Raw genomic sequence first — 72,089 nt, forward strand, 5'->3', positions numbered from 1 at the left:
TTCAAAACCATCATTAGAATCCCTGCACCATCAGACAAACATTTAATAATAATTTGATAATTTAAATTTAATAATAATTTTTTGAATCGTGTAAGTCTAAACATCTTTTTAAGTAAAACTTTAATTTTTATAGGTTAAACTACTTGAAAAAAATATTTTTATAATGAATAGATATAGAAATATAAAGAGTTTAAAGATTAAAAGAAAAATTTTAAGAACTCCATCTATACAAACATTAAATCAAAATTCGTAAGTTAATAACTTTTTTCTGATTTATTTAAATTTAGTTTATCTAAATTTAATAAAGTATAATAAATAAAAAAATATTATTTATCTGTTACTTTTAGTGTTTTTTTTACTTTATAAGTTAAATTAATCATATTTCAAAAAATATGTTGACATCCCCGATAATTTTTCTGTTTTACATGCTTTATTTCAATGAAAATTAAAACTTAAATAAGAAAATTGTGTTCAAAAAACAATGTGTTCTACAACAAAAGCTAGAGTCGATCATGAAAATAGGTTAAAGTTTCAAAGTAAAACTAAAACTTAATAAACTTTTAACAATATTGCTACAACCGTTTCCTATAGTTTTTTGAAATTAGGTAAAGCACTTCACAAAACTCAAATCAAACAAGCTTTTAGTTAAACCATATTGTTTGTTTAGCCATTTTTGTTTTTCTTCATCTTATAAGTAAATAACTGTTTCAATGTTAGGTCTTCTAAAACCTTAAAAAATCTTAATATTATTGCCAATGCTGAAAGCATTAAAGTACTGTTCTTCTAAATTGCGAACTTTAATTTCTGAGTTAACTTTTGTGAATTTTCTTGAAAAACTATCAAATACTTCACAGCTTTTATTATTAAAATTTTTTCTTTACAAAAACTTCTTCTTAAAAAGAATATTCCGTACATTAACAATTTCAATACTTTTTACAAAAGTAGATTTGATCGGACACAAAACTATATCACAATTTTTTTTTCATGAAAGGTAATTCGGATATTAAATAACTTGAATTTGCACTAAACCTTGTCTGGATTCGATATAAGCAGATATAAAAGTCTTTTAAACTAGCCAATTTTCCTTGAACAAACTGCTTGCCAGCCGTAATTATTGAAAAAGTAATTAGTAATCAACGTACAAAAGTAATTTAGATCAAGAGTATAATAAAATAAGCGATGCTATCAGCTTCAAGTTTTATAACTTTCATTAGACAAAACTAAGTTGTACAGTACTAAATTATGCTATTGTTTATATGAATAATAAAAACAGAAGTTTTATTGAGTATAAATTGTTCCATCTCCTACATAAATAGATTTAATTTAACATAAATCAGTTACCATTATAGAAAATACCCCCAATAAACTTAGTTTCTTTAGTAAGTTAAATGAAAAAAAAAAGTCTTTTTTTAATTTTCGAGAAAAGCTAAATATCTAAAAAAATTTATAATAATGGTAAGTTTTTAAAGGGGCCTTACTACTAAACTAAAACCCAAATCCAATGGTTTTTTCTAATAAAAGGCAAAGGAGCGCTCTCTACATTTAAAGATCGAAAATATCTTTGAAGGTAAAGAAAATAATTGGATATAAATTTTAGACTTTTTTCAAAAAATACAAAAGCTATTCTAGCCAAAATAACCCTCGTTGAAAATTGATTAAAAAGAAAAAAAAATCAAATAGTTTCAACTTTCAATATTTTTATTTAAGTAAGTTTTATTTTAAAAAGGTATGAATTTTAAAATATTATTATATTATATGACCTATGAAATTTTTACATAAATTCATAGCACTCGAGCTAAAAATCCCTAGAACTATGTAGGTTTATGTAAATCTTGCAAAGGTCATATAAGAAATTAATATTTTCTTGATATAAAACTTTGCTAGATAAGAACATTGAAAATTAAAATTATTTTAAAAGTATTAAAATTTGCAGTAAAGCTATGATATGTTTCAATATTTTTGAATATTTTATTGGGGGATATTTGCAATATCTTTAAAAAAGTAATAAAGGGAAAATAATATCCATTATAAACAACATAGTTTAACAAGTAAATTAAAAATAAAATTCTTATTATACAAGAAGAATGACTAAAATAAGTAAAAACATAAAATAAACGTTAAATTTTTATAGTGGTATAACTTAGTACAAAATCATTATTGTTTTTCAATTATATCAGCTAGGTGGTCTTTTTTTTGTAACAATTGTACAACTTACTAAAGTCTTCATACCTTCTAAATAGATTTTATGTTGTATCGAATAATAGAGTAAGTCTACTTGTTTAAATGTGTATAGCTTCAGTAAAATAAGTAGTTTTTACTACTGTTTAACAAAATGAACAAATTACATTGTATCATCAATTAGTATTATCTGCGTTGTATACTTTCCTGTTAACGTTCTAAATATAATGTAGATAAATATTACAGTTTTGTAAAAACTTTAAGGGTTTTAAAACAGATTATTTTTAAGTTTAAATATTTTAACAGTTTGCCAATTATAAATAATAAACATTTGTCGTAAATAATATATTTTCTTTAGTGACTGTTAATTTAGACTTGCATATTACTATTAAAATTGCAATTTAACTGATACGTACTAAAGTTTTGTTTATTATAGTCTAGTTTTATTTTATTTTCAGATTTTAGGCTTAAATTTTATTTCTTGCTAAATGTCTATGCTGCGTGAAGAAAACAAGTCAAATATTTTTCAAGTACCGAAAGTTTTGTATGAAAACAGATATTGCAACCAAGAAGGCTTCAGTGTTTTGATTTGTGGAGTTAAAGACGAAAATGGAAAAACTACAAACGAAGTTTTAGAATTGGAAATACCTAGTTTTAAAGTGAATAAATTTCCTTCAATGGTAAAACCACATTGCTACTTAGATTTAGTTAGTATCAAATCTGATATACTTGCTATTTGCTATTGTGAAGATCAAAAAAAAAACTTTGATTTGTCAGCTGTACCTGTTGAAATTTACTCTAAAAAAAATAAAGCTTGGACTCATAAACATATTAAAATGTACGAACCGACTTGTTACTGTGTTAGTTCATTCATGAATAAATTGTACATAATTGGAGGGTGGGATAAAAATAGTTATAAAAATGTCAGTTCATGTTACACTTACGACATCAATAGTAATATATGGAATGAAATATCTTATTTAAATGTAGCGAGATATTGTGCTGAATGTACAATTTTTGAAGGTAAAATTGTTGTTTCTGGAGGTTTTAATAGTCGGTGTATATTAAAATCAGTAGAAGCATATGATTATCATGAAAACATATGGATTTATTTACCTGATATGATTGAAAAAAGAACTTATCATGCTGCAGTTAGTATGGGTAATAAAATGTTTGTCATTGGTGGAGAGGAAACAACAAATTGTGAAGTATTTGACAGTTGTTCGAGACAGTTCACGAAAATTTATTCAGAAATTATAGTTCCTTTTCTACCATTGTGTAATTTTTATGCATTTTACGCCGGAAATGATATTGTGGTTTTTCAAAATTGTAAAGGAAGTTTCGAAAAAACATTTATCTACTTATACGATGTTGAAAAAGAAAAATGGTTAAATGTTCAGTGTGATTTTACTAAAAATATGTTTGATTCAAGTTTTGTGAAATATTTCACTTAATTGTTATGTTACAAACAATAGGAAGAGATATATTACAATAACAGTAAATTTTTAGTAAGTTTACTTTATTTAGTTTTAGTTATACTTTAAAACTACCTTATTTTCATACAAAGTTGCAAAGTTTTTGTTTTGTTAGGTTCACTTACCTTATGTTTATTAAAAACATTATTAAACTACAAGTTTATTTTGTTTATAAAGGATTATAACAAACAAAATAATTTATAAACTTTAATAAAATGATAAGTATTTATATAACTTACTTTGTAAACATTTTATATTAGATTACTCCACATTTAACTTTTGTTAAAGTGTTTTAAACTTAGTTGAGTAAAATATAACCAATAAACTAATGTCAATTTGTGTTATTTGTTATAAATTAACTTTTAACGATTTTTTAAGAAGAGAGCTTTAAAAGAATATATTATGACATAAATTTAATAAATAAGTTATGATACAAGTTTGTGAAATATATTCAAATTTTTAAATAGTAAATTGTAAGTGATTTTCATAATTATATTAAACAGTGTTTGTATAAAGTACACGCACATATTTGAAATAGTTAGAAACATATTTTTCAGAAATTTAAATTAATTAACCTTTATTAATTAAATAACTCTTCACTTATTGCTTTATAAGTTTAAGTTAATCGGTTAAAGAAAAGGAAGGCTGTAAACAGAAATAAAATGTAAAACTATCTAGTTAAATTAAAAATATCTTAGGTTTACAGTCTTGCAAATTCACAAATAACTCTCAAAAAATCATAAATGTTACAAAAATTGAAAATATCTGTTTTGTACAAAGAAAAATTAGTAATTTTTTAGGAATTTATAAAACTTTACGGTTTAAGATATAAAAGGGAGAGAAAAAAAATCTTTGTTAAGCAAATTTATTGAAAAAAATTATAGATAACAAAACATATACGTTCAGATCAAACTGTCATGCAAAAATAAATCAAAATTTTAAATTGGACAACATGTATACTTTAACACACTCAAAAAGAATGCCATGGAAAATAAATTAATGTTTAAGTACTTTTAGTTATGTATGTACAATGCATGTTTTTTAATATGACATCATAAAGATATTTAGATTTGCCTAAATTTTAAAACAAAATAAAAGATTTGTACGTTTCAAAACGTCATTAATTGCTATAAATAAACTGCAACTAAACTATAGTTGCTTATGTAGAAGTTATTTAGAAATTACTACTGGTAATAATTTTACCAAAATCAGTGCTAAGTTTTTGAAACATATTTTATAGCCATGGTTAACGTAATGTTAAAATGTAGTTAAAATGCTGTTTTAGCATATAAGATAAGTAAATAATAACTATTTTTGATTTGCAATTTTACATCTATTAAGTTTAAAGAGTAAAATTATAGCAGTTTTTATGTGTGCTTAAATTTAAGTAGAGGTATGCATTTTATAAGCTGTAAAGATATATGTTTACAGATGTAAAAAGAAATATTGATGTATAAGTTTGTCTGTAAATTAATTCAGTAACACACGGAGTAAGTATTTCTTTTAATATGTTAAAATTACCAATACAACGGGACATAAGAAAGGTTTAAAAGGTATACACTCGCGTAAGGTACGTACTAAATTAAAGAACAAGTTTGATCATAAGCTGTTTGTAAAAAATAAAAATAAAGTTCAAGAGCTTAAAACTAGTTTTATATAAATTATGCACAGAAAATACAGATTTATAAAAGTTGAGCAACTTTTTAATAAAGTAAAAAATAGTATTTTGATAAAAAAAAAAAGTTATTGTCAGCTTGTATTTGATGTAAAAAATATAAAATTTGTTCAAATGTGTAAGATATCTTTTTATTGCTTCAAGGTTCGTACCTATTCTATTTTCCTACTTTAATATTTGTAGGATTTTCATTTAAAAAATGTATAATGTATATAAAATTAGTTTTATGGTTTAGCAAATGTTATTCTGATTTGACAAATGTTAAAATAATAGTAAAAATATTCAATAGGTAATGTTTTACGTCAATGTTGTTTAAAAATAGGTTTATCTTTTGCATATTACCAGGTAGTCAATTTTAATATTCAAATGTTGATATAACTTAAAATATTGATCAAGTCCTTATAATAATATTTGAAAAAAATATTTTAAAGAAAAATCTATATTACAAAGTGATTGTATTTTACCGATTTTTTTTTGTTAGTATCTCTAAAAATGCTAATTCCTTTTTTTTTCTTAATTGTTTGTAAAGATACTTTAAAGTTTATGTTTCATGCTTATAGTTTAAGTTAAAATAACTTTGCTTCATCTTCAAAGTTCACATAATTAAAGTTATACGTCAAAATAAAAGTTATATTTGAGATTATTTTACGGAAAATTAAAAAAAATTTCTTCTTTGACAGTGAAAACACTAATGTATATAGCAAATAGGCTTAACTTGCATTAATTTTATGTTATACACATTCATGATGAGCAAGTTAAAATTATATATATTTATTTACTAAGTTAAATAGCTAGAATTAGTGGTTTATGTAAAAATATATATATAAGTGTAGAGTTATAAAATTTTCGAACACTTTTTAAATTATTGTTCATTTAAATGAATGAACTTAGAATGATATCATTAACGAGAAATAAAGACATTTTTCTGAAAATTGATGTTTAACTTTTATTTATTACAAGATTTTGATTTCTTCTAGTGTGATGTTCCAGTGAAGAACATACGAAAGTTTAAGAGTAGTATTTTCAAGAAGTTATATTGGAGGGGCCATTGCATTGAAAAATAAAAATGTTTAGTGAAGCGTTAAAAAGAAAACTGCTTGAAAAATCCTACACTTTTTCAGATCAGTTTTTTGTTAAGTTGTCTCAATACTTGTAATGTTTATGTAGTTGGTATTCCTTAAAGCAAGAGGTATCGTGTAAATAATTTTAAAAGTTAAATTAGTGCTTGTGTTGTTTGAACTTTTGAATTTCTTGTTAAAGTATTCCATTCAGTATTTTAGTTCATATCATAATAAGCTAAAAGCTGTTTTGAATTTATCAGTTAAGCTTTACTTATCTGTTAATCTAGCATTATTAAATTTTTTATTTAATTTTCAAAGTATTATTTTGTATCTAAAATAAATTGACAGCCCTGTTTCTAAAGTGTATAAACCAGCGGTTAACTGAGAACTAAAAGTAATTAAAAAAAGTTCAAAAGAGCTACAGATTAAATATTTGTGATATTTATTAAACGAAATAGAACACCATAAAAACAAAATTAAACCTAGTATCACGATAAACATAATAATCTAAAAAACACACAAAACAATATTTTATATATTTGATAAAATAAACACATGTCTAATACAAAAATAATTGAAATCTTTTAAAGTCAAAGTAGATTTTTTGCAGAAATCGCATCATTTTCATTTTTATCGATAAACATCTTTAAGCTTTCTATTATATCATCGACTAAATTAATGACATTTGGGTCAATTAACCGAAGTTCATTGAGTGTGTCAAAGATATTTTTTGAAGTTTCATTTAACAAATTTAATTTTTTATCAATATCTTTTTTAATAACTTCTGACTTTTCTTGTTTAATGTTCTCACAAGCTAACGTATCATTCAACTTAATAAATAAAGACTCAAATTGCTCTGAAATTGTACATATACTAGCATAAAGGTTGCCGATCAAGTTAAAAGTTTCAAAATTCAAAGGAATTTCAAATTTTAGCTCCGAGTCGACCAGATCACTATCAATCAGCTCTAGCTTTGTTTGCACCCAAATGTCTTTTTCAATCATACACATCACTTTAATTAACTCATTGCTGCTAGACTTAATGTTCCGCAGCCTTTTGTCAACTGCATTAAACATATCTTTGAACGTTCTACCTGATTTGTTGCTGTTTTGTGTCTTTTTAAATAGATCATACTCTCTTTTTACTAGAGGTTTAAGAATTTTAATGGTGCTTAAAGATTCTGAACAAGTTCTTCTAACATCAATGTTTTTGCTGCTCGCATATTCAACGGGCTTACATTTATTCTTATCATCCTCACCTATATTTTCTGTCACTACTTTTACATTCTCAATCATAATTGAAACATCTGACTTTTCTATTGTGTTTGCTTCAGGCGTTGGCTTAATATCTGTCTCTACAAGTGACATATTTTCTTTGTGACTTTCGAGAACTTTTTCTTCAGTTTTACTTGCACATTTATGACTGGTTGAATGTTTGTTCACATCAATAGCCATTTCAGAAACTAACTCCAATGTATTACTTTTGTTTGTGTTTTCTTCAGGTGTTGAGATATTATCTATCTTTTTAGATGGCGTTGACTCATCATTTTTTTCAAAACGTGTTATTTCAGTCTTACTACCGCATTTATGGCTGGTTACAAGTTGTTTTCCACCACTAGACATATCAGGAACTAACTCCAAAATATCAGTTTTGTTGTCAAAGCTTACTTTTGCACCACCAAAGTTCTTGTCAAAAGTTTGTTTTGCTTTAACTTTTGTTGAAGCTATCTCGACAACTACTACCTCTAATTTGTCACTTTTACTATTGTTTGCTGCATTTTTAACAACCATTTTTGTTCGGAGATTCTTTTTGTTTATTAGTTTATTATTTGAAGGTTCTGAAACAAAAGGAGTAGTTCTTTTGTCATTTACACTGCTGAACGAACAATAAAGATTGGTTTTAGAAGTCTTTTTGCTTTCTACATCACAACTAACATTTTCTTTACAATCCAGATAACGTTGCTTGTATTTCTTTGTAGAGAAATAATGTGAAACACCAACTGCTACAGACAGGCCAGCAAAACCAAGAAACATTTTGCTCATACTAGAGTCAAATTTCAATGAAACTTTTATCATTTTTACAGATTCCTGGTTTAAAAAATACTTAAGATTATGTTCAAACTAACAGTCAAGATTTATATTATTATAAATAATATAACACAATTAAGCATTTTGATAGTACAAACCTTCTTTTTAAAATCTTAGCTTAAACTTAAAATACAATATAGCATAAAAACTATTTAAAAATGTTAGTAAATTTAAATTACTTTGAGAAGATTAATATTTCACATAACGGTAAATCAAAACACTATTACTCTTTAAAAGTATTGTATAAAAAACAAATTTTAAATCTAATCATTTCACATAGAAACGTTTTTATTTACTTGTTGTTTTTTGTTGAAATCAAAATCAAAACTAACAAAACTTTTTAGTTCAATACTTCAAAATTTTATAAAAATTTAAAAAGTAGTCTGTTTATAATGTACTAGTTGTAATTTTTTTAAACATTAACTAGTAAATTCAAGGCATAGTGTTGAAAATAACACAACATCAAAAAATCAGTAATCATAGAAAATATTTTGATATGATTACATATCACAACATTTATTTTAGTAAAACTTAAAAGTATCATATGAAGAAAACGAAAATAATAAGTTGTGCAAAAAAGCTAGATACAAAATTTTAATATGTTTAGCTCACCAATGCTTGATAAATATGTGCAATTACAAACTAAAAGTGTTAGTATAATATTTGTTTATGCAAACTGCTGTAATTAAATGTTAACAACATTATTTTTATAGTTTTCAAAATTAACACCAAACAGTAATAAAATTTTGAGCCAAGCATAAACTTTAAGCTTTAAATTTTCAATAATGGTATATTAAAAATTAAGCACTAGTGACTTAACCAATATTTTTTTAATATATTTTTAGTAAGATATTTTCTTTGTTAGCTCAAATTGATAATTAGTTACCAATAGAAAATTTTTACAACTTACAAAATCTGTTCTACATATACGTGTAGAAAAAGCTGTACACTGTTGATAAAAAACTTATTAGTTGTACTTATTAGATAATTAGTTGTGTACGGATCAAATAATTGATAATATAAAACAGATTAACAACAGAAGTATAATAAAGCTTTAAAAGTTTATTTTTGAAAAAATGTATGTTTACAAAAAATCATTTAGCAATTTTTTTTTTATTTGATTCTTCTCTAAACAACAAGTTAATTAATTGGTTTTATATATAAATACTTCATTAATTATATCTAATAACTTTAAAACTTGAAGATTACTTGATTATTGACTATTTTAGATTAAAGTTTTAAAGGATTGTCACTATTTCATTCTAATAATTTATAAAATTATTTGACTACAACTTAAATAAGTTGATATCTTGACGAAAATATATTTTGGTTTAACGAGCGTTAACTTAGCTCGATTAGCATTTTTTGATCTAACTGTTAGTTCGTTTTTTAGGGATTTAATGTTCAAATAATGATAACTTTTGATACCGTTTTCGTCCTTATTAGGACTCATCAGTCAGTAACAACCGAAACTTGTGGTCTGATGATCGAATTGGCGTGATCAAACCTTCCGTTAAACTTAAGCTTGTCTCACGGCAAACGTAAGTCCAAGCTTCTGCTCTATAGACGCCGATGTTTTTGTTGACCAAATTTATTTATAATTGAGTAGATCTTTTTACACATATACTTAATATGTAAACCAACTAAATCTATTTCTTTAACTATTAATTCATACTTTACATTAAACACCAATAAAAAGTTTTCGTTTCATTAAAAACTATTAATTTTTATACGAAAGCAAAAAGATGATTGGTTCAATTAATGTTTAATACGGAAACGGGTCACTTTTGCACGAGCGTCACTTTTGCACGAAGTCACTTTTGCACGAGGGGACACTTTTGCACGAGGGTCACTTTTGCACGAAGGGTCACTTTTGCACGAGGAACACTTTTGCACGGCGACTCTTGTCACTTTAGCACGAGGGGACACTTTTGTACGACGTCACTTTTGCACGCAGGGTCACTTTTGCACGAGGGGACACTTTTGCACGGCGACTCTTTTGCACGACTGTCACTTTTGCACGAGGGGATACTTTTGCACGGCGACACTTTTGCACGGAGGGTCACTTTTGCACGGCGACTCTTTTGCACGGAGGGTCACTTTTGCACGAGGTGACACTTTTGCACAGCGACATTTTTTTTTTAATTATTTTTTTTTCTTTTAAACTTAAATAATATTCGCTTTTAAACGCAAGTTGTTTTGAATAAATAAAATGTGGTAGTTTTTTAATGAAATATTAATTTAAAGTTTTTATTTGAATTTTTACGTAGAACAATGTAACAACGTACCACAATTCATTAATTTATATTTATTAGCTTAATTTAAATAAACTAGTTGAATACATATTTTTAATTTTGAATAAAAACAACTTTGAATACATTAAATCGAAATAATCTGAATTTTGTTACTTTTTAAACAGAAAAATAAACTTAATTTTGTAATGCTTTAAAACACGAATATTGTGTATTATTTTTATGATAACCTATAAATCTTATATCAAATTATGTTTTTATTTTGTTTTAATAAATAAACTATATGTGTTATTATATTTTTTCTTTATGTGTCTTCCAGTTTAAGTGGTCTAGGTTTTGATGCCTAGGTTTATCATATGAACGATAAACTTGTAAAATATATAAAAAGGCCTCGTTGTTGATTAATATATTAAAACTCAAAATAAACTAGAACAACTTACTTACACTTACACTTACATATTTTTTATCCTAGTTTCTAATTAAAATAATTTTATTGTCTCTGGTATGAATCTTTTATAAATAATTTTATGTTATCTTTTCGTTAGTTTGTTTCTAACATTAACATTTAATGTTTAAGGTTTTAGATCTTTCATTCTTTGCCTTTAATATAGGTGTATTATAAAATTTTAGTTTTCAGTTTCTTTTTATGTTACAAACTTGGTAATAGCTAAACAACTTTTAATCGGCCTGCATGCAAAATTGATTTTTCGTGCAAAAAATTCATCGTGCCAAAATGTCGCTGTGCAAAAATTTCATCGTAAAAATGTGACGTTTTGCAACAATGCTGGTGTAGAAAATTGTCATCGTAAAAAAAAATTTGCCGTGCAAAAGTGTCTCCTCGTGCAAAAGTGACCCTCCGTACAAAAGAGTCGCCGTGCAAAAGTGTCCTCTCGTGCAAAAGTGACCCTCCGTGCAAAAGTGACCCTGCGTGCAAAAATGTCCCCTCGTGCATAAGTGACAGTCGTGCAAAAGAGTCGCCGTGCAAAAGTGTCCCCTCGTGCAAAAGTGACCCTCGTGCAAAAGTGTCCCCTCGTGCAAAAGTGACGCTCGTGCAAAAGTGACGCTCGTGCAAAAGTGACACCCACCCGTTTAATACATATAGTTGTTATATTAGCACACAAACATCAGTCTATTGTAATTTATTAATAGAAACATGTAGAAAATACTCAGATGCTAATGTTAAACTTATTAATATATTTTCACTGCATATCTTCAAAAACGTTACTGCAGAAAGAATTAAAACATCAACTTAAAACACTTAAAACACTTAAAACCACAAAAAATATCTTTATGCTAATTTGTCATTAGAGAATTTAACAAAAGTTGAAAAACAATCATCGCAAAAACATTTTTAAACTAATTATAAAACATGCCATTATAAAAGTTAGTTAATTAAACAAATAAAAACACTTTCTACACAAAATCTTTTTGTCTACAATGTTTCGGTTTGTTTAAAAACATTATTAGCCTATAAATTCGCTAGGTCATATTAATCTATAACATAATATAGTAAAATTCTTTGTAAAATTGCTTAAAATAACAGACAAAGTAAAACTTGAAGCACTAATGATATGATTTAAAAATTTAACAATTAATTAAGTTTTATTTAATGATATATTTTAACTTTTATCCTGAGCTGAAAAAATAATTTGCAATCTTATTTGGATAGGCTAAATTGACTCAGTTAATAAACAACAAAATGATACAGATTTTTAATTATAAGTTTAATAAAGTATCTGCAACATAGTTGATATATTGAAATATCATTAAAAGCGTTTTGACAAGTTTGAATTTAGAAGATTCTTATCAAAAATATCAAATAATATTTATTAACAGTTAATTTCGACTTTTATTTTTCTACACGAATTGCGTTTTTAAATGATACATTGTATCGTTATGTTTTAAATGTGTCTAGTTTAATTTTAGTTTCTGTTTTTAGACAAAAAATTATTTCTGGCAAAATGTCTATGGTGTATGAAAACAGCAATTCAATTTCTTTTCAAGTACCAAATGTTTTGTACGAAAACAGATATTGCAACCAAGAAGGCTTCAGTATCATAGTTTGTGGAGGAAAAGACAGAAACAAAGATATGACAAACGAAGTTTTAGAGTTGGAGATACCTAGTTTTAAAGTGAATAAATTTCCCTCAATGGTTAAACCACATTTATTTTTCGGTTTATCTACTATCAAGTCTGATATATTTGCTATTGGTAATACTAAAAATTAAAAAAGTTTTTAGGTGAATCATATCTATTTATAGAAGTTTATTCTGGAAAAACTAAAACTAGGACTCATAAGTATGTCAAAAATGATAAAAGCTACATAGTATTAATTCATTTAGTTGTATAAGTTTATTTATGTGTAAGTTGTATTTAATTGGTGATTGGAACAGTAGTTTGTGCTACAGTTACGATATTAATAAAAATTAAATGGAACAAAATAACTAATTTAAATGCAGCAAGAAGTAGTGCTAGAAGTACAGTTTTTGAAGGTAAAATTGTTGTTACTGGAGGCTACTACTATCCACAAGGAGAATTGAAGTCAGTAGAAGCATATGATTATTATGAAAGCAAATGGACCTATTTACCTGATATGATTGAAAAGGGATGTAATCACGCTGCAGTTAGTATGGGTAATAAAATGTTTGTTATTGGTGGAGGATATACTACAAGTTGTGAAGTTTTTGATAGTTTTTCAAGAAACTTTACAAATATTTGTTCAGAAATTTTCCTGATGAAGAAAAATGTTGGTTTGATGCATTAAACATTGGGAACTATATACATAGTAGTGTTTCAAATTTTAGTAAACTATATAAGCGAAACAGTTGTTTACTTGTATGATGTTGATAAAGCAAAATGGTTAAATGTTCAGTGTGATTTATTTAAAAACAAATTTGACCCCAGATATGTTAAGTACTACACCTTACTTTAAGAAACTATATGAATGCGTGTTAAACAATAAAAATGAGAGTTGTTTAAAGTTAATTTTATTTTTATTGTTATTTTATTTTAAATTTTATCTTAAATCACTATGTTACTTTAATGTTCGTTGAAAAATTATTATTATTTATGACTTTGTTAGAAATTTTGTTACAATAAAGCATTTATAAAGGAAAAATTGGTATATGGAATTAACATTTTATTTTAGTGTTCAAAGAGTGAAATTTTATAGCTAACAATTTTGTAATATACTATATATTTATGTTAATCTTAAGTTATTTCTAACAAGTGTATTGTATAAATTATTGTATCATGTAAATTTGTAAATGTAAGTTTCTCATCATATTATTTTTTCATAATTTGCAATGTTTATTTTTTATTTGACAAGATTGTCTGCCAATACTTTATCTTTTTCACAAAAAACTCAATAACTAAATTAAAAATAGGCCAAAACTTGACAGTTTTCTTTTGATAACCATCCAACTTTTGAATGAATTATCAACTTATCAAAAACTTCATCATTGTAATTGCACAGCAGTTCAAACAGACGACTTTGTAAAGCATGACCCTTTCTTTGACAGCTTTGGACGAAGTTGTCAAACTTTATGCAACTAAGTGTTGGCGATGTATAACGCAATGAATAGTAGATATATCATGGTTTAACTCTACGTAATATATGATTAATCCACGATACTTTCTTATCATAGACGGAGAACCATCTGTTGCAACTCTTATAAGATGTTTTAAAAGTACTAAGTTTTAAAATGTATTAAAATGGCTTCAAGTCTAATTAGTTCCAATGTATTTGAACATTGTAGCATTACACTGAAATAAGATAATGCAAAATTTTTTCCACAACTTGGATTATTCACAAGGTGTTCTGCTATCGCAGATTTTTTTATTGCCTTTTTGACTAATTGATTAATTATTTTTAACATATTTATATTTATGTGTTTTAATTTTTTACAAAAACATTTTTGTTATAATCCATTTAATTTTTTGTTAATTTGATTTCTCAAATGTCGTTTAATCCTTAATTTTTCTTTGTTGGACAAATTTGACTCTTTGGAGGCTTAAATTAGTAAGAAGGCGAAAAAGTAAATGTGAAATCAGCTAGTCAAAAGGCGATATTTAATGAATCTAATGTCAAGAGACGATTTTTTTTAAACTCATTCCAAGAGGGCATTTGTAAAACTGAGTTCGGGATACCCTAACTGGGTCGAAAAGATATAAAAAAGTATAAGACTATGACTTAACAATTGTTTTCTTATAATAAAAGTCACTTCAAATTATTTGTTTTCAAATATTCGTTTAATCAGTCATTTCTCTTTCATGGGTAATTTTGGCTATTTGGAGACTTAAATAAGTCAAGATACACTTTTTTATACCAAGAGGCCATTTATGAAAATGAATTCGGGAAACCTTAGTTGAGTCAAAAAGATATAAAAAAAAGTATAAGACTATAACTTGACGATAGTATTTTATAAAGGCTCGATCACGCTTTGCTAGACTGTAATGTAAATTGGAAGGTAAAAATATTAAAATCATACAATTTGGTTTCTAGGCAATGTTTCTATGTGACGCCATTAAGATATTTACAACTTTATTATATTTTTAACAAAAAAAATATAAATTGATCTTTTTTTTTGCAAATTTTAAAACTTAAGGTATTAAAATCAATAAAGTGTAAGTATACTGTGTAGGTGTCAAAAATACTAGAAGGGACACTTTTGCGCGAAGACAATTTTCCACAAGTAAATGTTTATAATTCAAGTAGTTATTTTTTTCTTCTTTTATTATTTTCTTAACAAATCACTATTAGCCCTAAGCCATACCCTTGATCGGTATTTTTTTTTAATCACAGTTACCCTTAATTTACCCTTTGGTAGTTTTTTCATTTTTCTTGTTGTTATTTTTGTTTTTTTATATATTTGATTTTAATCTTTTTTATTGACACCCTTACCGTTAGTGACTTTTTGTTGTTAATTTTTATCTAATTTTAATACTATTTTTTTTTCTTATCACAAATACCCTAGTTCTTACCATAGGTTTATAATTTTTTATCTTAATTTTGTTTTTATTTTCGTTAATTCTTTAATTTTCGTGCAAAAAAGACCATTCATTCATAGTTGACCCCAGACATGTTAAAAAGCTCTGCTTTGTTTACTCAAGCGTGAAATTACTAACTTAAAACAAACCAAAAATAAAACACTTCATTGCTGAATTACCATAGTAACTTTTAGCATTTTAACATCTCTGGTTGACCCGTATCTAAGTATATTATCTGTGCTCATGAAAAATTATTTAAATATTTTCAGTTGGTTAGTATTTACAAATAACAGTCAGTGAAATGTTATTTATTTTTATACGTTAAAATAAACTAAAAACGTTTCATATACGTTCTACACTAGGGATCGAAAGGCAGCTGGTTTTAAACTTCTAGTTTTAAAATTTTCGCAGGCAGAAGTTTTAGTTTTAGTGATATTTAAATAAGCTATTGGTTTTAGTTTTAGTCACGCTAGATTTTATACTCATAAAAATTTTCAGTTGAAATGTTACTAGATGACATAAAATTTAAAAGTAAATACAAGACTTTTTATATATGAATTGAACATTACTATTAGACGAAATTAAAACTTTCAAACTAAATTATAAAAAGTAAAAACTTGATTAACCAACTGAAATTTTCAATAGATTTGACTTTAAAACAACGTTAAATATTCTATTGTCTAAATTTCCTAGTATTAACTAAAAAATATTCACACTATTTTATCCAAACAAAACAAGTTCATTCGAATCTAATGACAATAATTTGTAAAGTAATCAAAACATTGTAAACTGTCGTAATGTTTACACAATACATATTTTGTGTTCATGGAAATTTAGTGGGATGAAAATAGGAATAATAAAACAGTCTTATAATAGTCTACGAAAGCTAGACAATAAACGTGTTTTTTCCCTTATAAGGCAATCCTTAACCTTTAAAATAAAACCTTGTTTTGTAATTATAGAAGCTTTAAATAATTTTAAAATAGTCACTAATGTAGTTGTTTTTGTAATTGAGTAGCCGTAAATTGCTAGGTACAAATAAAATATAAAATTTTTATGTATAAAAAAAAGATTTACCTCTACTTTATCCACTTGGTAAAAATTACCAGAACCACGTATCATAAAAAAAACATTTAAGTGTAGCAATTATCTTTTAGAATTACAAGAATCTACCAAACCAAGGGTTTTTATTTTACGTCTTTGTATTTTTAGTTAATTTTCTGATAGTTTACTAAGTTATGAACCTACGTAAGTGCAAGAATAAATAACTTCGAATCAAAAAACTAATAAATTTATATTCAAAACAACGCAAAAAAAAGCTTTCAAGTTACCTTTATTGTTAAACTTATTTTTTTTTGCTTACGTTTTTTGTCTAAGCTCACCAAAATATTTGCAAAATTAAAAAATTGAAAAATATATTTTGATATTTTTTTTTCAATTTTAGATGTAAGTCAACTATTTACTAAACGACCAAAAACAGCTCAAACAGTTTCAATGTGGTGTACCAAAAAACCTTTAAGCTAACCATTGATAACTTGTAAAAATATGGCCTTTCCCTGTTTTAAAAAGATTCTTACAAAGCTTCTGCTTCCCTTGCAGTACATTGGTACAGTTTAGCTCTAATCATGAGAGTAGCTGTGACTATTAAATTGTCTGTAATTTAATCTTTAAAGCTGTACTGCTCAAAGGTACTGTTTTTTTTTTTAAAGCGCGGAACTTTTATATTTCAGTGTAAATCTGTGTATTTCTAATATAATTATCAAGTAAGCTTTAAAACATCAAAGTTTCTAATTGAAAAAAAAATGTATACATATTTAAACTTGAAAATACAATAATTCAAATTGAAAACTTTATAAGCAGAAAACATTAATTTTTAGTATTGTATATTTTTAGATTGTACATATTAAGTTTATATTTCGTATTAGAAAAAATATCTAAACAAAATTTTTAGCGACATACAATGATTTTTTGGCAACGGGTCAAAATTACAGAGATGGTCAATTTCGCACGACCCAAAAGGGTCATTTTTGCAAGAGAGTAATAACACATATTAAAAAAAATTTATTAAAAAAATGCTGTCAGTATTTGATTAAATCATATAACATTATAACAAATTGCTAACTAAAATAATAAAAGTTTCATCGAAATATTATGTTTGTATGGGCAAAATACTTTTTGGTTTTGCTTGTCTGTCTGTTGCAGCCATTGCTTTATTTTCTTAAAATAAAAATAAATCACCAAGAAAAAGGTAAGTCAAGAAAAATGGGATTAGAAATATTTTGTCAGAAGTAAAAAATTTGTAGAAAATGCTAAGGTCTTACTTACTTACAATTAAAGTTAGTACTTACAATTAAAGTTAGACATTACTTCAACTAGGTTAATAAGTTAAATTTGTATAGAAAAAAACTAATTAAAAGTGAAAACGACTTGAATAAAAGTTTAGAATGGTTAAAAACTGTTTTTTATTGAATTGTCTTGAACTTTCAGATTTTTTTTTATTATGTTAATATAGTGCAGAAATAGAGCAAATGTTAATATTAAGTAAAACTTAAGTTAATTGTATAAAAGTTTTCGGTATTAAATTGTATCATAAACTATAAATCATTTTTGTATTACTATAAATATCTTAATGACGTCACCGAAAAACACTAGGTTTTCAAATTATATTTTTTTATAAAAAATTATCACATGTCTTTATGTTAGTTTTATCTGCATTTTGTAATCAATAATTTATTTAAGGTTAAAATATGTTATTTGAAGTATAAGTTTTTTGTGTAAACTAAATTATAAAATATTTAAAATTATACTTGTTTATGTTAAATACAACATCTGGTTACCAAATTTGAGTCAAATGTTTAAAAAAAAATTATAGTTATAAACTGTAAAAAATTTTCACTTATTAATATGTTATGTTAAAATTGCATATCTTGATAATAATTGCTTTTTTAAAAGCTTTAACTTTTTACTGAAACATTTTATGATTTTGTTTTTATTCTTATAATTTGCATTATTTTTTCTGTGTTTAGACTAAAATTTTGTTTCTAGCAAAATGCGTCAGATGCATGAAAAAAACAAGTCAATTCCTTTTCATGTGCCAAAATATTTGTATGAAAACAGATATTGTAACCAAGAAGGCTTCAGTATTTTGATTTGTGGAGGAAAAGAAAAAAATAGAAAAATTACAAACGAAGCTATAGAGTTCGATATACCTAGAATGAATGTTAATGAATTCCCTTCAATGGTAGAACCGCATTATTATTTTTACTTAGCTACTATTAAATCTGATATTATAGCTTTTGGTAATTGTCCAGAACTAAATTGCTTTTTCAATATGTGCCATTTATTTCTTAAAATTTATTCTGGAAAAAATAAAACTTGGACTGATCATATTGTTAGAAAGAAAAAACAGCATTGTTATTGTTTTAGTTCATTCATGAGTGAATTTTATTTAATAGGATGGTGGGTTGGAAACAGTGGGCAAAGTGTTACTTGGTCTCACAGATACGACATCAGAAGAAGAATATGGAATGAAATAGCAGATTTAAATGTAGTAAGAGAATCTGCTAAATGTACAGTTTTTGAAGGTAAAATTATTGTTACTGGAGGTCAAAATAGTTGGTCTACATTAAAATCAGTAGAGGCATATGACTATCTTGAAAACAAATGGACATTTGTATCTGATATGATCGAAAAAAGATGCAATCATGCTGCAGTTAGTATGGGTAACAAAATGTTTGTTATTGGTGTATACTATAATAAAATCTGTGAATTATTTGATAGTTTTTCAAGAAAGTTCACAAAAGTTAAATAAGAAATTAAAGTTCGCAATCTAGAAGAGCAGTACTTTAATGCTTTCAGCATTGGCAATAATATTGTGATTTTTCAAGGTTTCAGAAGACCTAACACTGAAACAGTTATTTACTTTTACGATGAAGAAAAGGGAAAATGGCTGAACAAACAATATGGTTTAACTAAAAGCTTGTTTGATTTGAGTTATGTGAAGTACTTTACCTAATTTCAAAAAACTATAGGAATTGGGTGTAGCAATATTGTTAAAAGTTTATTTAATTTTAGTTATTCTTTGAAACTGCAACTTATTTTCATGATCGACTCAAGCCTTTGTTGTAGAACACTTTGTTTTTTTGAACACAATTTTCTTATTTAAGTTTTCATTATACAAAACTAATGAAATGTGATTTTTAATTTTTTGAATTTAATAAACCCAAATAAGAATAGTTTTTTTTTCTTGAATTCTTTTAACTTTTCTTTAAGTTTTTAAAACTTTTTCACGTTGTATATGCATAATGACTAGTTTTAAAAACTAGAGTTTTATAACTAAATTTAAATACGACATAGTCAAGATTATTGGTGGATCAAAGTGTTAAATTGGTCAAAAATCAGACTTCCCGTTCTCTACTTTTCTAACATAAATGAAAAATGTACTAGAGATAATTAATTTAAACCAGAGTCTATTTCCGATAAAATGTTGCTCGAAGGGTCGCATAATGCTGAAAAAGTGTATTTTACGAACCAGGATTCAAAATTACAGTTGTTATCTTAATTAATAACCAGTATAAGAAAAAAATAAAGCACTAAAGCAATTTAAACTTCTAATTATCAAGGTAGAACTCTACTTGTTAGTTTTTACAACAAAAAAAATTATTTATTGTTTGTTTAAATTTTTATTTATCTAGCTGAAAACTACCTCGCAAGTTGATGAATATTTTAAGTGCCACATTTAGCCCGTGGATCGAATCTTACCAAATCTTTGATTTATTAACACTAAACACAGAGCATTTAAGCAAGCCTGGTACTTTATTTATAAAACAAACTACATTTTTATATTTAAACAAATATAAAATCTGGGTATATAAATGCTTTTAAGTTTTTAATTTGCAGGTGAGATTTATTTTATTTCTTATAGTTAACTACATCTCATAGTTGTGAACATATAACATTTATTCTATTTATCTTTTTTAATCGTAAAGTGGAGTTTTGCAAATCAATCTTAGTCTTGTTTTACGATTATAGTCCACTAATTCTAGAATTTGAAGCAATTTTGAAACTATGAGTGAGTGTAATTAGTAAAAGTAAAGTTATTGGGTAACTGACTAGTTAACGAGCGAGTATTTTTAAACTTGTGTGTTTATGGAAACGCATATAGAATGATATTACGAAGTTATAGTTATTGATTGTATTTAGCTAATTTTTAAAGTTTACAAAAACAAACAGAAAAGACTGGTTGATAAACATATACAATTTTCAGTATTATAATGACGTCACTTACTAATGTTAGCTTACAATTGGTTTTATATGAATTAGTATGATTATAAGTAAGTGCTATGGAAACCCAGGATATAGTTTGTAAGGCTTGTTTAAGCCTTTATAAAGATGTTTATTGCGTAATTAAAGCTACAAACTGTGTTTTGTTTTATATTCTCAAGTTAAATTACATATTTCTATTTTGTTGATTGTTTATTGTTATTAAGAGCAAAAAACGAGCTCAACTGTTTTAGTCCAATAATTTAGTATATGAAAAATTAAAATATTAGTTGTCGACAATTAAAGTTGAAAGAATTGTCCAGGACATTCATCAAAAATTAAACTGTTAGCACTGAGTTAAAATAACATTATTTTTAATTAACTTTATTAATACAAAAGTATATGTGAATAAAGTATTCTTAAAATTATATTATTTTTTGAAAAACTCATGCCTAAAGTTCAGTTATATTATAGTAACAAATTTAAAAAGTACTCTTTTATTATTTTATAACATTAACACATGTTTCTGATTTGAATGAAGCTCTGTAATAAAAACACTTAGGAAAGACTAGATATGTGTTTAATAAGAATAAGATTAAATACAATATTTAATTTTTAAATTTTAGATAGAATACATAATGATAAATCCGATTTTTATAGAACTATACAATATTTGTAATTATTAAGTCTAAACTATATAAAGTAGAGTTAAAAACAAAGTAGAATACCAAGTTTATTATATTTCATAAACATAGTGCTATTATAAAATTATATATTAGTCATTCGAGTTAAATTCATCACTAAATAATTTCTCTGGAAGCTTTTAAATTTCTGCAAACGTCTGTTTTTCGAAATTAGGTATCAATTTTTGTTAATATCATTTAATGTAACTGACCATTTTGAATGCATCATTATGCCTTTAAATATTTATATTAAAAACGTTCTAAACACTACTTTTTTTGAGTAAGTCACAAACTGCAATTTTCAAATGTTTTTGAATTTAATATACATAAAATTTCAAATAAAGTTTATATAGTGAAAATGTAACCAACGTAAAAGTAATAATAGAAAAGCTCTACCATCGAGCACAACAATTAAGAACTGCCATCGAGCACATAAAATCTGTTCAAGAAAATAATTAGTTGATGAAATAAAACAGATAAAATTGATACTAAATAAAAATGGCTATCCACAAGAACTTGTTAATAAAATTATTAACTTACATCTTAAAAGCTTAAACAACGTAAAGCCAACAAGCCGGAGAAATGCTTGATTCTTTTAGTACTTACTGCCTTATAACAATAAGAACAGAAGAATTTTAGAAAGAAATATTTGTCAATTGGTAAGTGGGACTTACCTTTCGGTAAAGCCGATCGTTGTATTCGTATCAAAACCAATGATTATACCAGGGGGCAAAGATCCGATAGCAGATATGAAAAAGGGTATGCCAGTTTACCAGTTTAACTGCTTCTGTAAAGCTAGTTATTTAAGAATGACCTCGAGACGATTTGGAAAAGGATAAAGGAGCATATTCCAAAAAGTATTCATGAATTTTGTACGAGTAATAAAAAAAGTAAACTTATTAGAGTAGTAAATGCTACAAAAAGATCTACGATTGCAGAACAACACCTAGTAAATAACCTTAATTGTGCAAGTAATTATAAATTGAAAAAAATTAAAATTTAAAAAAAATTTTTTCAAGTTTCTTATTTACTTGAAATTGAGGCTATTTGTATTTTGTTAAGAAAACCTAAACTGTGTAAACATATGGATTTTGATTATATTGTTTCTTTGTTTTCTTAAATTGTTTTATAAGTTGTTACTATGTTTATATATCTTAGAATAGCTAAACAAGTACCAAGAACACTTGATAATTTTTTAAGCCTGAAACAGAGACATAGATGTGAATAAAGAATTCTTAACGTTTTTACTTTCTTACATCCTAAATAGCTATTTTACTAAAAATCAAATGTTTTTGGTTTTATTTTAAAATTATTTTGAATTTATTTATACGTATCTAGCTTAACAAATAAAATAACTAATAAATTACAACTTAATTTTTACTAACTAAATTTCTTAATGACGTCAGCAGCATATAGCAGCTTTGAAAATTTGATATTCATTTTTTGATATTTCTAATATGTAAGTTTGTTTACAATGAAAACTTATGATCAAGCATGTAAAAGTTTTTTGTTACATATAACTATTTCCAACTACAAGATTGATGTTAAAAGTTATAAATTAACATAGTTTAAAACACAAAAAAAACTTACGAATAAACAAAGCTTCTAAAAAACTTAGGTTTGTAAACTTAAGAAAAGTTTAATTAATTTTAAATTGATGTAGAGGTATTTAATACTATAATCTGTTTCTAGAAATGAAACTAATGACAAAAAGTTATGAGCAAGCACTTACGAAAAAGGGATTACAGTATAAAGAAAGTAAAAGTTATACTAAAATTGAGGAGTAGTAGGGGCCTGCTTAAAGCGTACCACTTTTTTTCGGATTGGCTAAGTTTTCTTAGGTTGTCATGATGTTAACTTAGTAACTGTTAAATATGTAATAAAGTTTATATATAAACTATTTTTAATATAATTATTATAATAGAAAGTGACAAAGCAGACAATCGTTTAGTAAAATAAAGTACTGAAAAAAAAACACAAAAAAAAACACAAAAATGTTCTACAAGTTTTAAATTTCTTTTTAAATGGCCTTATAAATGGCAGAATCTTAAATAAATTGTGTTCTATGCACAAGCTTGTAGTTAAGTCAGCGCCAAAACATACATTATCAAGATTTTAAAAGTAAATTTATAAACAATCGTCTAGCGCCACTGGCAGTCATTTCAAAAAGCTTAGGTTTTTAATTTAATAAACAAACTAAAAGTGTTGTGAAATTATAACGTTATACTGAACCATTTTTACTTAACAACTATGGTTTCCCAAATTCAAAAAGGCCCTTTCGGCACAAGTTTAGAAAATAATCGCCCCTTGCATAATTTAATTAACCCATTTAGTTCTTCTCCGACTTACTAATCACACTCCCTGATAGCCAAAATCGCCACTGAAGTAGCGGTAATGTCTACTTCAGAAATACTGGATTAATCTACAGTCGTAAAACCAGACTAATATTTTTTTTCAAATCTCAACTTTACGATTGAAATTATTAAATATTAAAATATTATATGTATAAAGTTAATAACAATCACAAAACTAGATTTTTAAAAACTACACTTGACGATTAAAATGATTAAGCATAGAAATATTATAGATTTACAGTTATTATAATTTAAAAAGATAATCTATTAAACTATTAATTCTATAAAACTGACTCTGTAAAATCAATTTTATACTGTTTCAATAATTCATGTACACGGTTACGATTAAATAAAATAATAATAATCGTACATGATTAAAAACAAAAAAATACATTTAAATTTTGTTTAATTCATGCACCAAAGTAACATATTTGTACAAGTGTAAATATTAAGTTTGTTTATTTTCATAAAGTAAGTATCAAGCTTGGTTAAAACCACTGTGATTAAAGCTGAAAAATCCAAGGTTTGGTAAGCTTCGGACCACGGGTTAAATAAGGCCCTCAAAATAATAACAACTCACGAGATAGTTTAAAGCTATAATATTTTTATAAACAATATGTTTAAGTTTTGTGATAATACCTAACATGTAGGGTTCTATACTTATGATTAGTAGTTAAAATTGCTTTTTTGCTTATTTTTTAATTGTTTCTTAAAACTGGTATGTAAAATTGGTCACAATTGTTATTTTGTATACTTGTCCTCAGAAAAAAAAAACTTTTTCAGTATACGGCCCTTTAATTTTACTCAGAAAGCTGATAATACCTGGTTTAAGTTAATGACCTTTAGTTTATACGTTCTATTTATATAAGAAGAGTAAATAAAATTTTAGCATAACTCTGAACAATAGAATGAACATGATTTTCTATTTTATGTGTTTGCTTATAAGAAAAGTGCTTAAAAAGATGTAATTTATAAGTTGTAAACTTTTATTGAACTTACTCTAAACACTACAATTGATATTATTTTTAATTGCAATTCAAGTCTTTTATGTATCTAATTAACTACCTTGTATTTTTTATACTTATTTAGTAAAAGCATGTATAATAAAAAGTATTTTGTTTAATATATGAGCTAAACTTAACAAAATGTTTAATCATACCAATCACACCATAAGCCTTTGATAGACTGTGACGCTTATAGGACTCAACAGTCAGTCACAATAGAAAAACTTACTGTCGTCTACAAAATTTTGTTTTACAATCAAATTACCGTTTGCTAACATGGTCAGTGACGTCAGCATTGAATAGTTGCAGTACAGTGTTTAATGTATTGTCAAATTAAGCTAAACAACTGGTATGTTCGTTTTTTATGCGATCGAATAAAACGTCATAGTAAATTAATCAGGACTCAGCTTGTACTTACGTGTGCTGTTAGACAAATTAAAGTTAACATAATGTTTGATCATTTCAATAATCGGACCACAAGCCTTCGGTAGACTGATACCCAGGTTTTGTTCTTATTAACACTAGTCAGTCGGTCGCAACCGAAAAGGTTGCAGTCTACCGAAGACTTATTGTCTGATTATCGAAATAGTATGATTAAACCTATAATGTGACCTATAATTAATAATATAAACCTATGATTAAATCTTTATTTTAGCTTGAGCTTACGGCTTTATAAAGTCCAGGCTTAGGCCTGATAGATAGATGCCGTTGATATCTTCGATTTTTGAGTAATAATTTTACATTTATTAATTCTAAAATATAAATAATTTAACATTTTAACTATAACAAAGAACTTTAGTAACACTAAAATATTCTTTACATTTATTTGTGTCTGACATTATTTTTTATTTTAAAGCTATGTTAAACAACCATAAAAATAAAGATCTTTATCCAAAAGTCAAAAATGGAGAGCCTATTAAATAAAAAACTTTTCAAAATTATTATCATAACTTACTTAAGAATACTCAAAATCACTGGTTTAAAAAATGCCATAACTGCTAAGTTGTTTGGTTCGTTACGGTTTATTATAACGAAAACTAAAACTTAAATTTAAAAAAGAAAACATTGTTAATATACGAAAAAAAGTATTCTAAAACAAAACTTTAAAACCTGTCATGTAAATAAGTTGCACTTTAAAAAGATAAATCAAAAAATAAAGAAATGTGCTTTACTAATTTTTACTGTTGATTAATTACTTTTTTTCTTTTAACTGCTAATCATTAGATGTATTACTTCACATAATTTGATACAAACATGTTTTTGTTAAAACCACACTGATTTTTTACCCATTTTTCTTTATCAACATCATACAAGTAAACAATTGTTTCCGTAAGAGCTTCTTGAGTATCCAGAAATACCACAATATTGTTGCCAATGTTGAATGCATCAAAGTACCATCTTTCTAAATTAGATACTTTAATTTCTGAATCTATTTTTATGAATTTTCTCGAACAACAGTCAAATACTTCACAATTTATATTTTGCTCTCCACCAATAACAAACATTTTATTACCCATACTAACTGCAACATGAGAACGTCTCTTTTCAATCATATCAGATAAATAAGTCCATTTGTTTTCATGATAATCATACGCTTCTGCTGATTTCAACGGAGACAAATTATTTTCACCTCCAGTGACAACAATTTTACCTTCAAAAACTGTACAAGCAGCACAATCTCTTGCCATATTTAAATTCGCTATTTTATTCCATGTATCACTATTGATGTTGTAAGTGTAACACGAATTAACACTTTTGTAACTATTTCTAACCCACCCTCCAATTATGTACATTTCATTCATGAATAAACTAACACAAAAACAAGTCGGTTTTTTCAATTTCAAATTTTGTAGATTCCAAGCTTTAGTTTTTTCAGAATAAATTTCAACAGGTACAGCTGACAAACCAAAGTTTTTATTCTGATCTTCACAATAGCAAATAGCAAGTATATCAGATTTGATACTAACTAGGTCTAAGTAGCAATGTGGTTTTACCATTGAAGGAAATTTATTCACTTTAAAACTAGGTATTTCCAATTCTAAAACTTCATTTGTAACTTTCCCATTTTTGTCTTCACCTCCACAAATTAAAACACTGAAGCCTTCTTGGTTACAATATCTGTTTTCATACAAAACCTTTGGTACTTGAAAAGGAATTGACTTGTTTTTTTCATGCATCATAGTTTTTTTTATGAGATAGGGTCAAGCTAATGATTAGAATTCAAAATTAAACACTACATTTTATGAAGAAAATTATAAGATGTGTTAGTTATACAAAAAAAGTTCTTCAAAAATAAATCATTACAAAAATATGCCTATTTCAAAATTTTAATATTTTGATTAAAAACTATTTTATATCGATTCTAAATAACAAGTGCTTCATATATTTTACTAAAATTTATTAAAATAGTTGTATCTAAACCTTAAAAGCTTTAGTTTTATATTATCATATTTATTTAAAATTACATTTAAATTTAAAATATTTCATTAAAATACTGTTAGTTTTAGATAAAAATAAAAGGAAATGTATTAGCAGCAAAATACTAATTGAAAATATTAAGTCAAAAATTAGCTTGATTAAGTAATAAATATAAGGTACTCAAAATTTGTAAAAACTGAAAATCAAAATAAATAGACTTTCACCGATAGTCATATTCGAAAAGCGGAAATTATTTAGGTTAAAACGTTTATTAAAATATGATGAATTAGCTAGAAACAAATCATTTAGTTTAAAATTTTGTAATATGTTCAAAATAGTATTTCTCTCTAAGTCTTATAAAGTAAACAGTTTTTTAATCAATAAACTCATCATTTTAAAACAAGCTATAGATGCTAGCTGTTACTTTAAATTTATTTACAGATAAATTACTGTCATATTTTAGTGCTATATTGAGTTTTTATTAATTTTGAATAAAGTAAGTCACATTTTATAACTAAATCTTTTAAATGCAAAAAGTATGATGCTTTTTAATACAAGTAATCAGTTAAAAGTTAAGTTAGACACTATTTAAAAAATTCAGCAATGATTTAGATGATCGAAACTTATTTATGAGTATTTTGATAGACATTTAAACTATAACTACATACAATTTTAAACTAAAGTACTTTGTTTACAAATAATAAAGCATACCTAAATTTACTTTTTTAATACCAAATACTTATGTTAAAAAGTTGTTTTACTATACAAAGGAGTAATGCTTTTTTTTTTTAATTAAGTTAAAAAGTTACAACAAAATTACGTTTAACTTGTAATAGGTAATGCAATTTCCTACAATTTCAATATTTGTTAATAATTTTAATATTAAACTTTATTTTACCAACGATTTTATTTGTTTTGTTATTTAAATAAAGAAATTTTATATTAGACTAAAAGTGTACAGACTTTTTATGTTTTAGTTTTACAGAATTTTTTTTAATCTTAATTGATAGGTTTTTATTCAAACTAGTGTTAAAATCATTTTAGTTATGTAACAGCTCATAAATGTTAGTAAATTTGTTAGATCCAATTATAGCTTCATCAGAATCTACTTAATCAAAGATATTACTTTGTATTTTGATTTACCTGTACATTATCTGATTATTATTGACCTAAATAACTGCAAGATTTAATATTTTGTATCATAATACTAACTCATACATTCAAAACTAAGTTTAAATAATAACATTCGTATAACCATTTTAATTAAACTAAGTTTTTGGGAACAGGTATAAATTGCACGATTACAAAAAACCTCAATGTTACTAAAGCGCATAAAGTTGCACGAAGTTAAAATTGCACAAGGGAAGAAAGTTGCACGATGATGATTTTGCACCAAGGGTCAATTTTGCACGAGTAACTTTTTTGTATGTGAGTTAAAAAATAAAAAAACAATAAAAATTATATAATAAAAAAAAATTACTGAACGAGGGTAAGGGTTAGGGGTAACAGTGATACAAATTATAAAAATACAATAAAAAACTACCAATAAAAAAAAACAAAAACAAATAAATAAATTATTAAAAAAAAAGCTACTGACGGAAGGGAAGGGTTAGGGATAAAAGTGATAGTAAAAAAAATATAAAAAATCAAAAAAAAATATTTAAAAAGATATAAAAATCTTATTCTTATATTAGTTTTTACCGTTTGAGGGTAAGGGCTAGGGGTAACAGTAGTAGTAAAAAAAAATTAACCCGTGCAAAAATGTCTCCTTGCAAAATCGTCTGCTCGTGCAAAAGTTTTTACTAGTGTCAATTTTATACACTCATTCAATTTAGACAGCTACTCTAGTATTTTAGCTTATGCTTTTAGTATAAGGTTACCAAACTAATTTCTATAATACTATTAAATTAGAAGAAAATTTGAAAATGTCTTATTTGTTTAACTTGCAGATGCGGTTTAGCTGTTCACTAAATGACAAAAAATCTCAAAAGTTTGTCTTTTTGAAAACAACACTTTGGTAAAGAGACACCACATAGGTTGAGTTTTTGAAAACTGTTTTACAAATACTCTCACGAAGTTTCTGCTTTCCTTGCAAAATACTTCACTGCAGCTTAACTCTGATAATTATAACAACTGAGACTATTAAATCATGTTTAATCTAAATTTTTTAAAATTGCTTTCCAAAGTGTACTGCCCAGAGTTGTTTTTTTTCAAAAAGTGTCAATTTTTTATATCAAAAGAAAGAACTTAATCATAATCATGGATTAAAATTACTTAAGGTTAAAATTCAATTTGAAAATTATTGAAGCAAAAAATCGAATCAATCACCTTAAAAAAAAGTTTTCCTAAATTTCTAGTACACAAGTATTTGTTCAATACGTATATGTTTTGTAGTAACAAGAAAAATGACCTTTTATAAAAACAGAAACACACAATCATTTTATTCGTTACATATTATTGATATCGCTAACTAAAGAGAAAACAAGACTTTTTAAAAACAAAAATATACAAAAATCAACACATTAGAACATAAACTTAAATTTTGTAGTATTTTATAATTAGTAGATTAAATATTATCTACTACCATCATCTACTTCAAGAGTTTGCTGTATGCTTACTCGAGATGAAACTTTTAGAACTCTTAATTTATAAGTTCTAAATTTAAAAGTTACTTAATAAAGATTATGAAACGAAATTAAAATTAACTATTTTTAATTTATTTAAAGTTAGGTTTAAAATGAAAACTATATGAAATATGGTTAAAATTTCCAACACTAAAATTTTATTAGTATAACACATAATAAAATTTGATTAATATTTGCTTTGCAAACTTTTAACTAACTTAACTAATTTGTTCTGCAAACTTTACGTTTAGTTTACGTTCATCTTGAAAAACTAATCTGACTATTAATAAAACTGTCAAAATATCTGACAAGGAAACTATATTAAGTCAATTATTAAATAACTTATTAAACTAATATAATAACACTTTTCGAATTCTAAAATAAAAACTTAGATTCGACAAACAATTTTTTTTTTATTTATGCTTTATAATAAAATAAACTCAAACTAAGTTATAAACAAAAGTTATCCTATTACAAACATAGGAATAACAAAGTGATTTAAAAGAAAAATAGTTATGAAAATAAGTTTAGTTTTAACACAAGGTTTAACAAAATGAATAATTTTACAAATAACTTTATTTATTTTTACTAGTGGTTCTCACAATTAAATGTGGTATTTAACATAATCTGATCTAAGCATGTCTTTAGTAAAATCACACTGAACATTTAGCCATTTCGCTTTATCAACATCGTATATGTACACAACTGCTTCGCTTAAAAAATGTTTTAAGTTTGAAACACCACAATTTTGTTACCAATGCTAAATGCATCATAGTACTTTCTTTCTAAATAAGAAATTTTAATTTCTGACTTAATTTTTGTGAAATTTCTGGAACAACTATCAAACATTTCACAATTTGTTGTTATCACTCCACCAATAACAAACATTTTGTTACCCATACTAACTGCAGCATGATCACTTCTTTCTTCAATCATATCAGGTAAATAATTCCATTCGTCTTCATAATAATCAAATGCTTCTACTGATTTAAATTCTCCTTAAGGATAGATAGAGCCTCAAGTAACAACTATTTTGCCTTCAAAACTGTACACTTAGCCCAATATCTTGCTTGATTCAAATTAGCTATTTTGTTCCATATATTTTTACTAATGTCATAACTGTAGCACAATTTACTTCTCCACCCACCAATTAAATACAACTTACACATAAATAAACTAATACAATAAAACTTTTCCTTATTTTTGACATATTGATGACTCCAAGTTTTAGTTTTTCCAGAATAAACTTCAAGAAATAGATATGACTCATCTAAAAAGTCATTTAGTTCTTCAGTATTACCAATAGCAAGTATATCAGATTTGATAGTAGATAAATTAAAAAATAAATGTGGTTTTACCATTGAAGGAAACTGGTTCACTTTAAAACTAGGTATTTCTAATTCTAAAACTTCGTTCCTTGTTTTTCTATTTTTGTCTTTTCCTCCACAAATCAAAATACTAAAGCCTTCTTGGTTACAATGTCTGTTTTCATACAAAACCTTTTGCACTTGAAAATGAATAGAGCTGCTTTTTTCATACATCATATACGGTATCCAAGAGAAAGGTAAGTCTAAAAGAGTCTAAAAATATTTTAAACTGTATTTTATACAAATTTATATTATGTATCAGTAAAAAATAATAATTGTTATTATAATAGAAATTATTATAGATTTTTGTAGAGTTAAAAATGATACACTAGTAAATATTTTCTCAATGTTTTTTTATGTACTTTATTAAGTTTGGTAAACAATTGTTTTATACTTTGTGAACACTATTTGAAAATAATAAAAATAATAATATGTAACAAATAATACTATTTTTGAATACACATTATTTATTAACTTTACTAAACAAATAGTAAAGGTTAGTTATAATCTGTAAAATACATATATCTAAATAAATTTTTTCACCAAAGTTTTATATATTTTAAAAACCCTACACTAAAAGTCTTAATGATTTTAAGTGGGTTAAATCGTGAAGCTCATTTAATTAAAAGGAATATTTAACTGACTTAAATATCATTTCAGAGCGAAACACATTGTAGATTTATAGTTTCATTAGATACTTGTGACGACGTTTCGACTTTTCATCAGTCACTTTCAAACAGCAACTGTGCAAAATAACTTAAAATTAATGTAAATGAATAAATATGCAAGATAAATTAGATAATAAGATACATATACACATAATTAGTTATCTATTTAAGTTATAAACTGCAGGAAAACTATTGTTTCATTAACATTTATAAGTTGTTAAAAGAAAAATATATCTAGTTGTTCAAAAATGCTTAGTGTGCGGGTAATACCCGGTTTAGTTGATTGTTTGTTTAGAATTGGATTACAACGTCTAATTAAAATAGCTCCGCTGATCTATGTCTCAAGTTTGTTTCTACATGAAAGTCGAAACCTCGATTATAACTATTAAAAGTTCGTAATAAACTATAAATATACAATGTGTATCTCTTTTAAATGGTATTTAAAAACTCCAACATCCCCTACTGTATTTTAAGTGACTTAGTTGAAAAACTATAATCAAATTATTTTAAAAGTGATGCTTTTTAGAAAATAATTATTTATCGATAATTTAAAGAAAATATAGTAGGTTCACAGTACTAAAAAGAATTCAGATCAGGATTTACCAAAGGGGCAAAGGAGGGGCGTGACTAGTAAATGGGACATATGGGTGCTAGAAGGTTATTATTTGAAACTTAAACTACATATTCTGGAAATCGTAACAACCACTTATTACATTTGATGGTTTGTTTTATTTATCATTTTAGAAGAGACAAAATTAAAAAATTTCAATATTTTATGCGACGTCACGATTCGTAACAAGTAGAAAATGAGAAAAAGAAGCGTAAAGTAAATTTGAGAGAGTAAATAAAAATTTGTCGTGCACAGGAGAATGGTGACGGGGAGACGCGACCCGGGTGGTTATTGACGGGGAATTGCGAGACGTGGAGAAAACGCAAACAACAACGTTTTGACGATAGTATTGCTAAGCGTATGAAGAACAATCGAGAAGGAATTTGTTAATTTTAATTTTAAATAGAAATTTTTATTGTCGAGTATATTTTTTGTCCATATCAAAAAAATGTTTAGTAAATAGTATATGTACCTACTAGGCTCTTTAGAAGTCATTGGTATTTTATTAAATTGTATTTCCATTTATTTCACTTATTTCACAATGTATTTAAAAAATCACGTGCACTAACAATTAGTTTTTTAGCATAATTTTTATAGTAAGTACTAGTATATAAATTAAGCTGACGTTCCATATGACTGTCTGTTAAATAATTGCTATTAATAGTCTTATTAAAAGCAGCTTATTAGTAAGAAAACCTAATTTAACTATATTCTTATTGAGAACAAATAATGATTAAATAAAAAATGTCTTAGACGTATTTAAGATTTATTCTTAGAGTTATGTGATCACAGGAGGCCACGGCTTAATTTATTTCTTTTAAGTATACAAAATAAAAACAAGTTTAGGAATACCTTCAATAGATTATAGTTGATTTTATAGTTGTTATACAGGTATTTACTACCATGTTACCGTATTCTCTTAGGTTAATATAAAGTTCGACTAAAAAAAGTCATAAATTCTCATTTGATATTATACTAATTTAAATCCACCAAATTATGATTTTATTTGTTTTTAGTTACAAGTATTTTCCAAGCAATTTTCTTTTTACCGCTCCTCTAATTTCGTTTTTTAAATGCAATGGCCCGTCCAATAAAATTTCTTAAAAATACTACTCTTAAACTTTCGTATGTTCATTAACATCACACTAGAAGAAATCAAAATCTAGTAATAAATATAAGTTAAACATCAATTTCAGCAAAAAGTCTTTATGTCACGTTAAAGAAATCATTTTCAGTTCATTCATTTATATCAGGGGTCGGCAGGCAGTTGGTGGTCGCGGGCCAAATTTTAAGTTTTTAAAGTCTTCGCGGGCCGCAGTTTTAGTTTTAGTGACATTTGAACAATCTTATGGTTTTAGTTTTAGTTACACTAGAAAAAAGTTTTACTTTTATTCACCTTTTTACTTAAAATGACTTTTAGCTATACATAGAATGCCTATTCAAATTAATATTTATTAGATTATGATTTACATTGACTAATATACTTTAATAAGTATGTACTAATATTGTTAATAAAATATCTACTTTCATAAGCACTTAATAAGTTAAACTTGATACTTTATTTATTTTACTTACAACCTAAGTCTCTATAAAAACCTAACTTGAAAGACAACTTATGGGTTACTTTTATACATTTGTTATGTCATCAACACTTTTTCATATTTCTAAGAATATTTACTTCGAAAAAAGTTTTTGCGAGTTAAATAATTTACACTCATTAAGAAATTTAGTAATTAGTTAACATAACAAAATAAATACCTAATTGTATTCCAGAAAGATAAAACAAATGATTTAACATAATTAATTCTCAAATACTTTAATAAAATTGTTTATTAGTAATTAGACTTTTACATGGTTGCCACTAAAAAGCAAAAATGTCTGAGATGTATCAAACCAGCTTAAATTTATAAAAATTTGAGAAAACTAATAAATAGTTGTTAATCAAGCTTAAATACCTAGTTAAAATATTATCATTATCAAAAGGTACACAAAGTGTAAGAAAACAAGAAAAAAATGCAACTAGTAAACTACACAACAATCATAAAAACTATTCTGAGAATTGGAAGATTTCTTTAATGTGTTCAAAATTAAAGCTTCACACACACCTGAGTTTTTAAGTTTTTAAAATTGTCTGTTTGTGTAGCAATCCAGTTAATATAAAGTTCACTACATAAAGAAATGACAAAGGTTATTAACAGTAAATAAATTATATGCCAAAAATATATAAGTCAGCTGGAATGGACAATTGAGTTTCTTAAACAAGTTTAACAAAAGTATAAAAATTTATTGAGTCATTAGCGAAGTAGATTTTTTTTTATTAAGCGTGATAGCAATTCTTTATTCGCAATAAGAATTTTGCATTTAAAAATATTAATTGTAAAATATAAGACGAGCTACAAGAATAAAAAAAAGCGTTAGTTAGGAGTTATTGCGAGAAACAATAAAAAAAAAATCATTAAAGTCATTTTCGACAAAGCATTTATTATCTTCAGTAACTACAGAATAATCAGAAAAAATTGTAAAGGCAAGTAATAAAGTAGCAAAACTTACTAACTAAAATGAGTTATCGTTTATAATTGAAAACTTTTATAAAGAATTGATGTTGGTGGTAATGAAAAAGTTTTGTTTATTTCTTGAATGAAAACATGAAGTCGTGTTTAGGAAATGCATTAAGGTTATAAATTCGCATAAATCAAATTAGGACTTTAATCAAACTGTTAACATGAGAGCACTGATAGAAAAACTATTGCTCATCTGAGAATTTTTATTAGAGATGTTTTTACTAACTTTGACATTTTAGTAGAATTTCTTGGTTTAGTTCCAACACGAAACACAACAATCGGTTAAAATTTTTCAAATAAAGGTGCAACGTACCAATACGGAGTTTTTTGAAGTACAATTCCTTCTTTTATTTATAGTATAAAGTTTAATTGAAGTTTAAAAAAATGTCTTAAAACATTTATCAATATTAGAAAATACTGTTAAGCTACTATAATACACTTTTTAATAAAAGAACATTTATTTGGTATTTTTTTTGGATTCAAATCGAAATTTCATTACTTTAAATGTAAAAATTGTTTGAAATTCCAGGTTTTTTTAAAAATTCTCAAATTCGAGTTTTTTTTCTTGAATTTTTAACCGTAAATTCACAAATTCAAAGCTTTTCCGGGATTCAACTACTTTGGCAACACTTATTGTTCTTTCTTTAATGTACACAATAGTGTAAATAATATTTTGAATTATATAAGCTACAAGACTTAAAATTTAACATATATTAAAACTCAAACAAACACTGTGCATTGAGCAAAACATACATCATAAGTTTAATTTACCGCTCTTTCAAGCAAAAAAGCTAGCCTGAGTCAACAAAAACATTCCTGATATTTTTGTATACAAAAAGCAATTCCACCCAAAAACTTAAAAAAATGGCTTAATCGGCCTGAGATTTGAAGTCTTCGAATAGTGATAGTCTGAGTAAGTGGCAATGTTTAGTTGTTTATTTGCTTGAATTTGAACTATTTTAATTAACAATGTACAAAATTATAAATTTACCATCCCTATATCTAGTTTATATTAAATAGGTAGCTCGAAAAAACAGCAATTGTGTGTATTTATATGCAAGGCATAAAAATTAACTTAGCTTGAAAAAAACAATGTTTGAAAAATGGAATGTATACCTAACAAAAACTATTTTAACTTATGTCATATATATTGTTTTAAATGTGTCTGTACAAACTCAGATATGACATGTATAAATAACAATGTTAGAAAATAATGCATAAACTAAACTTAAACTCTAACTAAAGTATTAAAATAAAAAGTGGTTTAAAATATGAGCATTTTTTTAAGTTGGTGTGCATAGAAAACTTATAAAAAATTAAAATGTGTCAAAACAAAAATCAAATGAACCTTATTTCTTATTACTATGTTATTTTAAATGTATTCACACCAAAATATAACATTTAGAAATAAAAAAATTATAAAAGAAACTGAGGTAAAAAAAATTTAAAAAAGAATATCTAAGCTATAGAGAAATGACACTTTAGTTAATTACTGTGCATTAGTTTTGTACAAAATTGAAAATATTTGCATTTAGTTTATTTAATAAATAGGTATTATATAACCAACTTATTAAATACAAGCACTCTTGACACTGTTTTTTCAGATAGTTACTTACTGTTGTAAAAAAGAAGTAATTATGAAACAGAGAAACATATCCTGTCAGAACGTTAATCTGTCTTTTTCACATTTTAAATCTAAAGCAGTAATTACTTAGAATTATTTCGAAATGTTATAAAGAGACTTAAAATCAAACTAATCAAGTTAAATCGAGTTGCCGAAAAAATTTTACTAGAAATATAATTTTGCTCAGCGGGCCACATTTACATGCTCGCGGGCCACAAAATTTTCTTTCGCGGGCCGCATTCCATTCAAAAAAATAACATGCTCGCGGGCCGCAGATTTACCCTTTGCGGGCCGCAATTGGCCCGCGGGCCGCAGTTTGCCGACCCCTGATTTATATAGACAATAATTAAAAAGTGTTCGAAAATTTAATAACTGTACATTTATGAATATATTATGACGTAAACCACAAGTTCTGCTAATAACTTAGTAAATAATTACATATAATTTTAACTTGCTGATTATGAATGTGCAAAAAAAAAGTCAATACGAGTTAAGCCTATTTGTTATATACATTAGTGTTGTCACTGTCAAAGAGGAACTTTTTTTAAATTTTCTGTAAAATTATCTCAAATATTAACTTTTATTTTGACGCATAACTTTAATAACTTGAAGTTTTAAGTTGAAGCAAAGTTATTTTAACTTAAACTATAAAACTTAAGCATAAACTTTAAAGTATCTTTACAAACAATAGAGAAACAAAAAAAGGAAATATAATTTGTTTTTTGAGATACTAACAATAAAAATCGGTAGAATACAACAACTTTGTATTATAAAATTTTCTTTAAAATATTAATTCAAATATTATTATAAGGACTTGATCAATATTTTAAGTTATATCAACACTTGAATATCAAAGTTGACTACCTGGTAATATGTAAACCTATTTTTAAATTACATTGACGTAAAACATTATCTATTGAATATTTTTATTTCTTTTTTAACATTTATCAAATCAGAATTACATTTGCTAAACCATAATACTTATTTTATATACGTTATACATTTTTAAAATGAAATTCCCAAATATTCAAGTAGGAAAATAGAATAGGTACGAATCTTGAAGCAATAAAAAGATATCTTACAGATTTGAACAAATTTTATATCTTTCACATCAAATACAGCTGACATTAATTTTTTTTTAATCAAAATACTGTTTTTTACTTTATTAAAGAGCTGCTCAACTTTTATAAATCTGTATTTTTAGTGCATAATTTATATGAAACTAGTTTTAAATCTTTAACTTTATTTATATTTTTTACAAACAGCTTATGATCACATTTGTTCTATATTTTCGTACGTACCTTACGCGAGTGTATACCTTTTAAACCTTTGTTACGTCCCGATGTATTAGTAATATTAACATATTGAAAGAAATACTTACTTCATGTGTTACTGAATTAATATACAGACAAACTTATACTTAAACCTTATTTTTATATCAAAAAACACATATCTTTACAGGTTATAAAATGCGTACCTCCACTCAAATCTAAGCACAACAAAAGAACTGCTATAATTTTACTCTTTAAACTTAGTAGCTGTAAAATTGTAAACTGAAACTTATTATTATTTTCTGATCTTATATGCTTAAACAGCATTTTAATTACATTTTAACATTACGTCAACCATGGCTATAAAATATTTTTCAAAAAACTTAGCAAACTTATTTTGGTAAAATTCTGACCTGTTGTAACTTCTAAATAACTTTTTCATAAGCAACGATAGTTTAGTTAGTTTATTAATCGCAATTAATGACGTTTCGAAACATACAAAACTTTTTTTTTGTTTTAAAATTATGCAAATCTTAATATCTCTATGATGTCTTAATAAATAACATGCATTAAACATAGATAACTAGAAACACTTAAACATATATTTTGTTCATCCTTGACATTCTTTTGGTGTGTGAAAATTATATATGTTGTACAATTGTAAATATGTTGCTTTATTTTCCATGACACTTTAATCCATAAATTTTTCTATTAAGTACGCTTAATTTACTTTCTCTTTTTTCTCCCTTTTTCTCTCTTAACCTCTAAGTTTTATAAATTCTTATAAAAATATAATCATTTTTCCCTTGTACTAAACTAAAATTTAAAATTTTTGTAACAGTATTGATTTTTTAAAGGAGTTACTTGTGAAATCTTAAGACTTGTTTACAGCCTTCCTTTTCTTTTAACGACTAATTTAAACTTATAATGCATAAAGGCGAAAATTATTTGATTAAATTATTTAAATTAATTTAAATTTTAAACAAATATGTTTTGAATTATTTTTAAAATGTACATCTTCATTATACAAACACTGTTTAAAATAGTTAAGAAAACCACTATAATTTATTTTTGAATAAAATTAATAAAATATACATATTTGTATCATATTTCAAAAACAAAGTATGTGTTAAATATATTGTTGATTAGCCATTTTGTTGAACAAAATAGTATAACTGTAATAAAAGTTAAAAGTATTAAATGAATTCATTTAAAATTATAGAGTATAACTAAAGTAAGTTTTAATTTTTTTTTACATTTACCGTACACTTTGCAAATTTAACATATATATATTTAACAAAATTAAATTCAAAGATTTTTAACATAAGTTAAAAATGGAGTAATGTAAAAAAATTTTTATAAATTAATTTATATAATAACACATAACTTTTTATTGTTTAAAAACTGTTCTGTTTATTATAACCCTTATAAACAAAATAATGCTTATTTTTCAACAAAACTGTTTTTAATGAACATAAATTAAGTAAAGCTAATAATACAACAACTTAGCAACTAGATATGAAAAAACGGTAGAGTTTTAAAGCATAACTTAAATAACGTGTAGAAAACTTACTAAACTTTTACTTTTATTTTTATACAGGTTTTCTTATAGTTAGTGTCAAATTGGTGTGTTACTTAACAAAATTTGAATCAAACTTGTTTTTAGTAAAATCACATTGAACGTTTGACTATTTTTCTTTTTCAACATCGTTTAAGTAAATACATGTTTCTTGTGAGCTTCCTTTTAAATTTTTAAACACAAAAATATTATTTCCGATGCTAAAAGCGGAATGATAGCATAATCTTAATGTAGTGGTATTAACTTCTAAATTAATTTTAATAAATTTCCTGGAAAAAACTATCAAACACTTCACAATTTGTAGTATATTCTCCACCAATTACAAACAGTTTATCACCCATGCTAACTGCAGCATGATCACTTCTTGTTTTAATCATATCAGGTAAATACGTCCACTTGTCTTCATAATAATCATATGCTTCTACTGATTTTATAAAAATCCAACCTTTTCTACCTCCAGTAACAATAATACTACCTTCAAAAACTGTACATTTAGCATTTACTCTTGCTACATTTAAGTTAGTTATCTTGTTCTATGTATTATTATTGGTGTCGTAATTGTAACACAAACTCCTTTTCCGTCCACCAATTAAATACAACTTACTCATGAATGAAGTAACATAACAAAAATGATCCTCATTTTTAACATATTGATAAGTCCAAGTTTTAGTTTTTCCACAATAAACTTCTAGAAATAGATTTGACTCGTCTAAATAATTGTTTAATGTTTTAGTGTCACCAATAGCAACTAATCAGATTTGATAGTAGATACATGTGGTTTTACCATTGAAGGAAATTTATTTACTTTAAAACAAGGAATTTCCAATTCTAAGACTTCGTTTGAAATGTTTTGATTTCTTTCTTATCCTCCACAGATCAAAATACTGAAGCCATCTTGGTTACAATATTTATTTTGATACAAAAATGTTGGTACTTGAAAAGAAATTGACTTGTTTTCTTTATGCATCATAGAAAATTAGCAAGAAATAAAATTTAAGTCTGAAAACATAAACTAAAATAAAACTAGACAATAATAAGCAAAATTTTAGTATGTATCAGTACAATTGCAACTTTTATAGAAACATGCAAGTTAAATTAACAGTCACTAAAGAGTATTTAATATTTACGACACAAGTTTTATATTTTTAAAACTTGGAAAAACGTTGTTATGTTCAAATTTGAAAAAAATATTTTCCATTCTTAATCCTATACAATTTGTGCAGAAAAACTGTAATATTTATTATTAAGAACGTTTACATAAAAAAGTTTACGAATCAAACAATACTGATTGATAAAATAATGTAATTTGTTTATTTAATTAAACAGTAATTATAAACTAGTTATAATTTTAAAGGTATACAAGTCTAAATAAATAGACTTACTTTACTACTAGATATAACATAAAAAACTATTTAGAAGGTATGAAGACTTTAGTAAGATGTACAATTGTTATTAAACAAAAAGACCATCTAGCTGATATGATTAAAAAACAATAATGATTCTTTACTAAAAAGGTGATAAATTAAAAAGTTTTAGCTGATGGGTAATTAAAAAAACTTAAAATAATATTTCAAAACGTTTACTGTCGTAAACTTTGCAGATAATTTTTTAAATTTTCATTTACTTTAACTAAAAATCAGTATCAGTTTGTAATTTGCATATTTTAATCAATTAAACCTAAATTTACAATCAACAAAATGAATTCCCTATTTTACGAATTCAATTCATATAACTCACACTACGAACTTTATTTCATCGTATTTCATATTTAGTTTTTTGCTTAAAAGGTGTTATAGTAGTGGTTTAGTTTTTGGTATTCAGGTCACAAAAAAGAAGATAGATAACGTTAAAAATTACTTTATGTTTCACCTCTATGAAAATTAGTTTAAACTTTTATTCATTATTAGTAATCTGAATTTATTAAGTTTACAATGCTTTTAAAGTACTCTTATATTCATTAGAGTTTATTAATTTTGAATCTTTTAGCACTTATAAAGCATAATACAAAACTAATTTGTTTTATATAGTTAATTTAGTGGAAAGTTCATAAGATTAAATCATAATATCAACTAGCAAAGTTAATATGTAATAAGGCTATTCAATTAGTAAATTTTTTAATTAATTTCTAAATTACCGGATTTTCGACTAAACCCTATTTTCAAACTAACATCCGATATTTTAAGTTAAAAAAAAGTTTATATAATGAAAATTTTAACTTACTTTAGACATGTATCAACAAAAACTAATTAATTTGTTATTAGAGTAATGTTCGTAAAGTTATTGAAAAAAAAAATTGTTGAATGTTATAAAAAAAGAATATTTATATAATCTGTCAGTAACTACTTTAAGTATGTAACAATAATAAAAAAAATTAAAACAGGAATCTGTAAAAATGATAAAAGTTTCATTGAAATTTGACGTCAGTATGAGCAAAATGTTTCTTTGTTTTGCTGGCCTGTCTGTAGTAGTTGGTGCTTTTCATTTTTTTACTAAAAATAAAAATAACCAAGTTTGTCTGGAAAATAAGAAAAATGTTTTTTGTAATGTAAGGAGTAAGAAACATGTTTCCCGAAGTAAAAAATTAGAAGAAAGTTCTAATACTTTTAGTATTTACAACAACAAACTAGTAAGTACTCCAAACAAGTTAGCTAGTAAAGTTTGTAAAGAGAAACACCTAATAAAACAAAATGAACCCTTTATGAACCAGAAATTAAAAATTAGCTTTCCATATTCAACAATAGCTAGAACAGTGCAAAGTATTAACAATTATAAGTTGAATAAGACTTCAAAACAGTATTTTTGTGATCAAAACAATGTTAGCTTCTCTAATAGAAGAGTAAGTTATCGAAGTAAGGAACTAAAAGCTTTAGATTTAAATAACAAAAGCTCTGATTCAGCAAGGCCAACTGAAGATAAATGTGATCAAAAACTCCAAGTAAAAGATAAACCTGTACAGAAAGCAAACACTAGTAATTCGAACAATGATTTTCAAAAATTAGTTAAAGTTGTACAACTTGTAACAAACGAGAATAAAGATAATTTTGCACTTATTGGTACGTTGAATGACTGTGAAAATACAAATTTTAAAGGTATGTAAAAAGAACAACTATTTCACAAAAACTCTGACAACTTTAATAAAGAAATAGAAAGCAAATCAAAGGACGAAATTGGTGTAAAAAACAACAATTTGAACTTATTATCTAATATGCGTAGCTATAAGTGTGCTGGTAATTTGAAAAATAAACTATTCGTAGAAAAAGTTGAAGAATCGAAATCTTATAAATATGAAGATTTAGATATTGTGTTTACATCTTCAGCAAAAACGAAACCAGTATCAGTCACTAATAACGTTTTGAACAAGGATGAAAATAAAAAGTATTATAGTAATACTTCTGAAGAAATACAAAGCAAGTTAAGTTTAAAAAACAATCAATACTAAAAGTACAAATTTCAAATTAGCACCTAATGCTCTAAGTAATAAAAATGGTAGTAAAGAGGAAAACAATCAAATAGTTTTAAATAAAGTTGTGGAAACTAAATCAGGTGTAATAAAAGAATTAAGCGATGAAGTAAATTCTACATCAAATAAAAAATCAAAGCAATTTTATAAAAATGTATCGAATAAGACTGAGACTAAAGGAATCGAAAGAAAACATTTTGTTAGAAGCAACTTAGTTGAAAAGAAAAATAGTGTTGTTTCAGAACAATGTAAAAAGGATGCTGCCAAAAAAGATTGTTTAGAATGTTTATTATACATTCAAGAATCATTAACTCTTTTTGAAGTTGAGTAAAATTGTTTTAAAAGTACCTATTATAATTGGAAGTCGGATATTTCGCGTGATGTTCTTTACGATAGAATAAACAAAAGACTTCAAAAAATTTTACAAATTGCTAAGAAAAATAACTTCATCAAAATGATTTGTCAGATAGAAAAGTCAGTGTGCGAATCATGTACTAAAGGTTTAAAAACTTGTCCTAGTGATCAAGGTTTTGTAGAACCAGCCTATGTTAACTGGATTGCCAATATTTATGCTGGTATAATAGATATTCTAGAAATATTTAAGAACTTATTCAAAAGATTAAACGAACTATTGCCATGTGATAATTTAAAAATAAACACACTTGAAGTATTCAATAGTTTAATAAATGATAACTTGAATAGTAAAGCCGATCATTTGAAAGTTGTATTTGATAACTATAAAAAGTTTAATTCTTTTGTTGACATTAAACATTCAATAGAACCTACATCAAGTTTTCTCAAGGATTTTATCACAAAGTACGAATATATCCTTAAAGATGGAGTCAAGAACTTGTATGTTAAATTATTTTAGTTTGCATAAGTTCTTTAATAAAATGCTTAGCTGCTATAGAAATTTTTTTTGTATCATTAAGTTTCTACCATCTGTTGTTATAAATGTGTTTTGTTTCTTTGCTTATTTTTGTTTATTTTTTCTTTTTGCGCTTTATGTTTTCTAAACACATTAGATTAATAAACGCATGAGATACAGATTTGGTTATTTCATTTTACCATTTAATCACTTAATAAATTTTGTCATTTTTACATCATTCACATTTTTAATATACTGTTAGTTTCAGTATCGCTACTTTACTGAACAGTAAACTTAAACTACAGTAACCTCTCGCTTATTTACGCACATTGTGTCCACAGAAAAAGTGCGTAAAGATATGAGAGATCGTAAAGAAACGAGAGGTACCAAATATACTCACTATACTGGCTGTTTTTTAATAATGCTTCTAGTTAAAAGCAGACTTGGCACTTTCCGACTTTTAATTATTTGTTTACTTTATTTATAAATATGAAAACAACAGATAAAACTAAGCATATATTAAAAAAAAGGATTTGAATTTCTATAAAATAATAATACGAGTAGAATTAATTTTACTATTTTAATATTAAGCATTTTATATGTGACATTTATATTCTATTCTACTTAGCAAATTCAATTTATAATTAAGCATTTCTTTACATTTATTAAAAGGTGTTTATTAATATGTCGGGCAAGACTGCTGTATTATTTCTTTGTGTTTTAAACTCTCATTATTTCATTATACTTTCATTATTAAACACAGTTATGTTTATTTTAGAATTTTGATTTAATCTCTTATTGTCAACAAAATTTCTGATATACTGAGTATAACTAAATGTTTATCAATTAGTCAAGGAACATAAATTTACAAAGTCTAAAGATATAGAGAGGTGTGTTAGCATTCAAAAACATATTTTAGTTTAAAAATATACATTAAACCTAATTTGTGCAATATTAAAAAAAAAAAAAATATTTTATGAATTTTATAGAATTCTGAAATGCGTAACGTCACGAGTGCGTAAAGATCCGAGAGGTTACTGTAAATTATAAAGTTCAGTAAGTTTTAAAGAAACCGCTTTAAAATTGAAATAGAAAAGTTAAGTTAAATAGAGTTATTTACGAATTATTTCAAGTAAACAATTACTAAACGCAGAAACCAAAACTGAGCTAAACACAATTTAAACAAAAAAAAATTCATCATTTAAAAAGTCAATTATTTTAGAAATTTGCAAAGTTGAAATATCTGCTAGTAAAGAGTAATTAATGTTACTAAAAATAGTTTTATATAGTTAAACTTGGTAACCAGTTGTTATATTTAAACCTTAAAAAACTAATTTTATTTTTAAATATCTTTATACAGACAACAACATATACTTTTTAATCAGTACTGTTCATTTTAAAGAACAACATGTCCAGATCATGACATTAAACTGTAATCTGGTGTATGACTCTATAACCGAAAGTTTTAAAAGTATTTTTGTACACCAGGTCCTTGGATCAAGTTTTTGAGCGCATTTTTTGTCGTTCAATGATCAGTTTAATAAAAGGAATGATATTAAAAACAAAATGCTGATAGATATATAATCTAAAATATTTGTTTGATTAAATAATAACAGATTTCTTATAAACCTAAAGCTTAAGAAACGAAATAAAATAGACTAACTCTAATATTACAAATAATAATATTTAAAAAAAAATCTGTTTAGAAAGTTTGAAACATTTAAAAAAGTAAATTAATTTGCTATAAAGCAAAAAAAGTATTTAGCTAGTTTGATCGAAAAACAGAATAACTTTTTGTTAAAAAATTGGTTATTTTAAATTTTAATTTTATGTTCACAGTAGTAAAGATCTATAAAATATTTTAAATTGTTCACTTCTATGATGGACCTTTCTTGTAATTTTTATTTGTTTAATTAAAAAACAATTTAAACACATTCAAATATGATTGTAAATTAACTTTTGAGTTTTAACAGAAAAAAATTAAAAATATATTTTAAAATTAATTGAAATTTTGTTTTGATTTAAGCTAACATCGATGTGAAAAAACCAGCTCTAAAAACATTAAATTTATTAAGTAAACATAATCTAACAACAACTAAGGAATGATATTAATTATTTAAATCTTAATTATATTACGGTAATTGTATATACTATGAAAGCTACTAGTTTAAAGTTTATCAATTATTTTTCATGCTAGTCAATCAATATGGGTTTTTTTAGGTGAAAATTTTTAGGGATTTTGTTTTAAATAGTTATTTTTAAATTTCAGTAGCTTTTAAATTCATTGCATTACGCTTAATGTAGGTAAATAAAGACAAAAACTTCCTATGTACCTTTTTGCCAGTTGGGTACGCACTTTTGTGTATGGTTCAAAATAATTTATGAATTTACAAGAGTTATTTAACTTAGTTAACGAACAATAATTTTAGCATGCCATGTTTTTGAAATAGAATGATTTATTTTTCAATTAAATCAGCAAAATTTTATTTTTTGTTTTAATAAAATATACACTTCTATTTACTTATACTCTTTAACAGTTATTAAGTAAGTTTTTAAACGTTTTTAACCTTGGTGGTAAACTGTTTATTTAAGTTTTTGAATCTTACAGTTTGTTGACTTTATATTTTTAATTAGTATAATGATTTCAATATGTATTTTTTTTAAGGAAAGTAAAAATATATATTAGACTATTTTTATTTAAATGAATATGAAAGAAATTTCAAAGATAAACTTAATAATTTAAAGGTTTTAACACAAAATTTTTCACCAAGTTATAGTCAAATTTATAAAATAATTATTGCTTATAAGCTAAATATATACTTTTTAGGTATTACATTGTCACTTTAAACTTTGCATAATTCTATAATGATTGCTTTTTTGAAAAAATTTAATCTTTTTGCAAAAAAAAAAAAGCACTTTTGTTTAATAAAAATTTTAAATTTAATTTCAGTTTCTGTTTTTAGACTAACTTTCTCTTTCAAAACGCTATGATGGATGAAGAAAACAAGTCAGTTCCTTTTCAAGTACCAAAAGTTTTGTATGAAAACAGATATTGTAACCAAGAAGGCTTCAGTATTTTGATTTGTGGAGGAAAAGACAGAAAAGGAATATTTACAAACGAAGTATTAGAATTGGAAATACCTAGTTTCAAAGTGAATAAATTTTCCTTAATGTTAGAACCGCAGTACTATTTTAAATTAGTCAATATCAAATCTGATATACTTGCTATTAGTGATAGAAAAAAAAATAATGAATTAGATGAATCATTTCTACTTGTTGAAGTGTATTCCGAAAAAACTAAAACATGGACTCAACAATATATAAAAATTGAAGAAAAGTCTTGCTATTGTGTTGGCTCATTTATGAGTAAGCTGTATCTAATCGGGGGATTGAATGTAAACAATGGTAAAAGTGTTAATTCGTGTTACACTTACGACATTAAAAAGAATATACGGAACAAAATAGCGAATTTGAATGTAGCAAGGTATGGTGCTGCTTGTACGGTTTTTGAAGGTAAAGTTATTGTTAGTGGTGGCTACAACTATGATCAAGGAGAATTGAATTCTGTAGAAGCATATGACTATCATGAAAACAAATGGATTTATTTACCTGATATGATTGAAAAACGAGCTAATCATGCTTCAGTTAGTATGGGTAATCATATGTTTTTTATTGGTGGATATACTACAACTTGTGAGGTATTTGATTGTTATTCAAGAAAATTTACAAAGTTGAAAAATGTACTAAAAAAGTTTTTATGGCAAAGATGTACTTTTGATGCAGTTAGCATTAGCAATTATATTGTGGTATTTCAGGACATTGGACATCCATTTGTCAAGATTAAAGACCCTTTCACAGGTACAGTTGTTTACTTATATGATATTGATAAAGAAAAATGGTGTGAGATACAGTGTGATTTTAGTACAAATATTTTTGATTCAAGATTTGTGAAGTATCGCACTTAATTGTCAGAAGCTACAGGATTACATGTAAAACAGTAACAAAGAAAATATAGCTAAGTTTTTTTATTATGTTCGAGTAATACTTAAACCTAATTTTATGACCATTTTCAAATATATGTTTGATATGATGTTTTGACTCTTTTTATTTACTAAAAGACTTTTTTGTTAACAAATAAGCTCTAGCATTTGTTAAGATAAAGCACAAATAATAAATATATGTTAGTAGAAATAGTTTTTATTCGTAGGTTTATTGTAAAAATTTATTGAACTATATAATGATGTTGTTATTATAATTTGTTAATATTAAATACTCCAACTTGAAAATACAAGCTGATTAATTGTATGTTGTGAGAAAAAGTAGATCATCAAATAGAGTTGATTTTATACATAATACTTTTGGTAAAAATTTAGTAAAAATTAATGTTATTTTTTACCTGCATTTTAGATTAGAAATATTGGATAAAGATTTAAAAATATACTTAAGTTTAAATTTTATATTATTTACTCAACACTTTTAATTCTTTGTTCTTAAAATGTGCAAAAGCAATTAAGCTTTTAAGTTGTTTATAGATATAAATTATCTATTGTTTTAGACAAAAATACTCTGCACGAAGGGTCACTTTTGCATGGATTTAATTTTAATTAATCTTTTTAATTTGTATCAATTTTAATTTTTTTAGTTCTTTTAATTTTCTAACTTTTTATTTTACTGTTACTGTTACCTTTTGTCCTTAACCTCGGTCGGTAGCATATTTTTTGTGTTTTTTTAATTAATATTTTTTTGTTGTGTATTTGTTAGTAATTTTTATTAGTTTTCTATTCCTTTTTTTACTATCACTAATCTTTAAGCTCGGTCGTTAACTTAATTTTTAAATTTATTATTTTTTTTCGGGTATTTTATATTTTCTTTCTAATGCTAAAATGACCCTTTTTGCATAATTTGACCTTCGTGCTAAAATATGTATGAGTATATTTGACACGTTCCCACAAAATATAAATTTATAAAATTATGTAAGTTTTGTGCGGAAAGATCTTAATTCAAAATATAGTTTTGTTTAACTTTTTACAATAAATTTATTTAAAATTTTGAAATTTTTATATTTCAAAACTCCCTTGAATATTATTATATAGTTATTAATTATAATACGGAAGTAAAAAAAAATAAGCTCTTTAAATAAAGAGATAGTACTACTAAGCAGTACAGCATTTTAAAATAATATTTACAGATGATTAATAATCAACATTGTCCTCATGATCAAAGCTCAACTACAGCGAAGTATTTTGCAAAGAAAGCAGAAACTTCGTGAGAGTATTTGTAAAATAAGGAAAGGCAAAGCGTCAAAAACTTTAGAGAAGTGGTGTATAACTCCATTATCGAAAGTTTTATTATATACCAGGTCCTTAGACATAACTTTTGATTTTTTTGTCATTAATTAAACAGCTAATCTGCATCTGCAAATTAAAGAAATAAAACATTTTCAATTTTTCTACTATTGGTCTTAAAGAAAGTAATTCGGTGAGCCTATACTATAAAAAAAATAACCTAAAATACTAAGTTTGATAATAAGGGTAATTTGAATTTTATATCTTTTCGCATAGTTTTGAATGTGAAAATTAGTTTTATGATACAAATTTATTTAATTTTGCAGTTAAATAGGTACATAATCATCAGACAATGTATAGGTAAATCAAAAATACAAAGTAATATCTTTTATAAAGTTGATAAATTACAAAAATAAAATAAATTAATCACTAATTTAAATAAAAAAACCTATCAACTAAGACTTAAAACGTTTCTGCAAACCTAAAATATAAAAAGTCCGTTAACTTTTAGGCTAATATGAAAATGTTTTATTTAAACAATAAAACAAATAAACTCATTGGTGAAAAAAAGTTTAATCTTAAAATGATTGACAAGTTCTGAATTTGTACGAAATTGCATTACCTATTTCCAATTTAACGGAATTTTGGTTAGTTGTAACTTTTTGACTTAATTTTAAAAGAAGTATTACTACTTTTTCTAATATAAATAACTTTTTAACAAAAGTACTTTGTATTTTGAAGAAAAGTTTCCTTGTAGGTATTTTTTATTATTAGAAGTTAAAATAGCTGAGTTTAAAAATTGTTTACTTGTTTTTTATTGCCTGTAATTATACTTTAAATGTCTATTAAAGTACTTCTAAATAAGTTTCAAGCCTATAAGTCATTGCTGTATTGTTAAGTGTTAAATTTAACTTTTAACTTTTTTCATGTATTTAAAAAACATCTTAACTTGAAGCTTTAAAAAGATTTAGTTTTAAAACGATGTATAGTTAAAACTAGTAGAAATTCGAGTATTACAGTAAACCACATGTTAATAAATATTAAGAAGCAACTATCTTCTATAGCTTTTGATACTGATGGGCTCATTAAGCTTAACACTGTTTACTTAATAAAGTTTAGAAAGAATAAACAGTTTTTCAGCAATTGTGAAAATACTATTATTTAGTAAAACCTTCCTTTTTTAACGCATACACAACGGCTTTTGATTCTTTTAAGCCCTGCCTACAAACAAGGTTATTACTATCTGTTACTGGCTGTGCTCTTTTATCACCTCCCAAGTTAAATTAAAATTAATGTTTTAGCGCTTTTGGCCGAAAACTTACCTTGAAAGCTCAGTCTCATTTTCATATACACCACCTTTAAAAGATTTTTTATGGTTAGCATACCGAAATATGAACTGAGTGGAGCATAAGCCGATGTAGAACTTCTTTCAAAGATCAGAGTTATCTTTTGCCTTGTAGATAATGTTCTCAGAACGGCAATTGCTTTTTTTAAAATCATATTTATAGCCATCAGCGCAATTACACTGACTTTTGGTTGAATTAATTTAGTTTAAAATCATATGACTATGAGACTTAATTAATCTCTCAAAATTTGCCATACATGAATTACTGATTCGCATATTATGTTTGTAAAAGATTTTTAATAATGGGTTACTTTTGTTGAAATGTTTTTTTTACTAAATATATAAATTCTCTGTCGATATTTGTTTTAATTGAAGTACATTATGGGGGATTAGTCCAAATTATATTTCGCTTTCTTTTATTTTTATTGGTCGTTTTGTTTTTTTTTTTTTGCTCCGTTATTTTCAAATTAAGTTAACATTGTAACAGCATTTTTTTATTATTAATTCGTTATCTTGCTTTGTCTTTAAAAAGTTTCTTCGTTGCTTGATCTTTTAATTAAACGTTAATTTATTATTTTTTGTATTTGTTTTATAATATTTTTGGGTGGCTAGAAAATTTATTTATATACATAATTTTTGCGTTTTGATTTTTTAAAGCATATAGGAGAGATTAACAAGTGAGCTTTACATCAAAGTAGTCAGTCGTCAACATTGGTGATTCAACAGTTACTCGTAACCCTATAAATTTGAAGAAGGCGTGCGTTTGTTTTTTTTAGCCTGCAATTTTAAAGCCAGAAGATTTAAGCAGTACAGCTAGACCATCGTCCCTGTACAACCCAACTCTTTTAAACTATAGATATTTTTCAACACGTCCAACAAAAAAAGTCCTAATAATTCACATAACTCTGCACCCTTAAAAGAAATAAAATAAGCCGTGGCCTACTGTAATCACATAACTCTAAGAATTAATCTTAAATACGCCTAAGACATTTTTTTCATTAATCATTATTTGTCCTCAATAACAATATTGTTAAATTAGGTTTCCTCACTGATAAGCTGCTTTTAATAAGACTATTAATAGCGGTTATTTAAGAGACAGTCATATGGAACGTCGGCTTAGTTTATATACTATAACTTACTATAAAAATGATGCTAAAAAACTAGTTATTAGTGCACGTGATTTTTCTATACAACATTAATAAACACATTGTGAAATTATTTAAATAACTTAAAATATAATCTAATAAAATACCAATGACTTCTAAAGAGCCTAGTAGGTACATATACTAACTACTAAACATTTTTTTGATATGGACAGAAAATATACTAGACGATAAAGTTTTCTATTTAAGCTTAAAAACAACAAAGTCCATCGATTGTTCATCATACGCTTTTCAATATTATCGTCAAGACGTTGTTGTTTGCGTTCTCTCCGCGTCTCGCAACTCCCCCGTCACTAATTACTAGTTTGTTTGCACGACAAATTTTTCATTTACTCTCTCAAATTTACTTTACGATACTTTTTCTCATTTTCTTTTTTCGTTACGAATCGTGACGGCACATAAATATTTAAATTCTTTAACTTTGACTCTTCTGAAATGATAAATAAAACGAACCATCAAATGTAATTAGTGGTTCGTTACAATTTCCAGAACATGTAGTTTAAGTTTCAAATTAAAACCTTTTAGCCCTCATATCTCATTTACTAGCCACGCCTCTCCTTTGCCCCTTTGGTAAATCCTGATCTGGATCCTTTCTAGTACTGTGAACCTACTATAATTTCTTTAAATTATCGATAAATAATTATTTTCTAAAAAGCAACACTTTTAAAATAATTTGATTATAGTTTTTCACTTAAAATACATAATGGGATGTTGGAGTTTTTAAATACCATTTAAAAAAGATAAATTTATAGTGTATTACAAACTTTTAATAGTTATTTTCGGCGTTTCGACTTTCATGTAGAAACAAACTTGAGACATAGATCAGCGAGGCTTAGTTAATTAGACGTTGTAATCTAATTCTAAACAAACAATTAACTAAACCGGGTATTACCCGCACACTAAGCATTTTCGAAAAACTGGATATATATTTCTTTTAACAACTTATAAATGTTAATGAAACAATAGTTATACTGCAGTTTATAACTTAAACAGATAACTAATTATGTATATTTATATATATCTTATTATCTAATTTATCTTGCATATTTATTCATTTACATTAATTTTAAGTTATTTTACACAGTTGCTGTTTGAAAGTGACTGATGAAAAGTCGAAACGTCGTCACAAGTATCTAATGAAACTATAAATCTACAATGTGTTTGTCTCTAAGATGATATTTAAGTCAGTTAAATACTCTTTTTTGTTTAATGAGCTTCACGATTTTACTCACTTAAAATCATTAAGACTTTTAGTGTAGGGTTTTTAAAATATATAAAACTTTGGTGACAAAAAGTTTATTTAGATATATGTAATTTACAAATTACAACTAACCTTTACTATTTGTTTAGTAAAGTTAATAAATAATGTGTATTCAAAAATAGTATTATTTGTTACATACTATTATTTTTATTATTTTCAAATAGTGTTCACAAAGTATATAACAACTGTTTACCAAACTTAATAAAGTACATAAAAAAACATTGAGAAAATATTTACTAGTGTATCATTTTTAACTATGCAAAAATCTATAATAATTTCTATTATAACTATTATTTTTATTTTTTACTGATACATAATATAAATTTGTTTAAAATACAGTTTAACATTTTTTTAGACTTTTTTAGACTTACCTTTCTCTTGGACAACGTATATGATGCATGAAAAAAGCAGCTCTAGTCCTTTTCAAGTGCCAAAGGTTTTGTATGAAAACAGACATTGTAATCAAGAAGGCTTTAGTATTTTGATTTGTGGAGGAAAAGACAAAAATGGAAAAACAAGGAACGAAGTTTTAGAATTAAAAATACCTAGTTTTAAAATGCAGAAATTTCCTTCAATGGTAAAACTACATTTATTTTTTTGTTTATCTACTATCAAATCTGATATACTTGCTATTGGTAATACTGAAGAACTAAATGAGTTTCCAAATGAGTCATATCTATTTCTAGAAATTTATTCTGGAAAAACTAAAACTTGGACTCATCAATACGTCAAAAAAAAGGAAGATTTTAATTGTATAAATTCATTTATGGGTAAGTTGTATTTAATTGGTGGGTGGGAAAGTAAATTGTGCTACAGTTACGACAAAATAAAAAATTTATGGAACAAAATAACTAATTTAAATCAAGCAAGATATTGTGCTAACTTTACAGTTTTTGAAGGCAAAATAGTTGTTACTGGGGGTTATAACATAAATCATGGTGAATTGAAGTCTGTAGAATGATATGATTATTATGAAGACAAATGAACTTATTCACCTGATATGATTGAAGAAAGAATTGATCATTCTGCAGTTAGTATGGGTAATAAAATGTTTGTTATTGGTGGAGCATATACTACAAGTTGTGAAGAACTTGAAAGCTTTTCAAGACAGTTTACAAAAATTAATTCAGAAGTAGTTGATTATTTAGCAAGAAAGTACTTCAAAGCATTTAGCATTGGTTAAAATATTTTAGTATTTCAAAATTCTAGAAAACCTCTCACAGAAACAGTTGTTTACATATATGATGTTGAAAAAGAAAAATGGTCAAACGTTAATTGTGATTTTACTAAAAACATGTATGAATCGAATTATCTGAAGTACTACACATAACTGTTAGAAAATATAGGAACGCATGTATAACAATAACAAAGAGAATTTATGAATTTTAAAGTTTTTGTTTGAGTTGATTGTTGAAACTGTAACTTAATTTTAAATTCCATTTCATATTTTTGTTAAACTGCTTTGTTCAAATATGTCTAATAAAAAATATCAAGTTGTGTGAAGTACTACACTTTAATTTCAGAAGCTATAGAAATAATAACGAAGAGAGTTTATAAATTTTGAAATTTGTTTGAGTTATCCGTAACTTATTATTAAATTTCGTTTAAAGTTTAGTTTTGGTTGCTTTGCTTCGCTTATGTTAAATAAATAAATTAAATTAATAAATAAGTTTTTTTTTGTTTTATAAAGAATAGTACAAACAAAACAGCTATTATATTATAACTATTATTCATATTATATTATATCAAATCTTTTGGTTTAGATATATGCTACTTTTATGCATTCAGCATTGGCAATAATGTTGTAGTGTTTCAAGATTTTGAAAAACCTCTCACAGAAACAGTTGTTTACTTATACAATGTTAATAAAGCAAAATGGTTGAATGTTCAGTATGGTTTTACTAAAAACATGTTTGAATCAAATTATGTGAAGTACTACACCTATCGTTTTGAAACTATAGGAACGCATGTATACGTTAAAAAAGAGTCAATTAATTTTGGAATTTTGTTTTAGTTAACTTTTGAATCTGTAAATTATTTTTAAGTTTTGTTTCAGATTTTTTTTATATTTGCATTGCTTCGATTATGTTTACAAAAAAAAAATCTTTAAGTTTTTTTTATGAATAATAAAATATAACAACACAGCTTTTTAAAATGTTTTTAAATAAGTAAACATTTTTTAACTAAATTTAAAATATATTTATTAAAAGCAAATAAAGTTTGTTAAAAAAAAACTCGTTATACGCAAAATAAAAATTGAAGATTTGATTTTTAATTAAAAACTTCTGAAGAAGTATTTCAATTAGACGCATCTCACAAAAACATACGAGCTAATTAAAAATATGTAAAGATGAAAAAAGTTTTGTTAATTAAATTATACAAAGTTAGTAACATAGTTGATTTTTTTAATTTAAATAGTTAAATTGTAATTATTTTTACCAATTTTGTTATACAGTTGTACAGCCTCTGCTACGGTTAATAGTAGAAAGTCATCTTCTTTCATTATCTCCTCTAAATCATTTCTTATAAGCAATGAACCTTCTTAGGTATGACTTTTAGTTTATGCTTAGTTTGTTTTCTATTTATGCTTACTTCACATTTACACTATCTGTTTTGTTTTCTCTCGCAAGATTTTACGTTTATACTCCCGCTAGTAACAATGGCTTGATTGTACAGAACTGTTAAGCTGAAGTATACTGTTTTGTAATGTTTTGCTATTACATTTTGTATTTTTTCGCACATCTATTCATTGTAAATATACTTTAAACTTATAGACATTTAGTTTACAAGTAGTTTAAGCATTCTGACATTATATACCCACTTCGATAAACAATAGCTTAAATTATCTAACAGCTTTATAATCCTATTTGCATAAACAGTAATGAAGATTAAACAACCGCTTGTGTCCTATTAGAATAACAACTAAATTTAATTAACACTTTACAAACCTGCTTTATTAGTTAACGATTTCAGTTTAACACTAGCGTAAGAACTATCTTATAATTACGTTATATTAGCCAATCATGTCAGTTAACCGCCAGGCTTTTGTTGCAAGTATAACCAAGCACATACCGTAGTATTTTTTATGGTGACTCCGTTATCTGAGCAGCTACCTTCGTTAAACTTACTTGTTAATTAGAAGGTGACACTTTATTAATTTAAAACTTTAGTTAAACAATATTTTAATATTCAATATTATGAGTATTTAATATAAAAAAAAAATTAAACGAACAGAGTTTACTAGTTATTATGGACATAATTTATTTTAGGCCTAGTAGCAGCCAACTTGCCAGGGACTTGAGTGAGTTTAAAAAAAACAAGTATAAGGCATTTGTTTCTTATTTACTTTGATCGATCTCCCCGAACCAATAGCAGAAACCTAAATTGTAATCAGATTAACTTCTTTATAAAAACATTATTGAATTGGTTAATGTCAAGTCTACATAATGACCTCTACCAACTAGTATTATGGAAAAGGCTTTTCCAGTTCAAGAAAAAGGGTTTTATCAGTTACGGTTAAATAGAAGGCAAAAGCAAATAATTCCCTATCGACGTTAAATAAGTAGAAGTAATAAAAGTATAATAAGAAAATTGATAAGGTACGAACCTTGAAGCAATAAAAAGTTGTCTTAGAGATTTGAACAAATTTTTTATTTTTCACATCAAATACAGCTGGCATTAACTTATTTATCGATAATATTGTCTTCTTTAGTTTATTTAAGAGTTACTCGATTATTATACATCTTTTTTTTTTGTGCATAAACTATGTAAAGAAAATATTTAAGCTTTTTAACTTCATTCGTATTTTTAACAATCAATTTATGTTCGCATCCGTTTATTAATCACTGCATACTTTACGCGAGTGCAAACCTTTTAAACTGCGTACCTTTCTTATGTCCCTAGTAGGGGCGTCGCGTGGGGTGTTGCACTGCCGCAACTGCACCACCTTGAAATTTTCTAAGAAAAAAAATAAGTATCTATAACGTTTTCGTTATTTTTTAGAACGAAATCTCTTTTAAAACTCCAATTTTGAAAACGACCATTTTGCCCACTTCACTGCCGCAAACTATTAGCTGACTGCCGCAAACGAACTCAAAAAAGTAAAATTTCTTCAAGAATTACCGCAAAATCAATATCTTGCGGTAAGTAAGTTAAGTTGAAAATTCCCTAAAACAGGACTTGCTTAAGTATCATCTACAAGCTATTGTAAACATAAACTAAAAACAAAGCTAAGCTACTGCAAAGTGCCAAGGATTAAACTTAAGTTTATGTACCCACATGATTTTTTAATTTAAGAGATCAATTCTATTAAAACGAAACAATAAAAAAACAAAACTTGTCATAAATTACATATCTTGAAAAAAATAGATAAAAAACCTAAATCACCAAAGTCTTAAAATTTGATTTTTTATTTTAATCTGCATACATAAACTTAACTATAACTGATTATTGTTATCATAAAGTTAGTAAAATATTTAATTAAATTATATTTAAATGTAAAATTTGAATTCTGAAAAAATGTTTAGAAGTTTATTATAGACTTCTAGTTTACTCTTACAGAAAAATAATTTAGATTTATATTAAATAAAAATTAGTATTATTGAAACATTCACATATTTAAAAAAAGTAAATAGCCTTAACTTAGAAACTTTGATTACTTAAAGTAGTTTAACATTTCAGGAAAATTTAGTCTACTTAATATGACTTTTGGTTTAATTTTTTCATAAACAAAGCAAAAATTTTAGATAAAATTGTTGAAACATGGTTGCCTTGCCTCAAAATCAGGATAACTTAGAAATTAAAAAAAACTCAAGATGACCCAAGATAAATTAAAACAGGCCAAATTAGAAAAATATTCAGGCTGACTAAAGCAATTTTAGTTTTATACTCTGGAAATAAAAAGCTTATTTAAAATTAAAAAATAAGTGTTTTACCCCTATGGCCACATGAAAACTAACTAACCAGTTTTTTTTACTGCTATAATGGTTACATATTTATAATTTGTCTTTAAATTTATTGAAAAGTCAACAGCCTCACCAACCAAACTTAAAAAAAGTTGAACTCCTAAGAAAAATACTGTCATAAAAATGAAAAACAAATTAAATTTAAATAAAGAAAACATACCCTTAAAGAACTATTGAACTCCAACAAAAAAACATTAAATTTAGAAAAAAAGTTAATAAAAATCTTAATGTTTGTAAAAAAAAATTGTGCAAAATAGTGAGGGGTAAGGGGGGGGGGTGTATAGGCTCTTTTTTTATGTTGTTCTTATTTTAACTTTTTTAGAAAGCTAATAGTTACTCTTTAATAAACTTGAAATTTCCAATTAAACTTTTAGATACAACTGGTCAAAGCCAGAGAGTACAATGATTTATTATACAAGGAGCAAACCAAAACAGCAAAAAAATACAATTTTACTGAAAACTATTCTCCATAATTTTTAAAGCAATTTTTATCAAACTTTTTCATCCTACTTTTTATAAAGTTTTATACTTTTGTTAAAGAGAAGTTTTAAATTTTTAAGTATCAATATATATTTTTATATATACAAAAAAAAAATACTTTTGTTATAACTTTTTTTTTCTTTGTGTTTTAAATATCTATTTTAGCAAATTGTTTTGTTTTATAAAAGAAACATCTAAAGATTTTGAGGCCAACATATAAAAAAAATATATGATTATAGTGATTTGATTTATTTGTTTTTTTTAGTTTAAATTATATTAATAAGGATTCTTTTGTACCAATGACTGTGAATTACCAAATCTCAAAAATTAAAATGAACTTTTTATATTGATAAAAGATGACTTATAGTTTATTAAAACTGTATAAAATAATTTTAGTAAAATAATTCTAAAGTAGATGTTAAGGGCTTAAAAGGGGGATGGGTTAAAACACTTTTTTTTAACCCTGTTTTAGTTTGTGCCTCCCATAAGGAACCTTTTGTTGCCTTCGACTTTGACCGGTTATATCTAAAAAATATTTTAAATTTTGAAAATCTGTAAAAATCATCTTGTTGCTTAGTAAAAACTACATAAAATAAGATCAAATTGTGAAAAAGTGTTTCATCCCAACTCATGGTCACTCAGTACAGTTTTTTGACTCAAAGAGTGGCAACCTTGTTTTTAGAGTGGCAACCTTGCTTTTATTTTTTTTACTATTCAAACTGTTTATTAGTTTACTCTATATGGCTAAAACATTTTTTTGTTGAACAAGGTAATTGCTATTTTTAGAGATTTTATAACTAGGAAAATGCAGAAAAATACTTGTGAAGTAAATTGGACAGTTTTTAAGCTTAAATCATACCAGTTATCAGAGTTAACAGAGGAAATTATACCTGCAGTTGAAATTTTGTATAACATCATGCAATGCACAGACTTAACTGTTCAAAAAGTTAAACAACATTTGGAAACATTTCAAGCTGCAGTCAACAGTATTAGAAATTCAAATAGTACAGAGAATGTTAAAAAAAGCCTTTCTTCTTCAGCAAAAGAAGTCTGCGATAGTGTCAGCTTTAACATCATTGAAAGGTTCAAGTTTTCAGGCCATTTAAGAATTTCGCAGTTATTTTTGGCAAAATATTTTACTGTTTATAAATCTTGTTTTCCTTTAAAGCTTATAGAAACAGTGAAGAAGTGTTATCCTGTAGTTAAATGTAAACAGTTAGAAAGAGAACTGAAAACATTTTATTCACGTACAGAAAAGCATCAGGATGCTTTAGTGAAAATATTGTTATATCTTGAAGAACATAACCTGACTAAAATATTTAACGAGACTGCAAAGCTTCTTAGAATTTTGATAACTATTCCCATGACTAGTGTAGAAGCTAAAAGAACATTTTCATCTTTGAAAAGGATATAAACATTTTTGAGAAACACCATGGGTCAGTCAAGGTTTAAATTCTTTAAGTGTAATTTCAATTGGTAGGGACTTACTTAAAAACTAGTTTCAAGGAAGAGGTGATGGAGAAGTTTATCAACCAAAAGGAGAGAAGAATGAATTTTAGTTACAAAGGTGAAAAGTAAGAGTTTAAGTATTTATGTTTGCAAAGTTAGAACTTCAGACTTATTTTTTTAGGTATACATTCAGTAGTAACTATTTTCTGTACTAAGAAAGTTTAGTTTTTCTTTAAAAAGTTGTAGTTTGTACATAAGATTTTCTTTGTTTGTAGACTTTTTAATTTACTTGCCAAGCTTCATTATGCATTCCTTTTTTGTTTAGTTAAGAATAAGTAAAAAATATTTTTTTTAGTTTGGTATTTAATCAAGTATTTTTCAAGTAAAGTTGAAGCTAAAATTAAATATTATTATACTTGCTGTGTTTTTTATTAAAATATAAGTTTGTTATAGCTAAACTGTAAGCTACTTTAAGTTTTAACTTTAGAGCCTTTGTAAAACTTAATATTATTTAGTTTGCTTGTTTTACTTTTGAGCTTTTTACTAAGTCAAACTTTTTTTTTTATCTTAATTGTATTTTAAAATTCTTTAAAATTTCTTTACTGAGTAATGTAAGTTATTCTTTAAAAAAATTTCAATTTGTACACATTATTTTATTTCTTTGTAGACTTTTAAATTTACTTGCCAAGTATAAATAGGTTTTTTTTTAATTAGATATTAGTAAAATAATTATAAATAGTTTGATGTTTAATTAATCTAGTATTTTTTAACTAAAGTTGAGGCTAAAAGAAATATTATTGCATTTGCTGTATTTTCTTATTATAATACTAGTCTGTTTAATCTAAATTGTAAGTTAGAGACTTCGTAAAATTTGATATTTATGAGCTTGCTTATTTTACTTTTGTGTTTTCAACTTAGTAGTTAAGCTGTTTTTTTTTCAAACATCAAAAGTTTTAATTAGTTATAAGTTGATACTCGTTTATTTTTTTCATTATTTAGCAGTAAATAAGCAATTATTTTCTACTTAGTAAAAAAAATTTTACTCAAAATAAACCTGCAGTTTGTACAAAACCTTTTTTTGTTTTGTTTGCAGACTTTTTAATGTTCTTGCCAAGTGTAATAAGGCATTTATTATTTTGTTAAGTTAAACATTAGTAAAATAACTATTCTTAGTATGATGGTTAATCAAATATTTTTTAAATAAAGTTGAGGCAAAAAAAGAACTAATAAAGTTGCTGTATTTTTCAATATAATAAAAAATTGTTTTGTCTAAATTTTTTCTACTGTTAGTTTAAACTTTAAAGCCTTCTTAGAAATTAATACTCATAAGTAAGCTAACATTTTTTGAGTCTTTTAAATTACTTAATTTTTTTTTCTATTCCTATATTTACTTTAATTTTCAAATTATATACCTTTTTTTAAAAGTTATTTTCTTAAATAATTTATTTTTTGAAAAAATAATGTTTTATTTTTTAACAAAATTTCCCAAACTACATTAGCAACTTAATGTAATTGTTATAGAAAAAGGTTTATTTAAGATAAAAAAGATTTTTAAAGTAGGGGATTTTTTTAAATTCTGCACCACCTAAAAAAAATACCACACGACGCCACTGGTCCCTACTGTAATAGTAGTTTTAAAATTTTAAAAGAAATACTTACTTTGTGTGTTACTGAAAAATTAAAACAAATAAACTTATACATAAGCAAAAACTGTTTTTTCTTTTATTTACAACAAAAAAACACATACATTTACAGCTTATAAAATGCATTCTCTACATAAAGTTATGTAAACTGTTGCTAAACTTTTTTTCTCTAAACTTCAATGAACGTAATTTTTTTATCATAAATTTATTTTGCTACAAATCTTATCTGCTTAAACAGCAAGCTTTAATTACATTTAAACAATACGTCACTCATAGTTTTAAAACTTATGTTTGATAAGATTTTACAAACTGTTGTTGGTAAAATTCTGACCAATTGCAATTTCTAAACAACTTATTTATGAGATACGATAGTATACTTCACTTTATAGATTTTAATAAGTTAAAATTCAAAACTTGCAAAGACCAGTTTTGCTGTTTCAAATTTTAATATCCTAATAACGTCTCACACTAATGTTGACTTACCAACAATATAATAAAAATATTTATAGTTTTAATGTTTTTAATGATAGCTTGCATTGTTTTTAAATTGGAAGGTATTAACCGGGCCTAGGCAAAAAAGTGTTGTTAAACTATAGTTATACTAGGTTTTTTATATTAAAAATAAAAACATTTAAAATAAATTAAACTCGATTATGTCAAATTAAAAGAATTTAGACAAGTTCTAGTTTTTAGAAATAATAATTACATATATACTTTCCAAAAACGTTAAACTAAGATTAAAAGAAAAAAAAACAAAATTGTTGAAATCCCTTGTGTTGGTAAAATAAAAAAATTTAAAAATAATATTTTATTAGTTTTGAAACATTAAGAAGTAATCAGCTAATAAACTATAAGAGTCTTCCAAACAAGTTTTTTCGTTTTAATTTATTTAAAAAAATTAAATGAAAACACATTAGTAATGGTTGTAAAGAACAAAAATTTAATAAAAAAAGTGCAATAATTTTTGTTGCTTACAGTAAATATATAATTCACTTTATAGTTATACTACTATCCATTTAAAAATTAAAACAGTTAAAATTAATATTTGTTAAAAAATTTTAAGAACTACACTAAAATACGAAAGTAGGTCTATGTTTTGGCTAAAGGAAAAAAAAACAGTTAAATGTTTTAAATCATCTTTTTCAACTTAAATATAATTTTTGTTTGAATTACTATAATTAAAAATATATAAATAAGAGTAATTTAATTATCTTTAACCTGTGCATGTATGATGCATTCTACAACATAATTAAGAAAAAAATATTTACTATGAAATATTTGTATAATTTATTTAATGATGAATTGTTCATTAAAAATAATTCTTTATTAGCTCGTAAATTTTTGTTAAGAAAGCGTCTGTTTAAAATATTTATTAAGAAGTTACCAGTTGAAAAGTAAATTTTCAAGTTTAATTATTGCCTTCTAAAAAGTTAATTCTTTGCACCGAACTACTTTTGATTATACAAAGAAATTTAGTTAAAAAATGGAATAATCCAGATAAATTTGTAATTATAAAACAGATTAAGTAGCTGTGTGGTTTTGTACAATTATTAACAAAACAAATTGAAATTTTTTCTTTCAATATAACCTTTTTTATTGAACATAAGCGAAGCAAAACAACTAAAAAATGTTTGAAACGAAACTTAAAAATAAGCTACGATTAACTCAAACAAAATTTAAAAATTCATAAATTCTCTATTTTATTGTCCCCATAGCTTCTGAAATTTAAGTGTAGTACTTTACATAACTTGGTTCGAACAAGTTTTCAGTAAAATCACACCGAATGTTTAACCATTTTTCTTTTTCAACATCATATACGTAAACAACTGTTTCTGTTAGAGGTTTGTCAGAATTTTGAAATACTACAATATTTTTACCAATGTTAAATGCTTCAAAATACTGTCTTGCTAAACAAGCAACTATTTTTGAATTTATTTTTGTAAACACTCTTGAATAAATATCAAATACTTCACAATTTGTAGTAAAATCTCCACCAATAACAAACATTTTATTACCCATACTAACAGCAGCATGACTACTTCTTTTTTCGATCATATCAGGTAGATAAGTCCATTTGTTTTCATGATGATCATATGCTTCTACTGATTTTAAATCTCCCTGATCATAGTTATATCCTCCAGTAACAACAATTTTACCTTCAAAAACTGTACAAGCAGCATTTTCTCTTGCTACATTTAATTTTTCTCTCGCAATCCATGAGTTATTTACGATATCATGAATGTAACACGAACTGATATAATTCCCAAAGTGGTCAGTAAATCCTTCAATTATATATACTTCACCCATAAATGAACTAACGCAACAACTAAACCTTTCCTTAACTTGTAAGACTTGATTAGTCCAACTTTTATTTTTTGCAGAATAAATTTCAACAGATACAACTGAATCATTTGAAATATTATTAACTTCTATTTTATCACCTAGAGCTATTATATCAGATTTGACAGTAGCTAAATAGAAATAATTATGCGGTTCTATCATTGAAGGAAATTTATTCACTTTAAAACTAGGAATTTCCAATTCTAAAACTTTGTTTGTAACCTTTTTCTTTTTGTCTTCACCTCCACAAATCAAAATACTGAAGCCGTCTTGGTTACAGTATCTGTTTTCATACAAAACTTTTGGTGCTTGAAAAGGAATTGAGTTGCTTTCTTCATCCATCATATATGTTTTGCATATACAAAATTAGTCTAAAAACAAAAAGTAAAATTTAACTAAACACATTGTGAATAAACTTACAAGATGTAAAAGTATAAGAAAGTTTTTTAACAAATCAATCATTAGTAAAGTTATTGTAAGTATAACTTTATATAGACTTTAATTTATGACTATTTTTTATAGTTGCTTTAAGTTAGGTGATAAAAAAAATATTTAACTTTATAAAGTTTAATTTAATCTAATATGTTGTTAAATTTACTTTAAAATAAAAACATAAAAAAACAATGTTGTTTGTCTTAGAGTACAATAATAATAAATATAACAAAAACGTAATACTGAATGAAAATCTTAAGTTATTAGTTTGTTTCCTACTTAATCAATATAATTTGCTAGATTTAAATAACTAAATAAATAGCCTGTAATTAATACTAGTTTCATTTAAAAATTATTGAAAAGTTCTAAAGGATTTAAGTAAATAGAAGTGTAGAGTTTATATAATCATAAAAAGTTTGGTGCATATGAAAACAAAAATCATTTAACTTTTAAAATGTGATAAAGTAAAGAAAATTATTTATTGAGTAGTTTTAAATGTTTAAGTAATTTTCAGTTGCTAAAAATTTATTGGTTATAGTCGCTTTTTAAGCTTTTCACAATCATATTACAATGATTTTTTAAATTTATATTAATTTAAACTAGAAAACGTAAAATTGTTTTATTTAATAATTTGTTCATTTAAACCAGGGTTTCCCAAAGTGGGCAATATCGCCCCCCTGGGGGCGATTTTAGTAAGTCGGGAGCGATAATTTGTAAGGGGGCGAAAGGGTGGGCGATAACTAGTAAGGGGGCGAAAAGAGGGCGATTTAAAAACTTTGGGCTGTCATAAAATTTTTATTTTATATCTTGATATTTTACTATTTTTAGCTTGTTTTTTAAATATTTGACCCTGAGGTAAAACTTAAACAAAAAAGTTTATTTTGTTTATGTAAAATATAGAAAAAAAATGAAGTGCTTATGACTCCTACTTTAAAGTAAGTTTCATATTTTCATTCATATATTTTCTTATATATCAATTACATAGGTCATCGACGATCGAAATCCCTCTCACCATTTTAAAACCTGACATATATGTTATTTGGGATCATAAGTGGTTTGTGAAAATATGTGTTATCTATTATTAACTATCACATCATGATATATTCAGTTTGTTTTTGGTAAGTCACTAAGTTAGACTAAGAAATAAAACTAAACAGGGTTGCCGATTTACCTAGAAACCTAAAAAAACCTGCAATTTGACAATTTAGGCAACAAAAAATCTGGAATTTTTAACAATTTTAACATATTAAGTACTAAAATTTCGTATTGACACTAAAATACTATTATTTAGATAAAAACATAGATCCCTTCGAGGCAGATCTTTTTGAAGTAAACGACTTACAGAAAACCTTCTTAGACTTATAAACAGACCTTGAATTTAATGTAAATTTTTCCAAAGAATGATATAAAAGCTTTTGGACTTAACAAAAACTAAGGCAAAAGTATCAAATTATTTGAGAGGAATTTAGATTATTGTTTATAGCTTTTCCGTCTAGCTATGTTGTTGAGAAAGCTTTCAGTTCAGTTATCAACATCTTGAGCAAAAGATCTAATCTAGATATTTGTAAATAAGGTGACTTGAGGCTTTATTTTACGAATTTAGAGTCAGATAAGAAAAACAAGCAAGAATTTATGAACCTCATCCTTCACATTATATTAGATTTCAGCAGCAGACACTGTTTTATGAAAGTTTTTTCTATTTTATCTGGTCTTTTAAAATATTTTTTACTTAACCTGGTTTATGTCGTACTTGAATAATTTTTTCATAATAACACCTATCAACTTATTTACTCTACAACAAGCTTGCATAATGCCTAATAAACATAAATAACGGTAGACTCACTCTTGAGTTCGCACTTTTTATCCAAAAAAAAGTGCAAATTTAAAGTTTTTTAAATTTAACCTAAATGAAGTCTATTACTAAATAAGTATTTATAAAAAAAGTAAAATATAATTTTAGATAGCTTATATAGATTTATATTTCTAAATGGTCTATGTTTGAAAGTTGTTAGTAGTTTTATTTTAACCTAGTTAATTTTGTAGTTTATTTTTGTCGTTTTACATTACACTTAAAGTTTATTATAGCATTGTGATTAAAACATTTGTTTGAAAAACATTTATTAGACAGATTTCTGTTATTACTTGTTTAATCTGTATAAATTAAAAAAAGCTTGATAACCATTTAAGTTTTTATTTCAAAATTTTTTTTTTTTGGTTTTAAAAGAGTATAGATTTGAGATCTCTATTTGAAATGACTTCAAGTTTTTTCATGTAAAAGGTTCTTAAACTCAATTTTATTTTCTAACTTGATTTATTACCGTTAAAAAATATATATTTTAAGGAATTTTAAACTATTAATTCAACTGTTTTGTTTTTTGGTTTATCGTAATTCAAAATACATTAGAAATTAGAGTGTGTTGTTTATTTTAATAGTTCAATACTAGCTTTTAATTTTTGACTATTTTCCTTTGTTAAATTATTATAGGCTAACAGCTAGAAATTTTTTTTATTAAATAAGCCATCGAAAAGACTGCTACAGTTACAAAACAAAACTTTAATCTAGTAAAAAGTTTTTTTTATTTATTACTTTCTGTTCACAGAATTAATTGTAAAACATTTAATTTTTTTTGAATTTAAATTAAGATAAATAAATTGTTAGAATTAAGGTTTAGATTCCTAAATGTTATTCCAAGTCAAATACTATTTCATGGTGTTCTACTACGAAACGTATAGTTTAAAAAGTTTACAATTAAATTTTTAACTTTACAACTAACTAACTTGCTTATAATATATCTTAGCATAAAAAATAATAACTTCACTGCTTTAACTGAAGCTGTTGATGAAACCGTTTTTCAAGTGAGATAATCAACCAGTCGGTCAAACTTCCTAAAACTAGATCAGAAATAATGTTATAATATTTATTTTATTATGTGTAAAATTCACTGTTCATTCTTTTATAGTTTTTTAATCTCTGGAATAGTAATTTTAGAATATTCCATTTTATAAAACAATTTAAGTATTTTTTGTGGCTTAAATAAGTTACTTAGTATTAACTTCTAAATGTCCAAATTTCGTTATATGACAGATTATTATAATGTCTGGTTTCAGTTAAGGTTTTCAGATAGGTAACTTACGGTTTAGATCCAGTCAAATTTCGAACTGCTAAGTAACTTGAAAACTACTTGTTCAAAATAGATAAATTTAATTTTTTGGTAATTAATATTTTGAAATACGCTTTCAATTTGATTTTCAGTTCACAATAGTTTTTCCTAGATCACAATAATACTAAATCATTTTATAACAATTTTGTTCGAGTTTTTTAATATTCTTATATGCTTTTTTTTTTAATTAGGCAGCCCACATTTACATTTTTTTAACGAGTTGAAACTAAAAATGATTTTTTAGTAAATATGAACTGCTGACTACGAAAGTTGTCCACCACTGACCTAAAAGTTTCATTAGTTTCAAAACAATTCGTATTTAAACAAGATTTATTACAGATTACACGAGGCTTTTTAATAATTAAGTATTTTAATACACTTTACTTGGCTTTAAAGAGAATAACTGTAAATTAATTTCACAAGCCCTGTAAACTACTTTGAAAACAGCCCAAAAGTGCGTTCTTAAGAAGTACCACACTAAACTACATTTCAAACACAACTTTTGTGGCTAAAAAGTTTGTATTCAAGAGAAAAACTTCTTTTTAAAATCGTGTGGGGCGAATTTTTTTTAATTTTCTGAAAAGTGGGCGATTAACTAAATGAGTTTGGGAAACCTTGATTTTAACCAACCAAATTATTGGAGATTTTTTAGTTACGAGAAATAAGTTAAAAGTTAAGTTTAATATTTTACAGTACAATTTAACTTTAGTTTTTTAAACTTCACTTTAATAAAATTTATATTTAACACAAATTCATGCGCCAAAAAAAAAACAATTTTGTTTTAATTTTTTAAAATCTTAAAACGTATTTAAGTGTACAGGCTACATTCGTGGTACAATTATAATGTTCTTATTATGTTTTTTCATAGATACCATAAATTAGCAATATATAACTGACAATAAAGCTTTTTTATGTATGTATGTATTGTATGTGCGTCAGGAAATGATCTTTTGAAGTAATTACTTTTTTTTTAGAATTGCACTATACTTCATATTTCGACTTAATTTGAAATGTTTTTAGATCTGTTTATTACAACCAAATAAAGCCTTAAATTAAGGATGAACTCTTTGTAAAGCAAAAATAAAAGTTGCAAACTTTCCTTAGAACTTAAAAAATGTTTAATTTCTAAAAACGAATGTCACATATATAAAATAAGTTAATAATAAATATAAATTACAAAAAAAAAAGTTTGATAAAAAGTTATAAAACTTAGCCCGAACTCAAATAGTAAATTAAAAGTTTTTTTTTTCAATTTTATTTAACTCTTTGTTCACAAAAATATGTTAGAAATAAATTGATTACAATTTACAAACTTGTTAACTATTTGCTTCTCTAGCTAAAAAATAGACTTGTACTTATTGTAAGTTAAGTACTTAAATGTTTGTAATAGACGAAAGTTTATACTGTATTATTTTTTAGAATACATATTAGTATGATTAGGTTATAAAATTATACATTACCTGCAGGTAAACCAGTTTTTTTATTGTTATTGTTATTAACCTGTTATTATTAGTTTAACCTATTTAAAATATAATTATGTAATGATTAGTACTAAAAACCAATGCTTTTAGTTTAACATAAATAAATGTAATAAACAAATCAAAATATTCGTTCATCGAAAATTAGACTTTATACTCTTTACTTTTTTTACATAAATGAAACGTATAAATTAGAGGTAATTAATTTAAACCAAGGTCTACCAGCCTATTCGATTAAAAAGTTGCTCGTGGACCGCATTATATTATTAAAAACAATTTCTGCGGACCAGGATGCAAAGTAACGGAAGTGATCCATTTAAATGACAGCTGTAAGAAAAAATGAAGCAATAAAACAATTTTTATTATCAATCCAGAATCTTAACTGCTAGTTTTTATTTCAAAATAAATAGTTTGTTGTTTTAAAATGCATGTATCTAGCTAAAAACTACCGCGCAGGCCGATGCTTGCCAAACCCTGCGGAAATGAAATGGTAACTTCTGGTTCAATTGGAATCCTGAAACTTTACAGGGTTCCTCTTCAGAGGTTTAAGAAGCTCTATAATGTAAGTTGTCTTTAAAATACTAAGCATAATGGCAAGAGTTCTAAGAAAAATAAGACAAAGTTAGAACTAACCAAAATTACGTTAAACTGGAATTAGGTAATGCAATTAGTACAAAATCAGTATCTGAAAATCATTTAAAGATTGAATTTTATTTTACGATTTTATTTATTGAGTTGTTTAAGTTGAACAATTTCATATTAGACTAAAAAAGATTAGACATATGTTTTATTCTTATAAAAACTTTTTAATGTTAATTTATAGTTTTTTTTAGTGTTTAAGTATAAGTAATGACTTTTCCTTTAGCACAAAAGGTCTAGACTAAACTTATTTCGGATACAATTTTAATATTAAATTTGTTTATACAAATGCAACGTCGTTTCACCCAAAAAGGATCTTCATGCCTCAATTCAAAACTATTGAAACATTAGAAATTTATTGTTTTCAAAAGAGGAGAACAAATTTTTTATCATGACAAAATTATTTAACTATCAACAATTATACTTTAAACTAATTTATTTGATACACGAGAAAAGGTAAATTATCTTTGCCAAAATGCTAACTTTAAATGACCGTTTTTAATTAATGTGTTTTTATTTTTATTGGGTATAAACAATAAATTTCTAGAGAGCTTCACACTTAAGGAGCCTTTATACAATTAAGACAAAAGTTAAATCGAGTTTATTACTTAACAATTGTTTCACGCTAGATCAATTATCACAAGTAAATAAACTGACAAGTTGCAATAGAAAAACGCTTTATATAGTTATAGATGAGTAACTAGTTATTTAGATGATTAGTTAATTTAATTTTAATTTATTATTGGAGAGAATCGAAATTGCATTTACAGACAACAAAAAACTTTGAAATTTGAGATCAGAATTGGTGGAAAAACGTAGACATTTAACAAAATTTTATTTGAAGTTTAATTCACTAAATTTAAATTCAATCTATTTACCTTTGTTTTCATTATATATTCTTATTTTGTCTTTTGTTTTATGTCCTTATTGTATATTACGTTAATGTTAATTTATCTTGCTGAAAATTACAAAATTCAAATTATTAACTAACTACCTAAACAACCAATTAATTAAATAATAACCTATAACTACCTATAACTATATAAAGCTTTTGTCCATTGCAACTTGTTTGTTTATTTAATTGTGATTATCGCTCAAGCGTGAAATAATTGATAATTGATAAACTCAAATTAACTTTTGTCTTCACTATAGTTTTTTTTATTTCCCGAAATTTAAACTTAATAACTTATTTTCTTGTTTATAATTTTATTCCTAGCATAACTAATGTAAGTTTAACCTTAACAAAAGGAAGGAATTAATGCAGTATCCTTCTAAATAAAATTAAAGTTGTTTACTTGTTTTAACCACTAGCTGCGTAGTTTAGGGGTACACAGAACAAATTTTTCGCAGTTAAGTGTGCACAGAATGAAATCAACTTGACGACCACTGGTTTAAATGTCTACTAAAACACTCATAAATAAGTTTCGAACATGTAAATCATTGCTGTATTTTTCTGAAATAATGTTTAACTTAACTTTTAACTTATTACTTGTATTAAAAAAATCATAACTTGTTGTGTTTTAAAGGTTTAGTTATAAAATGTGACGTACTTAATTAAAATTAATAGAAACTAAATAGAGTATTGAAATAGGCCAGTTATCTATCTGTAAATAAATATAAAGTAACAACTATCATCTATAGCTTGTTTTAAAATGATATGCTTAATGACCAAAACACTGTTTACTTTATAAGACTTAGAGAGAAACACTATTTTGAACTTACTACAAAGTTTTAAACTGATCAACAGATTTTTTTTTATATCAAGTTATCAAAAGTAAATGATTTGTACTCAATACCATCATCTAATACAGGGGTCGGCAGGCAGTTGGTGCTCGCGGGCCACATTTCAAGTTTTCAAAGTCTTCGCGGGCCGCAGTTTTAGTTTTAGTGACATTTGAATAATATTTTGCTTTTAGTCTTACTAAAGAAAATTTTACTTTTATTTACTTTGTTATTTCAAATTACTTTTAGATATAGAGAGAATGTCTATTTAAATTATAAATACTTTATAGAACAAAATTTACATTGACTAATGTACTTAAGTCTTAATAAAGTATGTACTTTCTTAAAGACTAATAGGTTAAACTTAATATTTTGTAATTTTACTAATAACCTAACTCTGTATAATTCGAGCTTAAAAATATTTTAGAGGTCACTTTTATGCCTTGTTTGTACTATTAACCCTTTTTTCATGTTTCTAAAAGTATTCATTAAAGAAAAAAAAAGTTGCGTCTAAAATAGTTTACACTCTTTAAAAAATTCAGTAATTAATTAACTAAAACAAATTTTTAAGATGATCAACTCTCAAATACTTCAATAAAATACCTTATTAGTAATTATTTAGTATTTTACATGGTTGCCACTTTAACAGCAAAATGT

At 25.2% G+C, this 72,089-nt stretch overlaps 1 protein-coding gene across 1 annotated transcript; it reads left to right on the forward strand.

Annotated features, from left to right (window-relative positions):
• The first annotated feature begins 12,689 nt into the window (after positions 1–12,689).
• LOC145833642 (kelch-like protein 26) lies at positions 12,690–48,035 on the forward strand. Its single transcript, XM_082940788.1, has 6 exons — positions 12,690–12,939; positions 13,188–13,361; positions 19,173–19,429; positions 47,034–47,222; positions 47,517–47,714; positions 47,886–48,035. Exons 1-6 carry the CDS (start codon positions 12,690–12,692, stop codon positions 48,033–48,035), a joined length of 1,218 nt encoding a protein of 405 aa, XP_082796914.1.
• The last annotated feature ends 24,054 nt before the right edge of the window (positions 48,036–72,089 follow it).

This window comes from Thalia democratica, chromosome 4 (genome assembly GCF_965202585.1).
Source record: "Thalia democratica chromosome 4, ktThaDemo2.hap1.1, whole genome shotgun sequence".
Lineage (NCBI taxonomy): Eukaryota > Metazoa > Chordata > Thaliacea > Salpida > Salpidae > Thalia > Thalia democratica.

What these genes read in the sequence shown, in the direction of transcription:
- LOC145833642 (XM_082940788.1), top strand. Translation starts at nt 12,690, where the DNA reads ATGTCTATGGTGTATGAAAACAGCAATTCAATTTCTTTTCAAGTACCA. An exon ending in TGGAAATACCTAGTTTCAAA is followed by an intron (nt 47,223 to 47,516) that starts GTGAATAAATTT and finishes GACATTAAAAAG; the next exon opens with AATATACGGAACAAAATAGC. An exon ending in AACGAGCTAATCATGCTTCA is followed by an intron (nt 47,715 to 47,885) that starts GTTAGTATGGGT and finishes GTGGTATTTCAG; the next exon opens with GACATTGGACATCCATTTGT.